At 34.9% G+C, this 72,089-nt stretch overlaps 1 protein-coding gene across 1 annotated transcript; it reads right to left on the bottom strand.

Annotated features, from left to right (window-relative positions):
- Positions 1–11,963: 11,963 nt before the first annotated feature.
- Positions 11,964–44,146, bottom strand: LOC148952888 (uncharacterized). Its single transcript, XM_089087817.1, has 3 exons — positions 44,109–44,146; positions 16,324–16,505; positions 11,964–12,469 (listed from the first exon to the last, which is right to left on the bottom strand). The coding sequence occupies exons 2-3, from the start codon at positions 16,343–16,345 to the stop codon at positions 11,964–11,966; spliced, it is 528 nt and encodes a 175-aa protein (XP_088943943.1). The 5' UTR covers positions 16,346–16,505; positions 44,109–44,146.
- Between the last annotated feature and the right edge of the window lie 27,943 nt (positions 44,147–72,089).

A 72,089-nucleotide genomic window follows, 5' to 3' on the forward strand; every position in this document is an offset into this window, starting at 1 on the left:
AGATATTTCTTATAACACGTATTAGTCATCCGATCAAAATTTTACAAAAATAATGACAGACAAATAGACACTATGGATAAGTGACAATTGAGAAAAAGTGCTGGTAGGCTTACAAATGCCATGATAGAAATGAGTAAGTTAAAACAAGGAAAAAGACATAAAATGAAGAGACAAAGAGCTTTCAATAGGGCGGACGGTATTGGTAAAACTGTGGTACCGATAAAAAAAAATACTGGTGTGAACTGTGATAGTAGAACTTGTTGCACCACCATAGATTAAACACAGGTGGCCATGAACTTGTACTTCATACACTTGAATTAGGCCAGTTAAAATAATATACCTTTATTAGTTCATTTGTGATAAAACAGTGGTTCCCATTTAGTTTTTTGCAGTCATTTTTATCCCTGAAAATATGAAATGAGCTAGTTCTATTTTTTTTTTCGTTGTATCAAAAATCAAAAAAATTTTTAATTTTTGTTAAAAATATATCTATAGATATAGAATAAAAAAAAACTGAGTTTTTCAATTTCAATAAGAGAATAAAACAAAAAAATATAAGTTAAAAAAAAAAAACTACAATATTAATATAATAAAGACAAAGGTTTCCGAAAAAAAAATTATTGAAGTATCCATTTATTTTTTAGGACCCCAAAGGAAAGAAAGAGAATTTAGCACTGCATCTAAGATAGTACAACGTCCAGCTCCACCAAATCAAGGAGAAAGAAAGTCATTTGGACAATCAGTGAAATAACAAGCTAATAAAATCTGCTTCCACCGTCAAGTAGGTTACCATTAGGATACTGCTCTCGTTGTGGCATCACTCAAGGACTGATTTACTGCCTTACTCAACAACTTCGGATCTAAGGTGTATAATATTTTGAGTTATATTTCGACAATATACCTATTGTCAAACTATTTCCGAAGAAAAACTATTCTAATCTAGAAACAGGTGGTCAAATCGAGAAAAAATATACACATCAACCCTTGCTCTAGCCACCCCCTTCCTGTCTACAACAGGTACCTGCAACTCTTAACTCGTACCCCCAAAGCTATTCAAGATATTATAAACACACTATTTTGGTGACCTCGATATGCAGAGTGTATTTTGATTTATCTTAAGTCAAGTCTAGAGTCCACTTGACCACCCTCTCCTCATTGAACCTCCTCTCAAAATTTCAACCGAATCCCTTACGCTGTTTTGTTATTTGCAGGCAAGGTTTCTGATAACTTTGATACATAAAATGTATTTGGATTTAATTCAACCCTGCCCTCCATATTCCTTGAAGGTTTCAATTTAATACTCCGAGCCGTTCCTCAGATATTGCATATACACTAATGCGACAAGCAGGCAGTACAATGACTTTTTACTTTAACACCGATCTCGCTTAAACCTTCTAAAGCTACCATAGGTGATTCAAGAGCAAAAGCTGAATTATTTCCTGTTGTTTGATCTCTTTCTCCAAATAATTTTTTTAATATCCCTTGCCCCAGCCACCCCCTTCCTGTCTCCACCAGTACCTTATCCTCTTAGATCCATCCCCAATCTTTCTCGAGACTTGGTCGACACTGTGAATCTATGAAATGGTTTACAAAACGTTATTTCTTGTAACTCCCCCAACCCCCACCCGTCGATACCACATATACTAACCCAGTAGCGGTTCCATTTACTGGATATTCGCCTGTATACTGAAAGTAACTTCTCGAAATAAGACTAATAAAGAACAAAAATTTATTTGCCCATATTTGGATCCTTTAACCACCTTCCAGAGAACTTGATCCTTTTGAAACAGGGAAACATTCCTGAAAATTTTGAGCGGGTAGCACATCAAATAATAAACAATCCCCCTTTGCAATCCAAAAACTAAGTTGAGGCATTTAGTAATTTGCATTATTTACAACCCTCGGCCCGTGTGTGTGAGGTATTATCTTTCTTAAAGCATACTTATTGAATCTGTCTTCTCCTCTAAGCGAAATGCTCATACAAAAGTTTTAATTGGTTGTACCTCTAGATTAAGGGAGAAGAACGAGTAGCAGAAAAAATCATGCAATAAAATCTTAACTAATTTTTGATTTCTTAAAGTTATAAAAGTGAAAACATTTAAAAGAATTTTTTCAGTTCAGTATTCGTTACAACTAACCCTTGAGCTGAATTTCGATCATTAAAGATTCATATATGAGCTGGTCAAATTAATATTCGAAAGATTCATATATGAGCTAATCAAATTAACTAAATTTTAAGTTAACAATCGAACTTTTTAATTACTGAGTTAGCTAAATTAGTTTAGCTTAATTTCTTCATTTTTATTATTCTTCTGTCCCTCTTTTTATACTCATTCTACAGATATGAACTCGAAAAGAGAGGCAAACCCTTACTATCAATGCGTAGAATATCTGGTCCCAGGGACCTCAGGAAGAGCATCGCTGTGTTCGATATTAAAACCAACCATAGAGTCCACGTTAGACCCTATCGAATCCCTGCGGTATCGGTTTTAAAAGATACAATCCGTTTTATCCTTATATTACGTTTTTTTATCTAAAAAAGTATATATGTCCTTTTAAAATGAAAAAAAAAAAAAAAAATAAATATATAAGAAAAAGTGAAGAATAAAAAGTTGAAATATAATTTTAACGTTTTTTATTTTTATTTAACAGTATTATTAATTCAGGGACAACATTAAAAAAAAAAAAAAAAAAAAAAAAAAAAATCGATTGTAGTTATCTACATTATTAGAAATACTGGGAGTTGCATATTTTTCTGTGTACTTCATTCTATTGTGGAAAAAACGCAGCAGATTTTTTCTCTATTGTGAGTGTCACTAATTTCATTCTATTGCCATCTATTTGTAATGGATTATCCTTGTAGTTTTTTAGATAGTGTGGTTTTCGGACCATATTGGTGAACATGATATAGACTAGGATACAATTCTTCCAATAGGATAGCAAGGATTATTTTACGTATCCTTACGGTATAATTAAGATCCTTACGGTATCCTTACGTATCCTTACGGTATAGCCTACAGTTTGAGGGTTGAAGGAATATTTAAGCATAAAAAAAACTATCTGAAGCTACTCACCTCTACGGGTAATATCTTTAACATGGATACCCAACTTCATAATAGGAGAAATAGAAACAGCAAGTAATTGAAAGGAGGGGACATAAATTTCAAAAGTAAGAGAATTTTGAAAATAGGATGGAGAGTTAAGAAAACGCATCAGCATCATCATGAATTCAAAAGGGGTCACCCCCATGTATCAACGTTAAACATCACGCGCAATATCAGTGAAGATGCTCATGGGCCTGCTCATTCGTTTTTACAACAGATCTCAACAACAGTTAGGTCACCGACAAGTTCCTACAGGAAATGCCGCAGCAAGGCAGTTAATTATAGCTAAGAAAAGAAGGGGTACTTAAGGTGTTCAATGATGGACAGAGAGACAGTAGGAATTATAATTAAGATATTTAACTAGTTATGATCTACTTAATATGGAGATAACGAAATCACCCAGAAATAGTTTATACTGCATCAACTGACAGCTGTCTCACCTATTGTTTTGTGATTAATCGCTCTATGGAGAACGATGAACATTGAATTTAATAGAGTATTCAAGAGTCTGTTAAGCATAATAAAAATACTTTTGCAAGGAGTCAAGCCCACAGTCATCCCAACTAAGCAGAAAATAAGCATTGAGCTATGGTAACCTAAGGTTACTACGGTTAACCTAAGGTTACTATCTTTTTTTGTCAGTTAAAAAAAAAATGAAAGAGTTATCATCCTTTCAATATTTTTGGAGATGACACGTCTTTTAAGTATGAAAAGCTGATATCATGTTGGTTGTGCGGTTTAAGACTCGACATCACCCACACCCTTCCTCCATTGTCTCATAAATTACCGATTGATGTAATTCTTCGTTCTTTATCCTCTATTTCCCCATGGGATATTTTAATATACTTGGTAAATTAAAAAAAAAACAAGCGTCTTCCCCTTGAATATCCCATTTACTCTTATAATTGCTGTCAGTAATCTCACGTGAAATCTCTTTATTTACGAAATCCTAATATCTAACTATTTGTGATCTATTTAATAAGGAGGCAATGAAAACACCAAGAAATAGTTTATACTGCATCAACTGACAGGTCTCTCACCTATTGTTTTATGTATAAATGCTCTATGGGGAACAATGAAAATTAATTTAATCAGGTATTAGGCTTTCAAGAATTTGTTCAATGGATTTAATAGGATGAACATGATAATAGAAGGTTCGGGTGGCTCTGAGGTTCCCAATTTGCTTCCCAATTTGATCAGTGAAAGTTAAGATTCTTTGCTTAGACAATCTGCAAGGAGCCATAGATATAATTTCAAGAATATTTGAATGAGAGATATAAAGTGAACACAAGTAAAACCCGGATTGCTCTTCTTTTTTTTAAAGAGGTTTTTTTTTAAAGGATTGCTCTCCTTTTTTTTTTAAAAAAAAATCCTGCTTTCATATTTGTAAAAGGGAATCTACCAACAGCATCTTGAAAAGGGAAGACAGGGGATAAAAATTTAACTTCTTAATTACTTTCATTAGTTCAATTAGTTCAATTAGCTTAATTAGTTCAACTTAGTTTCTTCATTTTTATTATTCTACTGTTCCTCCGTTTATACTCATTCTACAGATATGAACTCGAAAAGAGAGTCAATTGGCAAATTTGATATGACAATTTGAGAGAAACACTCCATACTTGAGAAAGATATAAAATATACCCAAGCCATGAAGAAAAACAAAAAAATCCCCACATCATTCTGCAAAACTATCTTTGCACTAGATGGCATTTGCAGAAGTTTCAAATTTAACAAACGCCATTTCCTATTAAAGTGGAAAGATTCTAAACTGTAGCTAAGATTTCAAAAATATTTTATGGAATTCCTTGTGGTGTGCAGGGAGATATTAGGTTTGAAATGACCTCTCACCATCCTACCTGCATCGGTTTGTTCCTCTATGGAATAGAATCAATAACTTTGAATAGTTTTGTTGCAAATTTTTTATAACATTTGATTATTTCGATGACCATCCCATATACAAAACCTTCCGAAGTATTGGTTATAACCATTGCAATTTACTTATCTTGCCTGTGAGCATCAGAATTTGTTATAGTTAACCGTCTAAATAGCAAAATTTTGAATTTTGGAGAGATAGAGCTTTTTCCTATAGTGGTGCATTAGTATCGATCTCAGGTAGGTAATACGGAACATAGAGTTCGAACTCAGCTGCCACAAAACACTGTAAGACTTGGAATTTGATACCAGTGTTGAGAATATGCAAAAGTATATCCATAATAAACCAAACAAGAGGAAGAAGAATAATTTCAATATTCAAATTTGTATTAGGTGGAACCAAATTGGAACCAAAACAGCAACCTTATAAGAAAATCGAAATATATTTTCTTGTGATTATTATCGCTTCTAATCAGCAGTTGTACCAAACCTATCCTGCTCAAGTCATCCTCAGGGCTATACTGTGGTGTTTATCCTCCCCATAGTATAGTGCAGACGGTTTTATATAATATATTTTCCCTTTTTTTTTTTGTTTTATTTTTGTTTTTAAAGATTTTTCCAATAGGCAATTTTTAGAAGTCCTCCAAAACAAAACGTCCCCCCAGATCCCAAATCAAATTCCATAGTGAAAGATACCCATCCTGGCTGGTCAAGCACATTATCTGAAAGTTCTAATGATAGATCCAATTCGGAGAATAGGACAATGATAAATGTAGATCCTAATGCAACCATAAATGATGATAATGGGTTTCAAGAGGTCCTCTCTAGAAGCTCGAAAAAAAGGAAAAAAATCTCCCCAATTAAAAGCATTTCCCCTCTACCTGCCCAGGATCCTCCCTCCAAAAACTTAGGAATTTACCTTAAAATTACTCCCACTACCCCCTTTGAGATAAAAATGATTTCTGCATTAAGAGTTGCAATTTTTAAACTGCTAAAATCAATGTTCTCTCTTAACATTAACCGTGATGGATCTCTGCTAATAGCTGTAGAAGATAAGAAATCAGCGGATACAATAATTAACCTTAAATCCCTTCTAAATATCCCAATTATTGCATCTAATTGGAACCCAAAACAATCACCAACAAAATTTGTAGTTTATAATGTTCCCCCAGAGATATCTACTCAGGAGTTAAAAGAAGGCCTATCAGATAGGGCTGGAAACACAATCCCAGTTGAGGATGTTACCCAACTTGGAAAACCTATCTCTACTGGCCTAAAAACTAGTAGATCCTTCTTATTCACACTAAAGGATAAAATTGATATCCCAGAAAAATTATTCCTATTTGCGCAAATCAAACCACACAAGGAATTCAAACCTAAGCCTATTCAGTGTCAGAAGTGTTTCAAACTGGGAAACACGACAAACAAATGCAATGAAATTCTCCAAGAGTGTAGTACTTGTAAATCTTTCCATCCTAAAGAGCTGACAACTTGCAACAACACCCAGCCTACATGCATCAATTGCAAAGGCCCACATGAATCTACAAATAAATCATTCTGCCCTGCATACAAGAAAAGAGCTCTAACACTCCAAATATCAACAGAGAAGGCCATCCCATACCCCTTTGCAGCAATGGAAGCAAATGCTGCCCACCAATACCAAATAAAGCCTGTAATGAAACCAACCAAAACCCCCAAGTCAAATGCCCCAAATGCAACAAGCACCCCATATAAAATAATATCTTCTAAGCCCCCTAGCTCAAATCCCTATCAGAAGGAATCACCAAGCCAGCAAGCCTCGTTTTCCAGTGAGATGAGGCCAGCCTGGCCCTCCCTCCCAAAAAGAAACAAACCAGAAACACTACCAGGAATCAATCCCTTAACCAACAAACAGGATGCACTACCATAAATACAATCCCCAAATATATGCTTATTCATTCTAAACTGTAATGCAGTTCAGGCCATGAACATACATCAACTACAGAAAACAAAAACTATTGCAGAATTGGCAAAAATCTACATCCCAGATGATATGCTCATTCAAGCAAAAAAAGATCTTTCTTTACTTTTAACAAAGCTGAACATTGATACACAGTCATATGAAGAATAAATCAACAACAAAACATTTATCAATACTCCAATGGAATGTAAGATCACTCACAGAAAATAAGCTAAATGAACTAATATCATTTATGACTAATAATTCCATTAATATTGCTTGCCTCCAGGAAACTCATTTAACCCAAAATCAACAAATTAAGTCTCTGGGATATACTATCCCGAGAAAGGATAGATCTTCAGAGAGAAAAGGAGGTGGGGTAGCTTTATTAGTCAATATTAATATAAAATTTTGTGGCATCAATTTTACAGATTTTGAAAATGATGTTGATGTAATTGGTATAAGTGTTTGGCAGAATAATTTAAAAACCTACATAATAAGCTTTTATAACCCTAATGGCCAAACTACAGATGCCAAGGATTTCTTTAATTATATAAATAATTCTAATATGTTAAAAAATATCATTATTTGTGGTGATTTTAATGCCCACAGCCTTTTGTGGGGGAATAAACCAGCAAATAAAGCTGGTAAATTTATTGAGCATATGACTTCAAATAATAATGAATTAGCTGTTGCTACCCCTCCAAACCTGAATACATATTTCAACCCCAAAAGTGGCAAATTCTCCACAATTGATCTACAAATTGTGTCATTAAATTTTGTGAACAAAATTTACATAAATAAAATTGATAGTCTATGTACAGACCACTTTGCTATAGTTTGCTCCCTAAATGAACCTGCTGAACCTTCATCTCATACCTCCAAATATATCAACACTAAAGAAAATTGGTCTATTTCCCAAAATAAGCTAAATGATGAAATTACAAGTTTCACCCAAAGTTCATGCATTTCTAACACAACAGTTGACACACATGCTGAAGCCTTGACATCTTTACTAATAAATACAGCTAATCATGCTATCCCCAGGACAACACCTAAGAAAACATTCCCTAAACAAATTCCTAAAGCATGGTAGACAAATGAGTGGCTAAATAAATGGAGTATAAAAATGGCATCTAGGACAGAATTCATAAAAAAAACAACACCTACTACATATTTAAAAAAATTACAAGCAGAATCTAACCTAAAAAGGACTATAATAGATGCTAAATATAAATACTGGAATAATTTTGCAAATAATCTCTCCAGAGAAACGCATGAGCCAATTATACATATAATCATAAGCCACATATGTGGGAAAAAGACTTCTCCCAACCCACTCCTGTATGAGCTTATACATAATAATACCCATTATGACAATGATATTGAAAAGGCTAACCTATTTGCAACTCTTTTTGTTAATAAGCTAACATCAAATAATCACAGCAAACTGTCCACAATTCCTATGAACCCTAGTTACCAACCTCGCCCAGGATCCGAGTACATAACTAATCCATTTTCAATCCAGGAATTGAATAATGCAATACATCATATTAGGTCCAAAACTAGCAGCAGCTATGACAATATACACCCTACATGGATAAAGAATCTCACACCTTCATACAAACAAGAACTGCTAAATTGTTATAATCACGCTTGGGCATCTTCTAGGTTCCCCAATATATGGAATTGTTCGTCCCTCCTACCAATCCAAAAGAAAAATAGACCAAAAGATAACCCTGAGTCTTATAGGCCCATAATGATTACACCTGTGATGGGGAAAATAATGGAGAAAATGATTTATCACAGACTCCTCTGGTTTGTTGAGAAAAATAACATGATCCCACACACTCAAACTGGATTCAGGAAATACCACTCCTCAACAGATGCTTTCATTTTGCTAACAAATGCAATAAATGAATCTTTCTCAAAAAATAATATCCTAGTGGCAGCTTTCCTAGATTTTGAAGGAGCATATGACAATGTGAACCACCAAATCCTTTTAAATAAACTTGCAAACATTGGAGTACCTCCTAAGCTAGTCCTTTATTAAATCCTTCATAGAAGTGCGAAGTTTCATTTTTTGTGTTGGTTCAGCCTCTTCACCCCAAAAGACAATATCCAAAGGCCTACCTCAGGGAGCAGTCCTCAGTTGCCTCCTATTTGCCCTATATCTCTGGGACATGAACCTACCCCACACGAATCTACAATATGCTGATGATCTGGTGCTATGGTCATCTGGCAACACCTTTCAGATAGCACAGTCAAATCTGCGAAAGTCACTTTTCCAATTTGAAAAATTCTCTCAACATTCAGATTTACCCATTGCACCCACCAAGTCAAAAATAATCCAATTTCACCGGAAGCGAAACCATGTTAATGCAAAACTAACTCTAAATAAAACAACTATTCCAGAAGATAATAATATTAATTACCTAGGTCTCATGCTTGACCAAAAACTTAATTTCCACCTCCACATTTCAAACACAATAAAAAAATGCTATAGAAAAGCAAACTAAAAAGACATCTTTCCACACCCTGGGGTTGTAAGGAGAAAACCTTAGTCCAGTTTTATAAATTACATATAAGACCCCATATTGACTATGCGCTCATCGTCTATGGTGCAAGTGCAAAAACCCAGATGCAAAAAATTGAAACAACACTAAATGATATCATACGTCTCATATTTGGTCTTAGAAAACCCACACGCACCAAGTTTCTGCTTATGGAGAGTGGATTAACAACAATAAGGGAGAGACGTAGCTTTCTCTTGATAAAACATCTTACAAAAATTGAATCAAATAGCTCACACACATTACATAATTGGTTAAGAAATCCAGCCATGTATAGAGGTATTGCAGATGAGTATGCCAATATTCAAAAGAAGTTCCCTGTACCAGCAAAGTCTATTGCACCTACTTTCCCCCAATCCCCTCCATGGAATTGGTAATTTCTCATAATAAATACTGAATTTTCAAAATGGAATAAAGATTTAACCCCCATTGCTTTTGTTCAGAAAAAATTTGCAGAACTTAATACAATTACCTATAAAAATCACTTCCAAATATTTGTCGATGGGTCAAAAATGAATGAGAAGGTTGCAAGTGGTGTTTTCCTTCCTCGCCTGAAAATTGCAATGGGCGAGAGATTATTTAATAATTTATCTATAATGTCTGCTGAGTTAAATGCCATAATCATGGCATTAGAACACCTTAAGCAAAACCAATCTTTGATTGAAAATTCGAATAATATTATCATCTATTCCGACTCTTTATCAAGCCTTGAGTTGCTGGCCTCACCTCCTCAATATAAGTTGGACATTGGCACTTATCACTGTCTCAGTATTATTGATAATCTTGCTTCAAGTGGCATAAAAACTTACTTCAGTACATTCCTAGCCACTCTGGCATAAGTGGTAATCATCAGGTTGATGAAATAGCAAAAAATGCTATAAATATTGACCAGCCAAGTGGGAGACCAATCCCAATTAGAGATATTTACCGATGGAGGCTATCAGATATTAATTTTAATAAGATTAATCCTATCCTTTCCCCCTTTCCCAATAAGTATCTTTCTAAAATTTATCATAGAATTCGTTCTGGAACAAATGGACTAAATTTCCTTGCATTCTCATATATGCTTTCTAATTCAAGTGGTTCAATTCCCCTGTCCCCTCTTTGCAGGCATTGTAATATGAATAATGAAACAATTGACCATTGCCTATTTGAATGTAATAAGCTGACGTCTGCACAACATACCTTGCTTTCTAAACTGTTAAAATACTTCAAACACCACAAAATCCCACTATCAGCCAAGAGCCTAGCCAACTATACCTGCACACAGAGCATAGAAATCGATACTATCATCTTATATTTTAACTCCTAGAGTCGAAAGATCTGCTGAAAGATATCTGAATTCATCTAATAAATATGAGGCAATCAAGCCAGTAGCTCTGTAGCCCACAGAGTGAAGCAAAAGGAAAAGGGCTAAATAGTTTTACTGAAAAGCCCACCTGCTGTTAAATAGAAGAAGAAGAATTAGGTAGCAGAGGTAGCAGAGAGATTAAAGGAATATTTATCCTTGATTTTGGTGAAGATTAATTTTAGAAATTTGGACAATTTTCTCATTTAACTCTCCTGTTTTTAATGCAGTGTTTGTTTTTCATTCCACAGACAGCATAACTATAATTTGGCTCCACCTGTAATCAGAAGTAATTACTATATCCAGTAGTAAAATTTCTGGAATATACTCTACAACTGTGAAAAACTACAAAACTTTTTTTCTTTTGGGTGAATATGAATAAAGAAAAACGAGATCTGTTCAAAAAAGAAAAAACAAGTTTTTTCTTTGTGAATAAATAAAAAAAGAACTATCTGTAAATAAATACAAGTTTAGCACTGATATCTGGAAGGGTACTAAAAAATAAAAGACCCTACAAAAAACTACATAACTCTGAATTTGTCGAGACCAAAGCTTCACGGCCAGCATAGCAACTACCAAAAGATTATGGAGAAATATCCAAGCAATCTATTCAAATATTTTAAACGAACAGTTAAAAACGAACATAAATTTAATCTTAAATACTTTTTTTTCCACGACGAAAGTTTCTCACATAAATTTAAAGAGCTACAATAAACTAAAGACGACCAGAAATAAAATAAGTTAATTTTTTAAATCGTAAAACTACCATAAATCACAATCAAATAAATAGGAGAAAACCCAAAACAGAGACGAGTTGCAATAAATAGCCGAGTCATACTCAAAACGCGCATAAATTAGGAGGAGTGCGGCTGACATCCCCTCTACCTGTATTCTAAAGACCAGAATATAATTTACAATTTACTGGAAAAAAAACATATTTAAAAAATATATAAGTTTAATTATTTATTATATCAAAATTTATCAGGTATTTCAGTATTTCATTTAAGAATAGAAAAAAATAATTTGAAAGTAATAGAGAAAATTCTTAAAGAACAAAAAAATAAAAAAAAATAAAAAAATAAATAAATACCTTGAGAGTATCCATCCTCAATTGAATTGTTAAAATTTCACGGGTATCGCTGTTGGTTTTTTCTGTCGCATAAATTGTCAGGAAACTCAAATCCAGCAATTTCCTTCCAAACATGACCCTTCATAACTAGATGCTCCTTAATGTTATTAACATTCGGACATAAACAAATAGGGCATTTCTTTTTTGTGCTAGCTTCATGTTCTATATAATGAATGGCGAAATCGGTGAAGTTGTTTATTTCTATGTCACATTTGTCACAGTTAAATGACAACCCTGTTTCACAGTTTGTAGATATATGCAACTGCAATAAATAATAGGAATTTTCAATCTTTCCACAAGAATCACACCGCCATCTGCCATGGCGGATGTCATCAATATTGCGTTTCGATAGTTTCTTAATTGGAACGCTTGTTCTCAAAAAGATTTTCTCAGGTTGCTTAGTTTTGTTGGAAGGGCAAGGCAACCAAATGGTTTCTGAAGTAGTAGAAACATCCATGTGAAATCCAGTACTTTTGCTTTGAGAGCGATGATTGCGGACTGGGTCTAGAAGGAAAGAGAAAAATGTCCACCAGATTGCTTATTAGACACAAATTAGTATAACTCATAAAAAATAAAGCTGAAAATGGTACAGAGTGCACTCCAATAAACACTTGGGCTAAATATAAACATACGAAAACGTTTCGCTCTTGCCTGGGTATTCTCTCCCCGAAAAAAATAATATAAATTTTATCCCATCAATGCAATTCATCTATCTATTTTTTTATTAATTTGCACAGACATTCGAATTTGTAAATAGACCTACACACACATAAGTGACTTCTGGTGGGAGTAGAATGTCTCCTCCCTAACACCGTCCCACCTGATCAGCCACCAAATAAAGGCTTAACGCCAGTTTTTATATCTAAGAACGTTTTCATTTATTTTAACTAACTGTTGCCGAGTATTTCATTGTACCTGGGCAAAAAATAGAGAATTTAGACAATCAGCATGAAAGTGGCCTAAAACCACCCAAATTTCTTTTGTTAGCAAGGCAAGTTGTAAGCCAGAACCAATGATACCACAAGTTTTCTGAGAACTCGGCAGCTGAGCTAGTCACTAATGTTTTCAAAAAAATCTTTGTTGACGGTTTATTTAAATAGCTCAAAAACTAAAAAAATTGGATTTTTTTAATTTTAAGTGCTAAGATTCTTTAATGTTTCATGCAAAAAAAAAAAAAAAAAAAAAAATCACAAGACGGAACAAACTCTTAGCTGCTCATGAAACTTTTTCTTGTGCCCGAATGCATAATAAAAGTAACTAAGGACTTCGGATGTTTTTCGAACAGAAGAATATTTTGTTCAACAAACTTAACAGATAGTTATATATCCGCAGAAAACTGTAATTTTTATGAATAATAAGAACATGGATCCTCTGAACGAACACGATGGTGACCATAAGGTGATTATAAAGGGTTGAAGTTGTTCTAGCGTGGTGAGATATTTTATGGTTTCCACTTTGTCAACACCTCTTTCTTAGATCCTTAACCCTAGAATTGGGACCTTGCTTGCGTGGCCTCAGAGTAGACCTTTGACACGTTTGCCTAACTAGAAATGAGTTGGCAAACAGCGCAGTAGGAAAACCTTGACTGATGGCACCACTCGATAATATCATACCCTATTATGCTGGATTTTACTTGTTTTGATTGGCTGATCAATCCTTTCCTCTCTGCGTTATTTATTACAGGATACCTAACAATTTAATATAAAATTTGTAGCAATGAATACATATTGAGTTGGAAATGATAGGCTTGAAATTGCTTGCGCAGGACTTCAAATTTTGTTAAGTAGAATGCCATGTAGAAACCAAGATCTACCCAGAATTACACCAAGTCTCCATTCAGCTGGAGGTACTGGGACCTTCTTACTGTCTGGTCTTAGGCCAAGTCATGCACTTTAAGTTGACTTAAAAAAGGGTATCTAGGAATGATTTACACTAATGATGCCTATTGCGTTTCGTGAGGCAACAACAGTTTCAATTATTCAAAATTAAAAATCACAAAACCTCAAACAATTCATTCATTTTAATAACATTTCCATCAAGGATATTTAAATCATCAGCATAATATAAGTCTGGGAGAGTTTCACGTCCTCAATTGCTTCCGTGTACTCCCATTACCTTTGCTTTGTTCCATAGAACAAAGCCCATCAAGATCATCCATATCAAGCTATCTAAGAATTTGATTTGCCTTCAAGACATACATCACTGACGGCAATTCAAAAAAATTGAAGGAGGGAGCAAAACACATATTTTAATATCTAAAGGGTGCACTTTGTCACTTTTTTCAATATTTCCAAAGAAAATACCAAAAACATTTTTCAAGAAAACACCCTAAAGAGGTATCTTTAAAAATATAGGCTGAAGGGGGGGGGGGGCAAAACATCTAGAATGGGGCACAAGCCCCACTTTCCCCCAATTGACACCATTCCTTAAAGAGCCATCGGAAGGGACTAGCAGAAAAGGCATAGGAGGGGGATGGATACCCTCTAATCATTTTCAAATTGTAAGAAGGCACTAGGACTGTCAACTTCCAATCATACGATTCTACTTCGATGTTTCTATGGCCACCATTTCCATTCAAAGTAGCATGGTAAAAATAAAGAAAAAGTAAAATTTTCTACTAGGCTGATCATGAAACATCATAACCAACTGGTGCCTAATTTTGCACCTGGATGGTATTACTAGCAAAGATAGTGAATTCTATAAAGATAGAAAAAGTAGAATGGCTCAGGACGTTTTTTCACAGTTGAAAAAATTTTAAAATAATAGAAAGCTAATACTGATACCAGGTTAAGAACACTACAAACTAAAGTAATGACACTAAACATGGTCCACTTCTGAAAAGAAGGGATTTGATAAGCTGAATACCATTTGTTACATATTCTCTGGAGAAATTGTCTAAGGAATTCGTAGGTATGCACGGCTATCCATTTTACTAACTGTATATCAATTTAGGAATTGGTTAAATATGCGGTTTAATCCCACTTTTTGGGCTATAATGAAAGAAAGCTATAGTTTACTGTTGAATAATGAAAAACTACCAGATTCCACTTTTTTCCATCCATCTGGGGCTGAACAAAGAGCAGGCAGTTCCTGAGTGGAATAGGGAGAAGTCATTTGGTAGAACTTAAAGGACGTTATAACTTGATTAGGAAGGGGGATAAAGAGTGATGGTTTAAATAGATTTTGGTGAAGCAGTGGACACAGCTGTGTTCGCTGCAGCCGGCCTGGCAGAGTAGTATGTTGTTAGTAGTAGTAGTGGCAGTACTTTTTTTTATTTGAAATTTACTGCTAGTAAAAAATACCTGATAAAGCTTACTACTGGTGGAGTCAACAGTGAATTCTTGCTAATTTGATTTGTATATATTTTTCCAGATTATATGTGCCTACAACCTAGATCCTTAGGTGGTTTCAGGAGTTACACAGCCTATGTAATTCCATAGCATATATATATATATATATATATATATATATATATATATATATATATATATATATATATATATATATATATATATATATATATATATATATATAGCATATATAAAAAAAGAATGTAATTTCAGAGGTCAAAGTTAAGTAAAAAAGGTTTTGGGCAAAAAAGTAAATCGACAGCACTGATTATTATTCAACTAGGACCCTTAAGACCTGTAATATTAAGACCATTGAATAAAGAATAACACATTATTACTTTTTTATCTGAATTTATCAGACAACATCCCAAAACACACTTTGAGCCTGTTGACACCAAGTCAGCATGGCCTGGTCTAGTGGAATCACTGCTTATCTTCGTCGTGGTGGAATATGTATCAAGATTTGGACAAAATATCCGCTTTATGCCTTGAGTATTAATCTCAAATTAGTGCAAATTCACACACAAAAGACCATCAGCAGCAATATTTTATGAAAAAGTTATTTGCCTACATTACAAAGCGTATTCATAGATATGACCAACTCTTAAAGCATGAACATGATTATTCAGAGTAATAACCTTTACTATTCATTATTTTTTAAAACATTTTTTCCCTATAGTTACCTGCAGTTTTTTCACAGTCTTTCAGAAGTAAAAAAAAAAATTAACACTTGGCTAACAAGAGTTGCCTACAAAGTCCAACAAGGTCAGAGTTGCCTTCATACTTTTATTTAGTCTGCTTCTTTAAAGTCTAATTTAAAATTTGAGTTTAAAAACTGCATAAAAGTCTTTTTCCACTTTAACTTCTTTTCCTTACTACTATTTTTGAAGTCTACTTTCAAACCTGATTTTAAAAACATTCTATAAGAAGACACATAATTGTATCTTCTCTCAATTAGATAAAAGATCAATAATCCTCAATTAGAACATTAATAAACAATAAACATACCTTTCTTGACTTCTGATTTCATTTTCGGTTTGAGAGAGCCAGTTTTCAACTATTAGTTGGTTTGGAGCATAGTAGGTATTTTCCAGGCGTAATCTCAGGCTTTTCTTTTGAGTCTCATCAGTCAAAGATAGAACTTTTGACAGGAAACAAATGTCTGTCGAAGCTAGATGACACTTCTTTCTCTGAAATTGGTAGATAGATGAGAAAATGGAAGATAAAATTTATGCACAGTTTTTATTACTAGGTCTGCCTCTTGTAGGGATCACTTTATAGTGGGGTCTATATTATAAGCTATATTTCATCCCCATTCTGACCTCTGATACCCTAGAGCCGTCAAGATGATGGAGGGGGAAGAAGTCTTGGACTCAATGGTGGGGATAAAAGGGAAGATGGCCAGGCCTGGGTGTTATTTGTGTTCTTAATGAAAGAGGAGTTGGTCATTTTTTGGGAAGTAGCTTATAATAAGGTTGAGAAGGAGTTTATAACAACTTTAATAGTAGTTTTACAGAAGGAATAAGGAGGGATGGTGAGTAAATTGACAAAGCTGGAAAAATGATGATCAGTCTGGAAATAGTGCTGCCACTATGAGAACTACTATGATTCAAACCCTGCTAGCATTGGCATTAATAGCCACCTTTTTAGGTGGAGGGAGGAGGGAAAAAACAAACAATTTTTTTCAACTGATTATCATTTTTATTGACTGAGATGAACATTTGCCTGATCACACTAAAATATTAGGAGAATCAGCAAAATTAAGTGGCATTGCTCCAATATTTTTAAGCTTCAGTTTGTTTTTAGTAGAAATTCTAATAATATGTTAAAATAATAGCATTAATTGTACTTCAATTACAAAACATGAAGTAGCCTATTTATATTTTAATAAAAATAGAAAGTGATCACATGGAGGCAGGGTTTCGGTGATGTCATGTGTGAGTGCTGCAGAAATTGGAAAGAGGATGTTCAGATAACCAATTTATTTAGACCCAAGCACCTATAAAATAAGCAATGGGAGCATTTCTGAATTCCAATGTAAGGGTCTTGTTTTCCTATATGCCATACAATATGATAGGGTATTGACAATGGGAATGTCTTTGCCCGGTCTATAATGGATTCTTAGATCGTATGGCTGGATGTATATATTCTATTGTTGGATTCTTGGAGGCGCTTTGTGTAGAGGCTTGGTTAGAACATTTTCGAGTGGTCTGTGATCATTGATGACATCTATCCTCCGGCCATAGATGTAATGGTGAACATGTTTGACTTCAAACACAATTGCAAACAGTTCTTTCTCAAGTTGTGAATAGTTTTGTTCTGTTTGTTTAGAGACCTTGAAGCATACCCAAATATATTTGCACCAGATGAGATTCTTGCCCCTAGTCCATGTTTAGAGGTGTCAACTTCAACTGGATTATATCACTGATTTTATTGAAGTACACAAGGTTTGATACGACAGTCTGTTTAATTTCTTTCAAGCTTGTTTCATGGTGTTGTTCCCAACAAATATTTCATCTTCTAGTAGGTCTCTCAAAGGACGATTTTTTGTGGCAAGATTGGGTATATATCTTGAAAGAAAGTTTGGCATTCCAAGCAGGGTTTGTAATTATTTTTTGGTTGAGGGTGATGGCATTTCAGTAATAGCTCGTATTTTTGGGGGGTCAGGTTGCATTCCAGTGTCCAAATAGCACACAGTATTAACTGCAAATTATCATTTGTTTTTGTTAAAATGTATTCCTTTTTGTTTAGCTGTTTCTAATAGTAGTTCTAGTCTCTTACAGTGATCTTCAGGTGTATTGGCGTAAATAAGGATGTCGTCTACTAATATTTTTACTCCTTCTAGACCCTCAAAAATCTCTTCCATTTTTTTCTGGAACCCATCCTGAGAGGATATGAGGCAAAAAGGATATCTGTTCCATCTATATCGTCCATAGATGGTACTAAATGTTGTAAGTATAAAGCTTTTTCTGATAAAACAATTGACCAATATCCAGAGGTGGCATCAAGCTTAGAAAAGATGGTAGCACCTGAGAGATTGGCTATCACATCATTGAAGGCAGGTACTGGGTAGTGAGGTCTTTGTATTGCTTTATGTAAGTCCACTGGATCTATACACAGTCTTACATTTCCGTCTTTTTTTTCCAACCATTACCATTGAATTTACCCATTCTGTTGGTTGATCAACCTTCTGTATTATATCATGCTGTTAGTCTTTCTAGTTCTTCTCTTAGTTTATTATTTGAAAAAAACTACGTTTTCTAAAGAGTTAAAGAGGCTGAGTTACTAGGTCGAACCTTAAAACGTACAGGGATTAGGAGGCACAGTTGGGGGGCTGCCGCCCCCCAAGCCCCCGCTTTCGCAGCCTTTAAATAAAAAAAAAGTTTTTTCAACTGAAAGTAAGGAGCGACATTAAATCTTAGAACGAACAGAAATGATTCCGTATATGAAAGGGGCTGTACCCTCCTCAACGCCTTGCTCTTTACGCTAAAGTTTTTATTGTTTAAAAAAAAGAGTTGTGAGAAAGTCAAACTTTAATCCGGATGAATGAAATAAAATTTTTAACAAGAAATGTCTGAAAAGTGTTTTTGGGTAGATGGGGATATGACAGCGGTATGTCACAGGGGGAGTAATAGTGTAATATTGTGAGATGAAATACTTAGAGTATCAAACACTAGCAAAGAAAGGGAGAGCGTTTCTCTGTTTTCAAAGGGGCGGGGGGGTTGTGTCATGTGGAGAACTGATGCTAGTGTGAGAACAGTGTCGTAGCACCATTCCGCTCTGAACCATAAGTATACTTTTTATTCTCTTTTTATTCTCTCTTTGTCTCTTATCTAATTTTTTTTTTTTTTTTTTTTTTTTTTTTTTTTTTTTAGTGCTTTATAATAGTGTCTTATTTATTTTGTTGGCCCTGTACAAGCTTAGCTTCTTGGGCGTGTTTAAATTTTTAAGTTTGTAATTGTATTGTTTTTTTTTTTTAGTATTAATAAATTGATTGATTGATTTGATTGATTATTGGTTTGGACATCTGCCCTTCTCGCATGATGATCTTCCAAGCTCTCCCATTAGGTGTTTTTGCTTAAGATATACATTGCTGTTAATACGCATGTGTATGTGGCATGCTGGAGGTCCATGGAGTCCTTTTAGACTTGTTTGTGAGATACACTTGCATCATTCATATTAGACCTAATCACCGGAAATCCAGGGGGTCTTCCAGAAAAACAATGTATCAATGACTGGAATTTTGCCAGGACACGAATCTTGCTTGCTGAGCACTAGAAACAGGGATGCTCTGACGTTAGAGGGTTGCAGTAGAAATTATATAATAATTTCCCTATTATTACTACCTTTAAATTATCTCAAAGCGAGACCGCTTTGAGATATCAGAATTTAAAATTGATGCAGGACCACAAGTTAACTTCATAATTCGCCATGCCTTGATAAAAATGAATCCAGTGCCACAGATTCAACCAACTACACAAAACCTCACAAGTTACAATGGATCAAGAATCCCAACCATTGGTACCTGCTCCCTATTTTGTAAATACAAGTCTGATGTCCAAATGTACAAATTTTATGTAATAGAAGATAATTATGTACCTATTCTAGGGTTGCAGACCTCGAAAGAAATGAACCTAATCAAAATGATTCTGAACACAGAAAAAAACACAGTTGATTAGCTACCAAACAAATACCAAGATTTATTCAATGGGATTGGACAGATGGAAGGTACCTGTGAAATATTCCTTAAAGATGGGGCTATACCAACAGTGCACCCTGCAAGAAAAGTATCAGTTGCTATGAGATATCAAGGAGGCACACTTGTGATTCTATAAAGAGGCGACCCACCACAATGTTAAGTGATTTCAGGTCCTAGGGGTCGCAAAGAGACGGCGGTAATTGCATTTTGTAGCCCAAGCTCAAACTAAGAAACTTGCAAAATTTCATCCTCCTCCGACTTTATCTTCATGGGGTAAACTGGGCCGGAAGTTTCGACCCTCCCACCAAAGCCCCCCTTTAACGTTGTTTGATTTGGCTGAAATTTAGAGGTTAAGCTTTCCTCGGGCCCGGGAGCTTATCCTCAAAATTTCAGCTCAATCCGATCACTCCTTCCCTGTTTTCAAAAAAACACATATAGCCACTTAAAATTCATCATTTCTTTTTTTTTCTTAGCCACGCCTACAGGCCACAGTTGGCAACTGATCCGGGTGAATGAGGACTCATTCAAAGCAGAATTCGACCTGTTAGGGCATTTTGATATTTTCAGACCGAAAAAATTATCCCCCGAATTTAAATTTACGAAAAACCTCGTTTTCCTATAAGAACCCGCTATAAGCGGGCTAGCCCGCGAAAACGTGGGCTCGTTTTCCTATAAGAGCCCGCAAGCAATTTCCAGTCCTAGCGGTCACAGAGAGACAGCGGTAATCGCATTTTGTAGCCCAAGATCAAACTAAGAAACTTGCAAAATTTCACCCCCCTCCGGCTTTATCAAGGAGGCACACTTGTGCCTCTATAAAGAGGCGACCCACCACAATGTTAAGCGATTTCAGGTCCTAGAGGCCGCAGAGAGACGGTGGTGATCGCATTTTGTAGCCCAAGCTCAAACTAAGAAACGTGCAAAATTTCATCCTCCTCCGACTTTGTCTTCATGGGGTAAACTGGGCCGGAAGTTTCGACCCTCCCACCACAGCCCCCCTTTGACGTTGTCCGATTGGGCTGATTTAGAGGCTAAGTTTTCCTAGGGCCCGGGAGCTTATCCTCATAATTTCAGCTCAATCTGATGAGTTTGGCCTTGTTGAAAAAAAGTCACAGTTCGTCGCTTAAACTTCTATTCTCTTTTTTTTTCTTATCCACGCTGACAGGTCAGAGTTGGCCCCTGATCCAGATAACTTTGCACTCATTCAATGCAAAATTCGATTTTGTTGGGTCTTTTGATATTTTCAGACCGAAAAAATTATCCCCCGAATTTACATTTACGGAAAACCTCGTTTTCCTATAATAGCCCATGTTAATTTTTCCCACCACAACCCCCCTTTAACGTTGTCTGATCAGGCTGAAATTTATAGGATAACTTTTCCTGGGGCCTGGGAGCTTATCCTCGAAATTTCAGCTCAATCTGATCACTCCTTCCCTGTTTTCCAAAAACCAAATATCAAGTTTTATGGGGATTTGCTTGCTTTAAAAAATAGATTCACTTTACTAAAAAACAATTATAATTATGTCTCTTTAGTCCAGCGGTCAAGACTCCTGACTGTCAGGCGGAAAACTCGGGTTTGATTCACCGTCAGAGAAAATTTTTATATACTGAATTTACAGTTTAAAAAATAAACTCAGTTTCTTTTTTAAATAACTCCTGACACGATCAGCAAACAGTTAGTCAAGCAATAATAAGTAATAAACTGTACAAAAACGTGCAGAAATTATTTGAAAAAAACAACGTTCTCTAAAGAGTTAAAGAGGCGTCATTCATCCGAATTTTCGCAAGCAATTCATGCCACAGTACAGCACTATAACTACTCTAAGAAACCCCTCTATCATCGCCCCATCTCCCCACAAAACACTTTTCAGATAATTCTCATAAAAAATTTTATTTTCAAGTCATTCCTTCGGGTTTTCGCGAGCAATTTGGCCCACAGTACAGCACTATAACTACTCTAAGACCCCCCTCTGTCATCACCCCATCTAACCAAAAACACTTTTCAGACATTTCTTGTAACAAATTTTATTTCAACCCATTCTTTTGGGTTATCGCGAGCAATTTGACCCACAGTATCACAATATAACAACTCTAAGACACCCTTCTATCATCATCCCTTCTCCCCAAAAACACTTATCAGACATTTCTTGTTAAAAATTTTAGTTCAAGTCATTCATTTGGGTTTTTCACAAGCAATTCATGCCACAGTACAGCACTATAACTACTCTAAGACACCCTTCTGTCATCGCCCCATCTTCACACACACACACACACAGACACACACAAACACACACACAGACACACACAAACACACACACACACAAACACACACACAAACACACACACAGACACACACACACATACACCAAGAGACACCACACACACACAGCGACAACACACACACACAGACAACACACCAACACAGACACCAAACACAAAAACAGAGAGAAAACACTCCCACAGACAGAACAAACACACACAGAGACAACACACACACACAGAGACAACACACACACACAGAGACAACACACACACACAGACAGAACACACACACACACAGAGACCACACACACACACAGACAACACACACACACAGAGACAACACACACACACAGCCACAACACACACACACAGAGCCCAAACACAAAAACAGACACAACACACACACACAGACAACCCAAACACCCACACAGACACAACACACACACACACACACACATGATAGAAGTTTTTGTGTTCAAGTTATTTAGCGTAGGGGAGAGACTAGTCCCAATACCAGAAGTCTTCCTCAAGGAGCTATTGGGATTCCCCTTCAGTTTAATTTGCATGTTTCAGAATTTCATTTATCTCAATCATTATATGGCCTTAATGCTCTAAGTCAAAAGAATTGTCTGGTTTTGTCTCCCCAAGTGAAACAGCATCCAGTCAAAGGAAAAAATACTTCTTGCGAATTCAAGCTTATGGAAGCAAGCATTTTATGTATAAACATACCTCTGCTTTGAAATTAGCTTGCAAAAATGGCCATTCATCTTGGAATCAGTTTCAACTGGAGGTCCCAAATTGGAGTCAGTATTCCCTATATGCGCATATGCGCACCCCTTTACTGACTCTCCGCTTTGGGAAATGAGTCCACCTATTTGTTGAGCAGAACTTATTCTGATTAATAAAAAGAGAATATTCTTTGCCCTTCTGACTCCAAATTGGCAATACGGTTGCTAAAAAAATTTAATAGAACTGTAAATGAAAAGGGCCTATTCAATATTAGAAGACAGCTTCTGAACCTTCAGGCCAAAGACAACCAGATTTATTTTCAACATGTTTCAGGTCATAAGAGCATCAAATATAACGATAATGCTCATTTACTTGCAGCCAAGGCTTCTTTGTTAAAACCAGGTCCTTCCTCTGACCTCAATTCACGAGACATTATATGACAAAGATCTACTGTTAATCACTGTCAATAAATTTTATCACCTTTTGATACAAGATTACACACAGTGCTATATTACCGTCTGAAATCAGATGCCCTTCTTCTCAATAGTTTGTTATTTAGTTGGAAGTTACATCACTCCCCCCTATGCCATGTCTGCTTCTCAACCGATGAAACCATCCAGCATGTCTTATTTGATTGTCAGCCACTGAGTGTGGAGACTATTTTCCTTAAGCGCCTCTGCTGCATGGCTAATATACCAAATACTTACATAGCAATGCTGGATTCTAACCTGCCTTGGCAAATTGATAGAAAAACATTTAAGACATATATTGATTTTTAAAAAAGAGACAAATTGATTAGTGATCACTAAAGCACAATGAACACAAAAGAAAAAGGGTTGATTCATCAAATGATTTGGAATGTGCAGAAGCGAGTGGGATTGAGAGTTAGTTCAGACGTTTGGGGAAAACCCATGGGATTTCCTATAGGGAGAATGTTCAAACATATCCAAACTGCAAGATTGCAAATATTGGCAAAATATTCAAACATCAGAAGTCATGACTGAAGATACAGACTTGGAAGCTGCTTTTTACCTGAGTCGACTTTTCTTGTAGTCTGAACTTGAAGCATCATGCAAAAGTTGAAAATTCTTTACAAGGGCAATCAAATTGGGTATTTTATGATGCCTGACAATCGACATGTTTTTCAAATTTCAAAGATACCGCCACAAATTCCCAATTACTTCAGCCCTCCGTACGGAAAAGCTAGAAAAAATCCAAACCATACTCCGAATGGAAATTACTAAACTCCCTATCGAAATTCCCATACGGAGAAAGGGAATTCCCAAACGTCTGAACTAACTCTGAGTGGGAAGAACCGTATTGGTACCGGACAGCCTATAGGCCTTAAACTGCTGAGGATAGGTAGCTCAATATTGCGGGTTATAAACTGACAGGAAGACTTCTTTACTTCCAGGGGTTGGTTACATATAAGAACGGATGATTTTTTATTATCTGAAGCTAATTTTTTTGTGAATCAAAGGGATGAAAGGACTAATTGGCAGTTCATATACCCTGTATACAATTTTTTAATTTGAGCTTTTGCTGCGACACGACTACGGTCGGTTTAAGTGTGGTTACATTTGTTTTTTGCCCATTCTTCAGTTGTTTTTATGTAAAAGAATAAAAAATGTGTTCTGAGCTGATCAGGGTGCTGAAAAGAAAAATGCACATGCACAGTTGGTGTTAAAGTGTATTAAGATAATTGGGATGTAAACAAAATATTTGAAACGTATATTTTGATGTAAGAAAAATCAAGTATTAATACTTTTTGTATTTCTTTAGCATGTCCAGACAACCCATTTTCTGGAAAAAAGGTGACGTAAAAATGGAAGCACGAAAAACTGTCTAGGCTTGCTGTTTTTTTTTTCAAAAAATGCATGAAAACGTTTATCAGCTCTTCATAGGCCGTAGCCAGGATTTTTTTTAGGGGCAGGGGGCTAGGAAAAAAAAACTCATCCAATAATTATTTATATGCAATTTTGTTATATTTTAAAATCGGGATAAATTTTAGGAAGGGGGGACTGACACCCTGCATTCCCCCACTTGATGCATCCCTAAGCTGTCCACGTAATTTTTGTTCTAAGTTAAAACTAAAATAAACAAATTTAGAGTCTCAGCTCCACTTTTGTCCCTTTTTTGTTCTATATGACGTTTAAAAACTATTTTCTTTATCACTTATCATCTCTGGTCGTCCCCTTCTTCAGAAAATATTGCTAAAAAAGTAGTTTCTTCTACCGTTCTCTGTTTTATTCTTTCAGTTTTCATATTACTGCACTTCTGGGCCAAAAAACAAAAAGATGGCACCAAAGTATTAACTTTAGTTCCCAGTTTTCCGGTCCATTTTCAGAGAAAGTATGTTTTCTGGATGCGCTGTTATAAGGAATTCATTTTAAACTTTCTGGAAGAAGAGCTTAATGTGTGCATCAAGGATTAGCTGTGGTTTTACTTGTTTCTAGTGTCACACCTTTTTTGTGATTTTCAGAGGAATAGTTATTAGACCTTTCAACAATGCAAAATCATTTTGTTTAAAAATTTTTTTCGTTCGGCTGTCTTTTGGGAAAAGAGGTGTGGGGAGAGCGAGGTTACTTGCCCTTAAATCTCCATGATCGCTTAAAAGAAAACACTAGAACAAAAAATAATAAAAACAAAGCAAACAAACATATTCGTGATCGATCTTCTGTCAAAATGTACAAAATTTTATATTTTGGTTGATCAGAGCTCAGAACCTCTACAATAAGGTTTTCTGATGTGCTGAATGTAATAGGGTGATTTAAAGAAGCTTCATTGACTTTTTGGGGTATTACCTCGTTTTTTCAAAAATCAGGTCATTCTTCTCAGTCTCTTTGCTTTTGGTGAATAGTATTGAACTTAATGAAATTTTTATATGTAGAATCCATGTTAAAAAGCCAGTTGGCATCAACTGTTATCAAAATTCCTTTCTTATGGTTTCGGTTACTTTTAAGCTGAGTCACAAACTACTTACAGTTTATTGCTATAACTTTTTTTTTATAGAACTGAACGGCTAAAAAAATGTCCCATTATGTAAACTAGTTCTGTAGCAAATTAGCAAGAGTATTAAGTTGAAAGTTTCAGGATACGCTGAAGAGAAATTGAACTAATCCAAAAGCGCTTTAAACACCGCGATTTCAAATGCCCTGTTTTTATACACCATGAAAACAGAACTTTTATTCGCGGCCAGCTCCACAGATGAGAATAAAAACTTGTGACACAAAGGGATATGTCCACATGAGTTTATTTGAAATTTCCAGAATAGAGCTCTCAGCAGCAATATTTTTAATTAAAATAAAGTTTTCGTTTCTATGCAAACAAACCGTATTTGAGTCTATGCTGGTGAATGATGTGAAATTCAGATCGAAAATAACGCGAGCACATTCTTTAGAATTGGTAACAGTGTCATTTGGACTGAAATAGCATACACTCTCACACATTTTACCAAAGACGGAGTTTAAAGTGAGTTGAAAGATTTCCTTTTCAAACTTTGTTGTTTCCTCCGATCCTTTATGCACAAAAGTGTCAATAAATACTTTCAAGTAGAGGTTTTGGCCAAATGGAGAGCCTTACTATGGATTTTCTGTGACTTTGTAACCATTTATCTTAAAATGACATGGTGTACAGTAATATGTTATTTCGGATGAAGACCGACAATAACTTTTGGCTTTGAAGGCCCCCAATGCATACCCTTTCCTCTATTAGTGAAAGACTATAAATTCTTTGAGTCCTTGACACCGTCAGCTTATGAATGAAGAGACAAAATATTTTACCAATTCATGGAATTCTACCGGTATTTTATAGTCAATTAAAAAAAACATCCTTGTGGCTCATTTTCCTCGACTCCGGTAATGTTGGGGATGTTCGGTTCACAAGGACTTTCCAGCCATTTTTTGCCGCAAGATAGAAAGTAGTGCCACTGCCGACGGATATAGGGAGTCAGGGTTCAGGAAAAAGTGCCTTATACTTTTTACCAGTAAGGCCAGTCGGGCCAGTTTTCAGTATACAATCATCGTGAAAGATGCACTCACATCTCATTGTTTTTTCAACGAATAGGTGTTTATCAGCATCGGTTATCAAGCCTAATTTCTCTGTAGTGAATAGATCCAACAGCAAATGAGGGATAAAAATATAATAACCTAAATCCTAAAATAACTTAAATAATAATATTTAAGTAATAACTTAATAATAACTTAAATTCGTCGTATTATCATCCGTGTTCTTACAAAAAATAACCAACAAAGTCAATACATAACTTGCCAAGCACAATTTGCAATAACTATTCCTATTTTTACATCCTCCCTTTAACCTAATTTTTTTATTTAATTCCTATTCGTCAAGAGTGTATTTTTGCTCGAGAATTGAATCATAAACTATGCGATGGGCAGTAAAATCTTCCTGACGAAATTAGGTGGTATTGTCAAATTCGCAAGGGTATATGCCTTTCATAGGCAGCGCAATAGCGCTGCCTAAGTAAAGAACGATGTGGGCACAATGTATTATTTATTTATTTTGTTTCTCCATACCCGGGCACTTCGTATTGAAGGAGTTGTCGTAGAAATTTCGAAAAGGGCTCATTCAATTGGAGTTTGTAGTGGCAAGTGCCCTTTTTGATAGTCGAAAGTGATTGGAGGGCAACTAGACCCCCCACACAGATCATTCGCCCAAACACATCCAAACAAAATTTCGAGATAGCAATTTGTTCAGTGTAGTTGATTTCCAGATAGAAAATATGTTTTTGAGGAGGACACTCCCCCACAACCCTCGGGGCAAGGGTTTTAAGATTTGTCCTGAGGGCATATAGGAACGATGTTGGAACAATGTATTATTTATTATTTTTTCCTTTAGAGCAGGGCGCTTCGTATCGAAGAAGTTGTCGAAGAAACTTTGAAAGGGGCTCATTCAATTAGAAATTGGAGTGGCTTGTGTCCTTTTTAATAGTCGAAAGTCATTGGAAGGTAACTAACACCCCATCCACGCCCAACATTTCCCGAAACACATCCAATAAAAATTTTGAGATAGCCATTTTGTTCAACGTAGTTGATTTCCACATAGAAATTACGTTTTTGAGGAGGACACTCCCTCACAGCCTTCAGGGCAAGGGTTGTAAGTTATGCCCTGGGGGGAATATAAGTTTGGGGGGAAGGTGTTGTCGCAGAAACTTAAAAATAGGCTCATTTGATTGGAAATTCAAAGGGCTAGTGCCCTTTATAATAGTCGAAAGTGATTGGCGGGCACCTCGCCCCCCCCCCCCAACGTACATCATTCCCCCAAACACATCCAATCAAAATTTTGAGATAGGCATTTTGTTCAGAGAAGATGATTTTCTGATAGAAAATATGTTTTTGAGGAGGACACTCCCCTACAACCCTCGGGGCAAGGGTTGTAAGTTATGCCCTGGGGGAATATAAGGTTTTTATAGAACGCCTTGTCGTAGAAGCTTCAAAAAGGGCTCATTCAATTGGAAATTGAAATGGCTAGTGCCCTTTTTAATAGTTGAAAGTGATTGGAGGGCAACTGACATCCCTTCCACGCCCATCATTTCCCCAAACACATCCAATAAAAATTTTGAGATAGCCATTTTGTCCCAAGACGTTCAAAGTTCATGAAATTATACCTTTGAGCAGGACATTCCCCCAACAGTCTGTAGGGCAAGGGTTATAAGTTATGACCTGGGGGCACATAAGGTTTTTATTGAAATCTCTGTGTTAGAAACTTGAAAAAGGGCTCATTCGATTTGAAATTCAAAGGGCTAGTACTCTTTTTAATAATCAAAATCGATTTGAGGGCAACTAACCCCCCTCTCATGCCCACCTCTTCCCCAAACACATCCAATCAAAATTTTTAGATAACCATTTTATTCAACGTAGTTGAAAGTTTTGGCAAATAGGTCTTTAAGGATGAAAACCTCTCCCCCACAGCCCTCAGGGCAAGGGTTGTAAGTTATGCCCTGGGGGTATATAAAGTTTTTATTGAAAGCGTTGTTGAAACTTCAAAAGGGCTCATTCAATTGGAAATTGAAATGGCTAGTGCCCTTTTTAATAGTTGAAAGTGATTGGAAGGCGACTAACACCCCTTCCACGCCCATCATTTCCCCAAACACATCCAATAAAAATTTTGAGATAGCCAATTTGTCCCAAGACGTTCAAAGTTCATGAAATTATACCTTTGAGCAGGACATTCCCCCAACAGTCTGTAGGGCAAGGGTTATAAGTTATGACCTGGGGGCACATAAGGTTTTTATTGAAATCTCCGTCGTAGAAACTTAAAAAAGGGCTCATTCAAAGGGCTCTTCACGCTTTTTAATAATCAAAATCAATTTGAGGGCAACTAACCCCCCTCTCAGGCCCACCTCTTCCCCAAACACATCCAATAAAAATTTTTAGATAGCCATTTTATTCAACGTAGTTGAAAGTTTTGGCAATTAGGTCTTTAACAATGCCAACCCCTCCCCCACAGCCCTCAGGGCAAGGGTTGTAAGTTATGCCTTGGGGGTATATAAAGTTTTTATTGAAAGCGTTGTCGAAACTTCAAAAGGGCTCATTCAATTGGAAATTCAAAGGGCTAGTGCCTTTTTTAATAGTTGAAAGTGATTGGATAGTGACTAACGATAGCAACCTCAGAGCCCTCAGTGCAAGAAATGTAAGTTATTCCCTGGGGGCATATAAGTTTTATGTAGAAAGTTGTTGCATTAATCATAGGCAGCGCGATCGCGCTGCCTAAGTAAAGAACGTTGGCACAATGTATTATTATTATTTTTTTCCATACCAGGGCACTTCGTATCGAAGGACGTGTCGTAGAAACTTCGAAAAGGGCTAATTCGATTGGAAATTTGAGTGGCTAGTGCCCTTTTTAATAGTAAAAAGTGATTGGAGGGCAACTAGTCCCCCCAAGCCTATAATTCTCCCAAACACATCCAATCAAAATTTTGAGATAGCCATTTTGTTCAGCGTAGTTGATTTCCAGATAGAAAAAATATTTTTAAGGAGGAAACTCCCTCAAAACCCTCAGGGCAAGGGTTTTAAGTTATGTCCTTAGGGCATATAAGAACGATGTTGGCACAATGTATTATTTGTTATTTTTTTTTGCTTTAGAGCAGGGCACTTCGTATCGAAGAAGTTGTCATAGAAACTTCGAAAAGGGCTCATTCAATTGGAAATTGGAGTGGCTTATACCCATTTTAATAGTCGAAAGTGATTGAAAGGTGACTAAAACCCCTTCTGCACCCACCATTTCCCGAAACACATTCAATAAAAATTTTGAGATAGCCATTTCGTTCAGCGTAGTTGATTTTCACATAGAAATTATGTTTTTGAGAAGGACAGTCCCCCACAGCCCTTAGGGCAAGGGTTGTAAGTAATGCCCTGGGGGCAGATAAGGTTTTTTATATAGAAGGTGTTGTCGTAGAAACTTCAAAAAAGACTCATTCAATTGGAAATTCAAAGGGCTAGTGCCCTTTTTAATAGTCCAAAGTGATTAGAGGGCAACTATCCCGCGTCTCAAGTCCACCTTTTCCCCAAATACATCTAATCAAAACTTTGAGACAGCCATTTTACTCAACGTAGTTTTAAGTTCTGGTCTTTGAGGATGACACCCCCCCCCCCACAGCCCTCAGGGCAAGGGTTTTAAATTATGCCCAGGGGGCATATAAGGTTTTTATAGAACGCGTTGATGATAAACTTCAAAAAGGGCTCATTCGATTGCAAATCGAAATGACTAGTGCCCTTTTAATAGTCGAAAGTGATTGGAAAGCAACTAACACCCCTTTCACGCCCACCATTTCCCCAAACACATCCAATAAAGATTTTGAGATAGCCATTTTGTTCCACGCAGTTCAAAGTTCAGGAAATTATACCTTTGATTACAACACTCCCCCCACAGTCTTCAGGGCAAGGGTTATAAGTTATGCCCTGGGGACATGTAAGGTTTTTATTGAAATCTTTGGCATAGAAACTTGAAAAAGGGCTCATTCGATTGGAAATTCAAAGAGCTAGTAGTAGGGAGAACAGTGCCAGCGCGACGGGGCACAACTGCTGCCATCTATATTCGAGTCTAACTGTTGTTTGATGTTTTTTCATGGTTCTGTTCTGTTTGATGGTTATTTGATGTTTTTTTTCATGGTTTGATGGTCATTTGATGTTTTTATGTTCTGTTTGTTGATAGTTGATGATTTGATGTTTTTTTCCATGTTCTGTTCTGTTCGATGGTTATTTGATGTTTTTTTCATGTTTTGATGGTTATTTGATGTTTTTTCATGTTCTTTTGTTGATTGTTGATGATTTGATGTTGTTTCTGTTCTGTTTGTTGATGGTTGATGATTTGATGTTGTTTTTTCATGTTCTGTTCTGTTTGATGGTTATTTGATGTTGTTTCTGTTCTGTTTGTTGATGATCATATGGTTATTTCATGATTTCTGGTTGTTGATGTTTTTTTCATGGTTTCTGTTCTATTTGTTGATGGTTGTTTGATGATTATGAGTGTTGGTCAATTTGTTTGTTGTTTTCTTGGATGTTGACACAAGTCTAACAACAATTGCTGGATGTTTCTTGGATGTAGACATAAGTCCAACAACAGTTGCTGGATGTTTCTTGGATGTCAACATAAGTTCAACAACAATTGCTGGATGTAGACATTAGTTCAACAACAACTTGGATGTAGACATATGGAAATCCGACGGGGAATTCTAATGTATCATTAGGGGATTAAGAAACAATATGAATTCTCTAGTCTTTAGGTCTAAGAGATAAATTAATATTCTATTTTTAAATATGGTTTCTCTGGTCTTTAGGTCTTAGGGATAAATTAATATTCTTTCGAAACCTTAATGGTGTAACTAGGAACACCTTAGATATATTTTTAGAAATTCAAACAAGATTCAAGACAGATTGAATGTATAAATTACGTGGGAAATGGTTTCCTAGGAATTTTAAAGGTGACAACGCAGGGACGCCAAAACAAAGGAACACACAGAAATTACTTTTAGGGGATTATTTGGGCGAAAACAAATTAATCAACATTTTAGGGATTTTTTGGGGTGAAACACTTTGAGACATTTTAGAGGATGATTTGGGGTGAAACTCCGTGGTCGTTATAATACGCAAGTTTCATTTGAACAGTATGGTCCCCTACCCGAACCCCAAGCCCCCTACCCCTTCCCCCAACTTTTTAGGCCCCTCCCCCATTTTCCGTGCTTGAGACATAGAAGGGTCTACCCCCTACAACTTTTACCCCCCCCCCCCATTTTTTTATACTTTTTAAAGTTTTATTTAACTTTTTTTATTCTTTTAACATAAAATTTTTTCAACTTTTTATTAAACGTCTTCGAATGAGATAAAACATACTTAAAACATAAGAAATTCACATTTAGTATTTGCAAAATTTGTTAGAATGATAACAATTCATCTGTTAGAAGTAACAAGTTTTCTGTCAATGATTCCATTTCTTTTCTTAGAAGTAACAATTTTTTCGTTATGATAGCAAGTTTTCTGTCAGAAGTAGCAAGTTTTCCTTAACACTAACAAATTTTCTCTTCGAAGTATCAACATTTTCCATTAATACTAACAAACATTTACTTAACACATTCAAATTTCTCTTAGAAGAAACGGATATTTTCTTAACATTTTCCACTAATACAAACAAACTTTTCCTTAACGCACTCAAAATTCTCTTAGAAGTAATAGGTGTTTTCTTAACAGTAACATATTTTTCTAAGAGCATCATTCTTTCCGTCAATGATAATAAATTTCTCTTAAAAGAAAACAATTTTTTTTCACTGATAACAAGTTATCAGTTAGAAGTAACAAGTTTTCTGTCAATGATACTAATTTTTTTTAGAAGTAACAATTTTTGAAGATTACAAACACAAAGAGATGACACACACACAGAGACGACACACACAAAGAGACAACAGACACACAGAGCCGATACACACACAGAGACGGCACAATCAAAGAGACGACAGACACTTAGAGACGACAAACACATAGAGACGACACAAGCACTGAGATGACACACACATAGAGACAACACACTCCTCTCTGCAATCGTAAAATCGCTGGTAATATGAATAGTTGCAGTTGTGTGTGTAAACCGGCAGAAATTATTCTTGATTAAATTCTAAATAGAAAGATTTGTGGGCCCACCCCTAAAATTATCCCCCGTTGGTTTAGGCTCCATAAGATGATCAGGGTCCCCCATCCCAACTTTCTTATTAAGAACATTTCTCTGTCGACACCAACAAACTAACCCCGTCATAATGGTTACATCATCTTCTGTTGAACAGAGGATGATGGAATAATATTTATAAAACAACCTTGAAATTGACTTATTTGCTGTTTTAATAAGTGCTTTCAAGGTTCCATCCATGCATTTCTCGCCTCTCAATGTCTCAAAAATCTCTATAAGTTCTCTAGTATTCCAAGAGTTTCTCAAGTAGGAGCACTTCAACGGCTTCATATTCTGTAGCACGATTTGGATTTGAAAGATTTTACACCTTAATGAGCTTAACCTCGAAATTGAGAGATACTCTGTCACTTTGCAAATGTGTATTTTGAAAATTTTGAAATCTCTAAATTGCTCTAAAGTATTGCCACAGAAAGATAACTATTACGCTTGCAATGCCTCAACTGATGTTCAACCTTTTCGGAACTGACAAGGCTTACAGGTCCCGGCTGAATAAAAACTTTGTTGACAACTCAGAGTAAAAATAGGTAAATCTTATAGATTTTACTGGACACTCCATTCAGAGACGATCAAAGTGATATGTCATTTACCTGTAACAAATGGATGCAGATTGTAAAATTTGGTCGGTAGGTTTGTCAACTACAATAAAGTAAAACCCAAAACACCTTATTTTGCAATTAATTAAAAAAAGTCATTACAACAGGTTATTCAAAGAAAGTAAAGAGCTCCATTAAGCACAAATTGAGACAAAATAAAGTCAAGTAATCTTCCAAGGTTGAAACTATCACAAATCCGGATCAATGAATAATGGAATTCAAAATGAACAGAAATTACAATAAATAGCCAAATCAAACTCAAAACGAGGAAAAAACAACATGAGTAAGCCTGATAGCCCCCATGCATTTTTAATACCAGAACATAATTTCCACTTTACTGAAAAGACAAAAAAATGACCTAGGATTGTAGATTATATTTAAGTATACAAATATTTGTTCCTTAAAGTTTTAAGATTTTTTTATTTATTAAAGTAAAAAAAGCGAAAACATTTAAAATATGTTTTGTTTACAATAAAATGCAAATCATCTTCTGGCCTTGAAAAGGCTTGGGGCTTATCAGCCCTACTCGTGTTAATTTTTGCTCGTTTTGAGTTTTACACGGTCATTTATTGTAATTTCTTTTCGTTTTGTGTCCATTTATTTATTGATAGTGATTTGTAGTAGTTTCACCCTTTGAAGATAACTTGCCTTTATTTTTGCTCATTTTTGGCTTAATAGAGCTCTATACTTTCCTTTGAAAAAATTGTTTTTAGGAAAAAAATTAAAATTGATTTCTGTTTGTTTTTTATCGACATTGTCGTTTTCATATTTTTTTTATTTGTATTTTTGCCAGACTTTCTCAACAATTTCTAATCCTGACACAAATAGTATTTGTTAATTTAATTTTATGCCTTTTCAATTTGACCTGAAAAATAAAATAAAACATAATTCCTAAGAAGTTCTATGTATGCTCGTTGACAACCTTGATACGCTTACCCTTTTTTAATTCAGTGTATGATCAATGATGGTAGTAACGTTTGTTGGCACTTTGTTTTTCATCGATTCATCTTTATATTTCTTAGTGATATTTTCTACTAATGCCCTTTTCATTTTCCCGGCAATTTCACTGTCTATTACAACCCTATTTTTACACAGGTAACAGTTCCGGCATGTAGACAAGATATAGCTTATGATATTAGTAGAAGACTAGGCCATTCTTCTTTTTACCTTCCGTTGAATGCTAATACCCGAAAGCTGACGATAGGATGTATCAGTAGGTAATGTGTTACCATCAACAGTAGCTAGGAGTTGTCCTCTATCATCAACGATTTTTTTATGTTGGCATTCTTTTTGATTGCAATCATCTCCGGAGATCTCAATCTCGTATATCCACTAACATAAGAGTTGAATTTTTTTGGTACTCCAAAGGAATTTAATTCCTTACTGTCATGACAATGTACGCATACGTTTCCGATTGTGCTACCACTTGTACTTGTTTCATAGTTCAAATAATTCTCCATGTCAGTATTCAATGCTGCAGTAACACTATCATATGAACCAACTTTCTTAAAATGCTTCATCTTCACTTTTTTAAAGATATAAATTATGTGCTTATCCTTCCACTGCGTAAAAAATACTGATGTAATACATGCAATAAACTAAATATTGTCGATTACCCGTCATACAGTACCAGTGGGAAACTCGCGTCGTGTCTATGAGCAAGCATAGAGTACGATTGGTAGAGCTGCAAGCATGTTTCATGTCATTTTAAGATACGTTGAAAAAAAGTTGAATAATTTCCAAGTAAAAACAAAAATTCAGTCCAAAAAAAGTACTACTACAAACATTATTCTTCTAATAGTAAAAGTCATGACTAACATTCCTATATCATTCTCATTTTGAATTTGAAAAATATTAGATGTGATTTTTTTATCTTTTAAGTTTGTTTTATGTCACTCTAAAAAATGTAAAAATAAAGTTGAAATAAACACCATGTTAAAAAAATAACAATAATAAAAAAAAGTAAAAAAAAACGATAAATAAAAGTTCAAATAGGGATAAAATCCTTTTAATAGACAGTGATGATAGAAATTCACAAAAATACCAGATATTTCGGTCACATATACAGTGACCGTCATCAGTAGTAAAACTGATGTGGTCTCCGAAATTATCTAAAAAAAAACAAAAAAATAGTATAAAAAATGGGGGAAGGGGACCAAAAAGTTGGAGGGAGGGGGCCCCTTGGAGGTTGGGGATAATGAAACCTTGGAGGTTGAGGTCTTTGATGGTTAGGGTCATTGATGGTTTTGGTCCTTGATGGTTCAAACCTATAATCCTCTCACTAGTTGATTTCTAAGGGTTTTTAACGATTGTTCTGAATTTCTTTATTAAAATTCTTTTCTTGGCATCTACATCTCTATTTAGTATCAACTTTTTAGTATACTACAATTTTAGAGTATATTTTCTATTGACAACACTGCTCAACTGGTACTTATGTATTATACAGAACACGCCCGAGAAGTAAAGGTAGGTCCATGCATAAGGTCACCTTGGGGTCTATGAGCCCATTACTTTCAAATTTCAGCATGCCCCAAATGTTAAACCATCTTTTATATTGGCAACACTGCTCAACTGGTATTTGCGTATTATACAGAACACAATCAAGAAGTAAAGCTAGGTTAAGTCCCATGATCACCTTGTCATCACTAACCATTTCCATAGATTGAAGCCAACGATGTTATTCCAAATTTATAATAAATTGCCTAAGAGTTACCACCCCCTTCGGGCTTACCTTAACTGGTAAGCAGTTTAACCCTTTTTACTACTTTCATACAATCCAATTAAAATAATCATTTCTGTAGATTGATACCATTGATGTTATTCCGAATTTATAATAAATTCCTTTAAAGTTAGCACCCCTTCGAGCTTACCTTAACTGGTAAGCAGTTTAACCCTTTTTTACCACTCTCATACAATCCAATTAAAAATATTACCCCTATTATTAGCTCTGGTTCACCCCTACTATTCACTCACCAATTAAGATCATTCATAGCAGAGTAATGCTAATGGCATACGTTTTTTCGCAAATTGAGCTATTTTACACAAATGACACAACTTTTGATATGTAATACCATATGTTATCATTAAACCTTCCGTCGAATGCGAATAGCTGAAAGCTTGGCTGTTAACCATTTTACAGAAAGTACAATAAACTTTTGAACACGTTGAAACTCACTCCTTATATTTGAATCAGATTACTATGCTATTCAAGTTACGTTAAATTGGAGTACCGTTCGTAGAAACACCTCTGACTAGCTCAGAAAAATGGGTGTTGCCTCAGAAACCTGTCTGGTAAGGCATGTATCGTTCGTAGTAATAGATGACTGACCGTGGTAAGGCATGTATCGCTGAAACTGTACTGTATATTCTTGTGTAATTCCTTGTATATCTCAAATATATAGATGCATTACTACTCCATCCGATCCCTTTGTCTCTGAAAAAGGGCACTATAACTTCTTATTTACAATCCAATAAGCCCCCTTCGAAGTTTATAAAACCACCCTTTCCATAAAAGCCTTATATGCTCTCGGGACATAACTTCCAACCCTTTCCCTGAGGGCTATGGGGGAGGGGTTGTCATTCTCAAAGACATAATTTCCGGACCTTTCAACTACGCTGAACATAATACCTATCTCTAACTTAAGATTGGATCCTTTTTGGGAATTGAGGGATATGGGGGGCTGGTTACCCTATAATCACTTTTGCCTATCAAAGAGGGCACTAGCCCTTGCAATTTCCAATTGAATGAACCTTTTTTAAAATCTCTACGACAACAAATGGCCGCCTCAAATTTCTATTGGATGCATTTCGGGAAAGTAAGACCTATGTTTGTGTGTGTATGTGTGTGTGTGGGGGGGGGGGGAGTGTTGGTGGTATCTGCCCTCCGATCACTTTAACTCTTAAAAAGGACACTAGAACTTTTGATTCCAATGCGCCTCCTGCGAAGTTTATACTACCAACTTTTGTTCAAAACCTTACATGCCACAGGTTATATCTTAAAACCCATGCCGTGAGGGATTTTTTTTTTGGGGGGGGGGGGGAGGGTATCCTTAAAGACATAATTTCCGGGCCCTTCAATTTTACTTAATAAAATTGCTATCTCAAAATTTTGATTAGATGTGTTTTTAAAAATGATTGGCGTGTGGGGGCTGGTTCCTCTCCAATCAATTTTGAATATTAAAAAGGGCACCAGTTACAATTTCAAATCAAATGGGGCCCTTTTGAAGTTTCTACGATATATCCTTCCATACGAAGTGCCATGGTTTACAAAAATACAAAAATAAATATGAGATTGTGCCTACATCGCTCATTACATATGCAGTGCTGTTGCGCTGCCTTGCTTTTAAGCGTTTTGGCTGTTCTGATAAAGATAGGTAGACGCCATTTTTTTTCTAATATAAAAAAAAACACTGATATGTAGTTCGCGTTACATCATATTTAGCCATTCTTCTTAGGTTCGGGGTACCAGGACTATTTAGATCTGGGACCCTAAGGCCCTGTCAGTAAGTAACAGTACTTGTCACTTGAAGTTTGTTTTTGATCTGTTTTGGAAAACTTAGTTACATACGATCTTTTAAAACTAGTTAATATACAGCAAGATACCTGAGCAGTGGCGGGGAGGAGCAGGAGGAACTGCCCCTAGAATTTTTCCATAGATATTTAAACATACCTTTTTATATATTTTTTTAAATATTTGTCTTAGCATTTCATTAAAAACAATAAAAAACAACAAAATACATCCCCTAGCTTTTGAAAAAAACTTTACCCCTCCATCCAAATTTTGGCTTGTTTTATTTTATATTTTATTATTTATTACCCTTATTATTTATTAATGTTCTTTTTAATTTGTTTTTATTATTATTCCTCTGCATTATTTTTAGTTTTTTTTACTTCATTCTATCTTTATTCATTTATATTTTTTAATATTTATTTTAATATTACTATTTATACATTTATCATTTCTATATATTTTCATTATTATTGGTTTATACATTTCTCAATTTTATTAATATTATTTCATTTCTTAAAATTAATTTATAATATACATTTCTTTATTCTATTAATGTCACTTGTTAATTATATTTCTTAAAATTAATTTATAATATCTTTTTTTTTTAATTATTGTTAATGTTATTTCTTAGATAATTTTGATAACCACACTGCCTTTCCATGATCTTCATGACGATAAATAAAGTTCAAATAGGGATAAATCCTTTTGATGGACAGTGATAATTAAAAAAAAAATACTAGATATATCTGCTGATGACGGTCACTGCACAGACCAAAATATTCATTATTTCTTGTGAATTATCACATTGTAAAGGATTTATCCCTATTTTAACTTTTATTTATGAACAGTATTAGCAGGCTTTCTTGGCGTGTATACAAGAAAGAATAGCAGACCCTATATGCATACTTTTTGTTTTGTTACAAAAAGTTTTTTTTTTAATATTAAGAAGAAGGTAGCCCCAGGAGATATTTTAACTTTACTAGACGAATTGCGATCCGATTATGACTCCACTTAGAGTCAGGTTTTGAGCTTCAGTCTGGCCCCAGCATTATAAAAATGGATGCATTTCAAATATTGGATATTGATTTTAAAGAGCCAGAAAGAGATACAACGTCACCTAGCTCAAACTTAAACACAAACAGTCAAGCACAAAGCATATCACTGGCAATTCGAGTTTGTCCTAAGTTTGACAAAAGCTCTGCAAAGCTTACCATGAGGGCTGTTAGATCTTCAACTGGCACTTCCGTCTCTTCTATAGCCATGCAAACTGCAAACGAAAATTCTACTTTCGATATGCTTTTGCCCAAATAAAGGAAAACAATTTTGGTAGCCCCGATCATGGAAGCACTTTTGGAAGAAAGGGACATTTTTGATGATTGTACCATATTGACTGACTTCTATTTTCGTTTGTGGGACAGGAAGTTACTGGGACAGACTTTAGAGCAAAATTACCTTTACTCCCAGCAAAAGAGGGATAAATTAGACTCCTACAAATCCTTCAAGCCCCTAACCACGCCTGAACTCTTGAGTTTCTTAGGCATCAACTAAATCTTGTCATACCATATACTCCCAGATGTGAAAATGTACTGGAAGAGCTCTAACTATGTGCAGGTCCCAGTCATCTGTAAGAACAAAACCAGTGACAGATTCTGCCAAATCTGACATATTATCCGTATTGAGAACCATGTAATACTCAAAGTGTGTAAGGGCAAGCGATACAAGATTTGATCATTGATTGTAAAGCTGAACATGCTGTTAAAAGGTATTTGGAAAGAGACAGAGACTCTCTAAATTGACGAAAATATGGCATTCTTTAAGTTTAGGTCCAGTTTAAAGCAATTTAGCCCTATAAAGCCGGTAAATCGACGATAAAAATTTGGTGCATTGCTTGTATATCTGGCTAGAGTTACGATACGATACGGTACGAATTTATTATGTCAAATAATAAGAATTAAATGAGACACAATATAATTTAAATAATCACTCTTCCTTGTCACCTATTTATTAAAATGAGACACAAAATACTGTGGAAAAGACAATCTGTATCGGTTGGTATCCATGGGCTTACAAGGCTTGAGTTTATTCTGGTGCCCTGTATTACACCCTGTTCTTGCCAGTTCAGGGAGCAAATTTTTATGCCTGTTTGACTTCAAAAGCTACTGTCTAAAGGCCATTTTAAGCTGGTGTTGCCTTGCATCACGTCCATCTAGGCCTAGGATTTTAAGGCTATTATCATAATTCGTGAATTCCGGACCTAATATCACACGAGTAGCTCGTTCCTGCAAATTCCCAAGGTAATTTGTTTGCTCTTTCCTTAGCCTTGGACGCCACACAGGACAAGCATACTCTAAAATACTCCGAATGTACAGTTTATTAAAATTCAAGAGTGAAAAATGACTAAAACCGAATTGCCGAATTGTGACTAGATTACTCAACGCTATATTCGCCTTCTTAGTATAATTATTTACATGATCCATCCATGACATTTTTGAGTTAAAAGTCACATTTAAAATTGTCATATTATTCACAATTGGCACATTTATACAACTTTGACTGGGAACTTTTTTTTTCAAAAATGAGACTCTCATAAGTGCTGACCTTTTCCTATTAATTGAAAGCCGTTTTTCTTCACAGTCAGGGTCCAAATGGCGAAATATGCCATCCGTACTAATCATGGATCATAGCTTATGAAGTATCAGCAATGACAAATCATCTGCGAACTTTCCTCTGTTTTCATGCCAAGTTGCAATTTTGTTACAAGAATTAAAAATAAAACAGGTCCCGTTTTGGTACCTTGGAGTATTCCCCAGAAAACCCCAAGAAAATCCGATTGTACCCCATCAGCACCAACACACTGTTGCCGTCCGTGTAAAAAACTATAAACTGTCCGAATTAAAAAAGGTCTAAAATCTGTCATTGACTCAAGAATATCCGGATGGCTTGATTTGTCGACAGCCTTTTCTAAGTCTGCTTACAATATTTCTACAAATGTATTTTTATTTTCTAGATGCTCCAGGGCTTCTTTCACAATTTTGATGAAATAATGTATTGTGCTAGATTCTTTGATAAATTCATACTGACAGGATCTATTTTATCACAGAAACCTTCTAGTAACAATTTCTCCAGGAAATGTTCGAAAACTTCTGATACAATAGGGGTCAAAGATGCATGTCGTAGGTCACTCACCCCTTTTGGATTCAAAACTTTAGGTATTGGCGTTACAACTGCTTTTTTTAATCATCCGAAAAGGTACCACTCAAAATAATTTGGTTTAAAATGGTAGTCAGAGGTTCAGCCAGAACGGCTGCGTTTTCTTTGTACAGGGTTGCTGGAATGTCTCCAGGGTAAGGTGCCTTATTGGTGTGAAGTCTCTTAAGAACCTTTGCAACATTGTGAGGGAAAATCACAGGTATTTCAGATGAAACAGCCAAGGGAGGAATACTGGAAATTCTTAGATTGTTTCTTCAAATACTAGCAAAATACTTATTAATGGCGTTTGCGTCGACCTTCTTCCCAGATTCGTCGTATACGCTTACACTTTGAACTACAGAGGTGCCAGTGAGAAGCCGTATTCCTTTATAGTAACCGGCTGGGTTTGTGGTCATCAGCTCGTTAATTTTTGAGCTTTAGGACATCTCAGCCAATCTACATTCATAGACTACTTGATTTCTCAGCTTGGAAGCTTCACCTATCTTCCCCTTTTTATAGAGCCTGTTGCATTTGCGTATCAGCCTTTTCAGACGCGAGTTAACCTTGGGCTTGTCAGCTGATTTTACTGTGACTGTCTTCTCTGGAAAATATACATTATAAGCTATCCGTATTTCAGTGGAAAATATCCTATACATGTCGTTGACATTGCAGTTTTCGTACAAACTTTTCCAGTTTTTTGAAATAGCCCATTTAGCGAAAAGCTCTTTTCCAGACTCAGTTAGAGGCTGGCTTAAAAAAATTCGCTTGGTTCCTATTCTCTTTTCTTCCTTTCTTCCTTTTCCTTGTTTCACCTACTCTTGACGAGAAAATTATAGTTACTTATCTGAGCGTTAAATTCATTGGCAGACCACGTCTCTGTTATGCAGCAAATATCAATTCTATTATCATTTAGTCTTGTTGAAAGTTCCATCACTTTATTGCTTAGAGAATGGGCATTAAAAAGAAAAAAGAGGGGAGGTCGTAAGAGCTAGCTTATTCTTTTTTTATCTACCTGAGGTATATCTCCAAAAACTGCTGGAAGTTTCCCAAATTGTTAGAACTTGTTGGGACAACGGGCGTGAGGGCTGCAGGGACCCAAAGAGATGGCCATTGGCTCATCATACTCCTGTTGGGAGGGAGAACTGGGCTGAGTCGAACAACTTGGCTGTTACCTGAGAAGAAAGAAGGAGCAGCATTTTGGCTAGTTTGCATTAAATACAAAGGAAAAATACCTCCCTCGTTAGAAACCAGCCTTCTATGATTATTCAGCGGGAAACGCCTAGGATGATTGGTATTTGGAGACCTCGCCGGTTTCTGGACAAAGTGAGTGGTGCTGAGTGGTCTGGACAAAGTTGCATTTCTGTTTTTTAGGACACTGGCATAACGAATCATGCTTGCACAGGTTCGGGTGGTCAAACTTTCAGTTCTGACTCTTGCACTTATTAGCTGCATAAAACTTGCAAGGATGAACATAAGTACAAGCCTTACCTTTGTTGTATTTTCCGTGACCAAAATATTTGCAAATCGTCCTCTTCTGTTTCTGTTCTGTATGTGGTCAACTAGTAAACTGTGAGCGACTTTGTTTAGAAACGTTTTATTGTTTAAGCTGGATGGCAACATCGTCTTTCAGCTATGGTACCAAAAGATTTAGCAATAGATATATTTGCTTTTGTTGAAGCTGAATGATTTTGTCTTTTTCGGCCATAGCAAGGTGGAGCTGTATCAACTCTACCTGAGCAAAATCTTGATCTTTAGAGCAGTTGCCTTCGTCGTCTAAAAGCATCGGTTCGAGATTTTTCTTAGCTGTAGGTTCTTTCCGGGTAGATTTAGGGGATAAATATAATTCTTTATCTGTTAAATTTCTGGGAGGAGTTGCCTTCCCTCTCCCATCGTCACCATCCGTTCGTAGCTTGGCAGCCAATAATTTCACTTGTGCTTCCAGGTCTGCCTTTTTCGTGGACGCATATAGTCCATGTTTTTCGAGAAGAACACGCAGAATAGGTACCGTAAGTTTTCCGATGCTATTCGGATATAATACGGCCAAATTTATTTCGCCGTTTCCTGGCATATTGAACCGTAACAGTCGTGGCACCACTCTGCAGCTTTTTCCTTATGCTACACAATTCGAAAAAAATAACACAAAATATTCCTTGAATCAAACGACTTAATCTAATCCAAATGTTAAAGTAATCCGATATTTTTCTGGCGGTTTCCCTGCGAGAGAAGTAAGGGAAGCGTTGAAGGTTGTCTACCTTGTCCCCGCAATTTAAGGGGCAAGCCCAGTGGGTACCAAGGCTTTTAGTACCATGTCTTCACCTCTCTTCTGCTTAATTTTCTTTCCCCACTACAATCGCAGCGTAATTGCCTACAAATATCGCATGTCCAATTTATATTCTTACTGCTTGCTTTGATAGCTGTTCTCCAATATTATCACTCTTGACCTTGATCTTCACCTATATCATATAGGTCACTGCTATGAAAATATCAATAAGAAAATCCACCTCTCCGAGGAAATTCTCATTCAAGTTGCAGTGCTTAATCAAATTATAATCCTTTGGTCAATGAATTAAGGATTTTCAAAATATTGGCTGAAGGTCAAGAAGAGACTATAATCATTTACCTATTATTAGCGATCGGTTAAATCCAAAAAGAGGTCTTATCACCATGAACTCTGAATCTAGACTGAGTAGTTGTAATTTAGAGTAGTTTAATCTTAGAGTAGTTGTAAAGTAACTGCTCAACTGGCATTTAAACTTCACAAAGTGTACATTGACTTTTATATTACTTGATTGGAATTATTCTGATACTTGAAAGGAAAAGGTATTCGAGCATGAGGAATAGAATGAAACACAAGAAAGCATTATCCTTACCCTATGGAGGACAAGAAGATGGAGAAAAGGGATTCAAGTTGGCAGGTTTCTCGGCAAGACATTGGTGCAAAGAATTGGAGAGACAATAAAATTGTCTTTTTAAGTGGCAGTAGTTGGGCCATAATAGTTTTAAACACTGCCCTATTCGTAGTTATAAACGCAGCCCTGTTTCCATGACGCCCTGGATTCCATGACACCCAGGTGTTATTAATTTTCTAAGAGATGCAGGTGTTTACATTCAGTTGCTATGTAATTTGGATGAAGCAATCGTGCGTGACATGTTACATGACAGGGGGTGTTTAGTAATTGCAGTTGGAACTTATGCGTGACTTAGTAGATTTATAGGAAATAACTTAATGACAGCGCACATCCTACGTAATGACAGCGCTCATGTTACATAATGACAGTGCACATCTTAGGTAATGACAGCACCAGACAGAAGAATTTCTATTAAGACATTTCAAGATGTTTCATAAGACATTTTTCTTTAAGAAGTTTCGAAACGTTTTTTTCTTTGAATGTGTTTCTTTTTTCTTTCTTTAAAGGCGTCTTTTCTTTAATTCTTATGTAAGGGGGAATGCTTATGGATGATGCATTTCCACGCGAACCGTTTCTTCAGAGTTCTTGAGGGAATCCCCCGCTTTTAATTGGGGAGGACAAATACGTGTTACATAATACGTGTTACATAGGACACATACGTGCTACAAAGGGTGTTACACAATACTTTTTTTCCAGGACATGTCTCAAGGGATCATTATATTCTAATGATTTTTGTCTTAATTAGGACTCAAAAGACCTATTTCCATCCAACAGAACAACGCCTCAGACGCCAGGACCAGCAGGCTATTTCCAATACTCTGTTCTGGCTAATACATTCTAGAAATAGCCTATGGCATTCGAGTAGAATTCCCATGTTTCGCTTGCTAGAATGATAATAGTGTCTTAACTACGAGTACGATAATTGACACACAGGGAAGAAAACCTAGTTCTAAAAATCATTGTTTCTAAGGCAAATGTTTAATTAGAGAAACTGTGAAAATAATTCCTATGTATGCAAAGTAATCGTCAACCCATGTATTCACATTCTTTTTATCTATTTTTAATTTTCTTAGAAGTGTTATAATTAATTTAAGTTCCTGCTTGCAAGGCAAATGTGTAATTAAATATTTTTTGAAAATACAGCATATTTGAGACAAGACTATGCAAATGAGAAAAAAAACGTGAAAAAATCTGACATATTATAAAATATAAACAAAAAACTTGTGTAAATTAAAGAAAGGTATGTGTTTAGCAAACAATTCCAGGGGGACGGGGTGGATATTAGAGGTAAATTTTTAGGCTCTATTTTATTATTTTGAGGGCTTTTAATGAAAATATCTTGTTTCTTTGGGTCCAGACTATACCCCCTCGCTATACTAAAATCTATACTAGAATCTCTCTTGTTTAGAGGGTTTCATCCCCTCTAAACAAGAGAAATCAAGATTTCTTCAGATTTTTCAATCTGAATTTGAAACTTCAGATTTCTTCAAGAATTATTCAGATTTCTTCTGAATAATTTCAGAGAAATCAAGATTTCTCTTGTTTTGAGGGAAAATTACCAGTAACGCTCAGGTCGATTGATATTTTTGAAAGGGTCAATGCCCATTTAAATATCGGTGTTACTGTACTCCAATATTAAACAGAATTTGAAGGAGGTATTCGTTCTCATAAAAGGGGGTGTTCTTCCGAGTAAGGGGCCCGTCAATTGAATTGGTGAAGCACTGGGTTTGGTTGTTGTATACACCACCTAATGAACCCAATGCAATTGGCCATTTTAATTCTATGACAGATATCAGTGGAGTTCTGGGGGAGGGAAAGAATAAGGGTACACGTTTCTACTGCCCAACATGCCTGTATAGATTTCATAGTGATTTAAAGCTCTAAAATCAAATCAAGCGTTGCAGGCGTCACGGCTGCAAACAGTTTCGGGTGACAGGGCCATTTTAAGATTTAAAAATTTTCAGAATACGCTCCTGCAAAGCAATAAAATAAGTTTGGATTGTGAAGCTAAGCTAGTGGATATGAACGACACTCGATTTCCGAATCGAATCAAAGAACATCAAGCTATTGCGGTTTCCTATGCCCACACACAAAGAGACAACTCTAACACAATGCAATTGTTAGAAATAGTCGAAACATTGGATGAGAATGAGTGCATGATCAAGGCATTAACTAAATTAATTGTCACTGCAAATGGAGCTATTTCTCGTTTGAAAAATACTCATTATCCAATGTTGTTTTCCGCAGAGGATCGTTTGGCGATTAAAAATGAAAAATATGCTGGGTTTGTAAGAAGGAATCTAAGAGGGGGCTAAGGGGAAAGGCAACAGGAGGAAAAGAGGGAGGAAGGGGAAAGTCAGAGATCATAATCACTTGTGGCAGGAAATGCCATCAGGGTGTAGTAATTTTCGAGGTTTAGCACATCAATTGTGTAATGTGAATGTAAGCCAGTAGTTTTTTTTACACCGGTTTTCATTCACAATTCAAATTATGATTTCAAATTTATATTACCGGCTTTGGCACGTATGCATAGGTAGGGAGGGGGAGTAGATAGCTGAGAATCAGCTGATCAGCTGAGAAGCTAGTGCTTCTAGAGTTGAAATGGCAGGTAGTGAATATTGAACATAGGTGCTGGAATAAAATCCGGTTTTTAGATTCATATAGTTTCTTCCCCAAGGCTATGAGTCAATAGTTTTCCTCTGCTTAAACAGCACATTCCAGACAGTAAAATGTATGACCTACTGACCTGTAAAGGCATATATGCGTATGATTTTTACTGCTCTGGCGCACGGTTAAGTGATTAGAAACTACCTCCAATTGAAGCTTTCTATAATTTACTTACCAGTAGTGAATGCACTGCCGAGGAAATCGAATTTGCCAAAAGGGTTTGGGCAAAAAAGAGGGGAGGGCATGGGAGGGTATGTTTTTCATGGAGATTGCGTTTAAACAACGGATCCAACTGGACAAGACACCGGTGTAAAGTCTAATGCAGTTTTCCTTTGACATGAACTCATTGTAACCTTCGGCAATGTCTCACTACTCTTTACCGTGTGGAAACTATAAATGGCTTTAGAATCTTTGTGAGATCCCCGACATTCACACCGTCGAGGACAAAAGACCACAAGGATGGTTCTTTGAAATTGACGGGCACATACCATTGGATCTTCACGATTCTGTCAAAGATTTTGTATTTCCTTGTGTCAATAGACCAGTGACCAAGGACTCGCTGAGCCCAAACAATCGATCTTTAGTCGATGATATGGGCATGCACTGGAACCCCTCCAAGCAGAAACTGATTGCAGATTTAGACCCTAAATGTAACATTGTTGTTCACCATGTGCTTTTGCGATGGATGGTGAACAATGGTTTCAGGGTCACAAAACTAAACAGGTGTTGTAAAGTGTATTTTATGGTATTTGGGTGGTGTAGTCATAGATGCCTTTATTTCTCCCTTTATAGGGGAGGTAAACTCTGGCCCTAAGGTAATTAAACTTTGGTAGCGTGCCTTAGGCTATGACCGAACTAATGAGCCGTACCGACTGGGTATGTTCGAGGGGCTAACGGTAGATCGTATAGAGGTTGTCTAAAATACAATACTTTTATTCAATTTACATATAATAATTGCAGATATAAATATTCTACTGGGACTGGTTTTCCCAAGTAGACCACAAGTCTCAGAAACTACAATAATATATAATAAGATACAGACACTTACAATGATCCGACATGATTCCAAGGTATTTCTAACAAGATAATAAACGGGCATAGGTTCGCCCTGCAAGTCAAAAAGTCTCTCCTCAGTCTCAAAAATCTGTGTGTATATATGAAAAACCAACCACGTCCTTCCGATTCATTGACGCATTTAGCAAGGAAATTGGTTATTGAGCACGTTCCCTCCAAGCTTACACATTCTACGATTTGTATCTTTATCTTAATAAAAAGTGGTATTTTGAAACTTTGTATTTGCGTCTTAATATATTTTTACTAAATTAAAAATTAACTAAATTAGAAAGCTTTACCAGAGTACTCCCCATTTAAAGAAGAATTGTCCCAATTCTCAATATTTTACTTTTAAAACAACTTAATAATTTTTTTTTACAGCTATTATGCTGCCATCTTTGGGTCATTATGTGCATATACCCTCAATGGGTATCCTTAGGGTCATGTTTTTGGTCCAATATATGCCATGTTCTTTTTTGTCGAGGGATTTCAATTTGAAATTCATCCTTATTTCTCTTTTTCTCTGTCTCTAGGACTGAAAAATACTCTTTTTACCCTTCTTCATATGCATCTTCTGTTTTAAATTGACCCCAAGCGGCTTTAGCATTATATTAGTGGTTCTGCCTAAATTAGATTTCAAGTTATATGAGAGAAGTTTATGAATCATTTGAGTTTAAATTTAATTCCCATTAATAATTTAATTTATCTGTGTGATGTGGTTAATATACCATTTATTTTTCGTTTTGGAAATACCTTGGATGAATTACTCATAACATTTTTGATTTTTTAATTTTCACATATTTTTCCAGCACAAAGCATTTTCACATATTTCAATAACATAAGCCATTGTGCTATGTAGCACATTTTCTAGGCCTAAATTAAGTTTTGATTTTATCTCACTTTTTGATGAACTTGTAGTAAAGTCTGTAATACTCCTATAGTTTCCAAAATATCAGTTGATCGAGTATGGTTTGGTTTCTGATGGTATGAGATAATAGTATCAGGATACAAATGAAGTGGCTTAAAAATTTTTTACTTCCCAAAAATGTGTCAAAATTTGATTGAAAAAAATGGATCCGAAAGGATGTTACAAAAAATTTGATTTCCAAAAAAAAGCTAAGGCTGTATTTAAAATAAATATTCACATTAGATTAAATATAAAGCATACAGTTTTACATATATAGTGGAAAGAAACACTCAAAACTTGTATATATCCTGCATTCTTTTTTTTTTAAACGAAAGTTAATTACTTTTAATTGCTTTCTCCTCTGTTTACTCTTAATATAGAATTATTAATCACTTAAGAGATTGTTTCACAATAAAAATATTTATGCGTTGACTCGAATTCAAACATTTACATACAACATTAAATCACTAGTTAAAACTTAAAGTTAATAAAAACATAATATATATATATATATATATATATATATATATATATATATATATATATATATATATATATATATATATATATATACACGCATTGTGTAATAACTTTCACAAGTATGTTAAGTAACAAAAACTTTTACCTAAAAATATATTTGGATAAAGTTCTAGAAGTTACTTTAAAGCATCAAGCATTTTTTTTTTAAAGTCGATTTTTCGCAAAGCAACACTAAAAAGTGGTATAACTCTTTTTTTTCATCAGTAAACACTCGAATCGCTAATTTATTTACAGTAATAAGTATTATTGCTGACACAGTAATAAAATCGCTTCATTATCAATCATAGATTTCTCTTTTACTTCCATATTTATGAAATCATAGTGCCAACCGTATTGTCTGCGTTTATAGATAACCATTTTTTTTTTTGCGATAGATTATGGTTTTGTGCAGACAGGGTTTCTTATATCCTTCCCCCCGAGGGTTTGATGTTTCATAGAATACCAATATTTAAAACAACATATAATCAATCCCATAACCACGATAGCAGTTATGAAATATCCCCAGGTATAGGCTAATACGCCTTTATAGTAAGTGGTTCTTTTTATTTCTGTTTGGAGAATGGGATAATTTATGTCCAGATTTTTATTTAGATTTTCCAGGGTTGGCAGAAATCTGGGTGTTTCTCCTTTTATTTTTTCCGGTATGGAGATATCAATTAATTTCTTTAACATCTTTTGTACTTTCTTAATTTTTGCATTATCTTGTTCCAAATTTGTTGCTTTAAAAAAAATTTCTGTTGGGTATAGGTTTTATACCCCATTTGTCCATATTTATCTCCGTAATTTCCACAATTAGAGATGATATAATTTTCTCTCTTGTCATTAAACGACAGGATGGGGGAATATTAACCAGGCCCATCCCTTATATTCGTATATCTCTTGTATTCTTCAACCTTGAAGAATTTTTGCATCTCAACTGAGCCATATAGGGTTGTGGAACGCTGAATATGAAATCATTTTCAATAATTTTTTTCCATAGCTCAAGATTAATTTCGCTTACTATATCACATTCTTTTGGTAGGGGATTTGAATGATCCATCTTCTCCCAAAGTTTGATAGCACAGATTTTTTTTGTGTGTAGATGCGATATAGTCCCAAAGTTGCAAAAGGGAAGTTTATCGTTTTGACATTTAATTATTTCCTGTTGCTCTGATATCCTATATTTTAAGTTGAAAATGGCTATATATGGGGGCAAATTATTTATCTTAATCCAGCTTGTGGTGTTCGTCAACCTTGTAGGGAAAATATCTATTTGTAACAGTGCGTATTCTCTGTTTTTAACTAGGGGTACCTTTAAAAATATATTTAACTCCCCTTGCTTAATTTGCAAACAGTTTTCCGCCATGATATAAAAGTATAGAATATTCTCGAAATTTGGTTCTAGTCCTAATCTCAATTGATAAGGTAAATGACTTTCTATGGTTTTGAGTACTTTTATTAATTTACCCGGGCTTAGGAGTCGTGCTGGTAAATTTTTTGTCAAAAGGGTTAGAAACTCTAACTCTAATTGATTAAATTCATGAGATATTTCCATGATGGCACTAGATAATAACTGCAGAGCCATCTGAAGATTTATATCTTCTATTATTTCACTTTGATTTCCTATTATTCGTTTTAGAGTTATGAATACTGCACTGGTTATCTCCTTTTTAAAAATGGAAAGCGTATTGATTGTTTGATTAACTTTTTCTTCGATTTTGGATATCCTTGTTTCGTGATGTTTTAAGATAGTTAGCTGTTTGTCTACCAAGTGTAGAAGATTTTGATTTGTTACTTCGACTTTCCCTATTCGTTTTTCTGCTTCCCTCCACGTTGTCTCAGATACCATACAGAATATATATTCTGGGATTTCCCCTACAATGCCGATTGTGCTTCTTTTCTTTCTGGCCAATGTATTGTCTGGTTCGTTTTTGTTTTATTTTTATTTTTGCAGCGTAAATACCATTCTTTTTATATCTTCTAAGACCCCATTAATATGGTTGTTCAGTACATTGAACAACAAAGTTTCCTGAGTTTGAAATAATGATACTTTTATTCCTTTTTCTATTACCTGAGGGGGTGTGAAAGGAGGTGGGTTAAAAGTTTTTTCTAATTCTCTTCTTGTCATTTCCAGATTATTTGCAAGTATCGTTACTTGGTTCTGGAGGGTATGTAAGGCTGAAGCATCAAACCTAATCGCGATTTGCCAGTAGCCTTCCATGGGTATGATTGTATTCATTCTGCGAAACGATACTCCTTTTACAACCCTAAATTCGGCCGCAATAAGCTGGAGAAGCTTAAAAACGCAAATTATTGTCCAAATTCTCATCTGTAATAAATATTCCTTATATAGATCATATATAAACACTAAAAACAAAAATTTTTTAACGTGTTGTAAATTAACGCGTAATTCCTGCGTATTCTGCATATTCTTGGATCATTTGCAATTCTCTTGGCGTTATCGTCAATTCTTGTAATTCGGTTACTTCCTGCCTGATACCTTGTATTTTACTCTTTTGATAAATAATCCAAACTGTTATAAGTGTAAATAGACTTACACATACTTTGCCCATTATACACCCTACTAAAAATAATTCATTGAATTGAATGCTTTCTTCCCTTATTACTCTCAGTGCAACTTCTGCTTGACCAAGTGCTATTTCTTGTTCTTGTTTTATATCTTTCAGAATTTGGGCCCAACTAATAGGTTCTTTGAAATTCTTTTTCCAAATTTCTTCAAGATGTTCGCTACTTTCTTTGAAAATAATTTCTAATTTGTGTGGTAAAATTTTTTTTTTTTTTAATGGACTTAATTTATTAGAGTTTTCTTTTGATCTTTGTCTATTTTCTCTTTTAAAAATGAAATTTGTATCTTTGTGCCATATATTACATTCTGACATTGTCGATTTAGCTAGTGGAAAATTTGGTATTTCTCTGTCTTGAACACAAGTTCCATCTACCGTAACATTATTTGAAACCAACACTTCTGATGCGCTTACTTTTATAATTCCTTCAGTTGTTTCTGAAGGTTTAGAGACTTCCCAATGGCATGCTTTTTTAATGCCTTGTCGATTTTCTAGAATTATGTTTTCCCAGCAAAATTAACTATTCCCATTTTGTGTCCTTTTTAGTCCTTTTTTGGTCAGTTCTAGTTTAAAAATACCATTTTCTAAAACGTCCATGACCCAAATTTTTTCTAGAGAAATTATTCTTTCTCGGTTGTTTTCTACTAATACATACGCTCAAGTTGATGTTATGGTAATTACTACTCCCTGTAGGCCCCCTGTTGCCATGGGAAAAGTTTGATACATTGTAAATACGCTATTTTTCTGAACCAGGGGTATTTTCACGTTTATTTGGAGGTTTACCGCTAATATAAAATAAGACGCTTTTAATAGCTTAGCATACCAACTCAAGGGGTCTATCGGGTGTAACCCCGAAGGTAATTCATAGTACCCTTCCTTTAATACAAAATACTGTATGTTGTGCAAGATCTCTTTTAACTCCTTCGGAGGCAATAGAAGTTTCGGAATCTGTCCTAACTCTAATAACCCTAATACTCTTTGATCTTCTATTGTATAATCACTTAAAATTTGTAGATGTGTCATTAGCTCTTACATGCTTGCGGCTAAATATTCTCCATAAAACGGCTTAACTTCTTTACTTTCATTAATCAATAAATTCTCTATTCTACTGAATATATTGTAAATTTCCCCTATAGTTCAATTTAAACTGGATATTTTTTCATTCTGTGCTAGCCATAACGATTTTATTTCTTTTTCGATATGAAAATATGTTTTGCTCGATATTTTTGTCTTTTCTCCCTCCGGGATATTGGCATGTAGTATTTCCAAATAATATTTTTGTATATCTTCGAAAATTATATTCGTTTTATTTTGTTCTTCTATTAGTGATTGAACATTAACATTTGTACGGTGTTTCGTCACATGCATTATCACTTCTACTTGTCTGTTTGTTGCGTACAATTTTGCAGGCACCGATTGCTCGAAGCTATGAGATATATTTGTAATTCTTTCATATCTGGTTTTTCGCGAAATTATTTTTTCTTCTCGGTTTCTAGTTTTCAACAAAAAGGCTTCGATCGTCTTTTGATAAGAGTCCTTTTTTAATCTTATGGTATATAGCATTTTTGTAAATGTTCTAAATATATTTCGAATAGGAGTTGCCAGTAATTCTCTACAATTCTCACCTGGCGTATTTGCATTATAATTCCTCCGTCAACTACTTGTACTTTCTCGCCGTCTAATTTTGTTTTTGTCATTTGTTTCTCCCAAGAATAATATCGATAAAACAGCCCACCAGTAAAACTTCCACATTGTCTACAAGAAGAAATTGATATTACCCTATGTCCCTCCGTATTCTTTTAAGGTTTCTTACTCCCACAATATGCTGTCTTACGCTTTATAGGGCTCTCCAGAATTTTAGGGGTTCTAAACAAAAATGTGGAAAATAAGTTCGTAGCCCTGACAATTCATTGGTTACTATTTTCCCGCTATCTTTGTATACTGTTTTCTTTAACAGCTCCAGGCTGTGTATTACTTCACAGGAGTGATTTGAAAGCCTGAGTATCCATTTTATATCTCTTTTTTGAAACATCTCTGTCAGTTTCTTTGAATCTGCTTGTTCTTTTAAAACTTGTAACAATTCTTTGTTTTCTTTCGTTATTTCATGTTGGTTTTTACCACCCTTTTTAACTTTTGCAAAAAGCTGATATTAAGATATTTTCCTACCCTGAGAGGATTCGTATTAAAACGGCTAACATACATTCTTTTGAAAAGTCTTCTGTCACTACGGGGTGGCGATCACTGGCTTTAATGAATTTGTTTAAACCCTCTTTTTCGCTTATTGGTGTTGAGAATTCGTGCGTCATGCCCTAGAATTTTATATATTCATGTATAAATAAATTTTATTTATTCCTGAATTATTTTTTTTAAACGATATCCTGATTTCCGCAAAATTGTGTGGTTTTCATTGCAAACACATATTCCATATCTGTGGTATTTTCACCAAAAATTAGTGCCTATTTCGTGCCAAAAGTTGTTTAGAGAAAGGGGTTATCAGCACCTATTGTGTTTTCCCTATAAATTTTTATATTACTCGTGTCTGGTATTATCCTTAGTTTAATTTGCGCCTTAGTTTTATACAGTTACTGAATGGAATTTGTCCCTTTCGTGATACTTTGAATATTACCCTGTTCTGAAAGTTTATGGGTTTAGTGCCCGTGTAAAATGTTTTCTCATGCTATTTATTTTAGCATGAGGGATTTTACACGAACATTCAGCCCAAACTTTCTCCCATGTTTGACTTTTATTCCTGACGTATATTTGTTTAGCTTGGTGGATCCCCCCCATGACAAGACGCTTAGCAGTTTTCGTTTTACAATGCAAACGGTCCTGTCATTGGTGTTTTTCACCTGCAATGTCCTCGCCCTGTTATTTCTTTTAACGGTATGTTGTGAAATTATTTAATATATGAAATTAATTATACCTGGGAAAAGTATGTTTCACACTGTGTTGTACTTTTTAAATTTTGACCCGTTTTATATCTATGGCTTCTTATTTATGAACACCATCCTTATTGTTAAGTGTTTAACTTATTATATCTTCTACTATTTATAGTAAGATTACAGCTAGTTTATGCATGTTGCGTACTTAATGTAAACTCTTGTTGTTTTTCCCATTATAATAATTTTAAAATTCTTCAAAAACAATTTTTTTTAATTATTCCCCCAAAATATTTTTTTTTCAATATACATATCAAAAGAATCGCCTTTTAATGCTAATTCTAAATATGTATAATTTAATTAGTTTCACAACACCTATTTATACGGTACGTGGCCTTACTTAATTTCTTTTATGGTACGTAGACTAATTCGTTTTGACAAGTCTTGTCACCATTCGCGAAGTTTTATCTCGTCTCGGAAACAAAATTTTTGCAGGAAGCTATGATGTCACTTCAAATTGGAGGTTATTTCTTTTTAACGTGAAGGTAATAAATTTTTTTTACTGGCGCTATATTTTGAGAGGAAAACTGATATTATTTACATACCGATTAAAAAAAAGAAAATATAGATATTTCTTTAGAGGCTTTTTACTCGTTTTATTTTTATTTATTATTTTTTTCCCGTTACAATTGTTTTATTCAAGTATTAATCTGCTGGAGGCTAAGCTTATTCTGCCTTTATCCGTTTCCTGGTCCGAGTTTTGGACGCCAAATTTTTGCTTATCTTCTCTATAATATTTGCAAGTTTTTCCTTGGTCTCTATAGTGTGTTTTACAAGGCTTTGAATTCGAGCGCGGTTTTGTTGCCTCGTCATATATCTTTAATCTTAGTTTCTCCTGATGTTTGGCCTATTTCATAAGTGTTTTAGCTACTTGTGCTTCTGAAAAAGGAAATTGTTGCTGCCTCTCTGTTTTTTTACTTTTCTCCATAATTTCTGTCTTAAAGAGGGTTTTCTTGACAATGGCAAAGGATTAGTTATATTGGTTTCTGTAGAAGAATTTTCAGGGTTGAATTCTGTTAGCTCATTTCGGGTAGATAACATTTGTTTTAAAATTTATTTTTGCGTTAATACTGTTGACAAGTCTATTGCATAAAGATTTGGTAATTAACTGGTTTCTTCCAGTATTTCTTCTTCGGTGGATTTGATCTTTGGTTCATCATGTTTTAGACCCGTATGCTGTGTTTGATGGTCTTCATATGTAGTATCGGATTAGCATCGAATACTTACGCTTTTTTATTGTTTGCTATGGAGAGTTTGTAGCCAAGACTGGCCTAAATACTCCTTCCACTCCTCCCAATCTTTGTGGTCATTAAAAAGGTCATAAAATTCATATGGTCTTCTGATATATACTGGTGAAATCGTGTCCTCTATTTCTTCTTCTGAAAGTATGGGCTCTGTTTTCCACTGTTTTGAAAAATATCCCTTTTTCATTCTATTATGGTGTACTACTTCTTCCTTTTCCTTATACTAATGCTTTAGAACACATGTTAAGTTATTTGGTAGAATTTTTATAATCCTGTAGGGTCCATCCTATTTCGGTTTTAACTTTTTTGTTCCTTCAAGGTTAGTTTTATACACATAAACCAAGTCTCCTAAACGGTAATCTGTTTTATTTTTGCTTGTTCGGTCAGGTTTTTCTTTTTGTTCTGTTTTAGCATCTTCCAGATTGTCTTTAACTTGTTCCATAGCTTTATTCATTCGCATCACCATTTCTTGCTTATATTGGTCTAAGTTGTAATATATTCTATTTTTATGTCTAAACAAATTCTGGGATCTCTCAGGTGTTGCAAAAAAATGGCGTATCTTTTAAAGAACGTGAAATAGCCATATATATTGCAAGGACTACAAATCTTAAATGTTCATCCCAACTTTCATATTACTATCTTGCATGTATTCTTATCATGTGATCTAATTCCCTATATTTACGTTCAACCTTTCCATTAGCTGCGGCCATATAAGACGAGGTAAACCATCGTTTAACATCCAGATATTCTGTAATTTCGTCTAATAATTTTGCTCTTAAACATGACCCATTGTCGCTAAGTAAAACTATAGGAAAAATTCCATGTTCCAGAAATAGGCGATTGACCAAAACTTTCGCAATGGTTTTTGTCTTTTCATCTTTAATTGGAAAAGCGTATACATATGAGTTAAAATGGTCGACTATGGTTAGTACGCACCTGTTTCCTTTCCTGGAAACTGTTAAACTTCCTCCTGTTCCCCAAATGTATATTGAAATTAGTTCCCCTACCCCTGAAGGGGTGGGGTAGAGACCTAATTCGGCCCTAGGGGTCTTTGGTGGCGACTTTTGCTTGGCACACTCTTGGCAGCTTTGTATGAAAGCTTTTACTTTTGAGTACATTTTTGGAAAATGAAATTTCCTTTCAGCCTCCCCATAGTTTTTGCTTCTCCCATGTGACAGCCAATCGTTGCATTTGCCATCTGTAAAGTTCCTCCTTCTAGAGATTTTGGAATTACGTGAATAATTTTTAAGTAATTTTTTATATATTCTTGCGATGGTCTATGATATCTTACCAGAAAATTTTTACTTTCGTCCAGATCAAAATCATCTAAGTCCTTTAAAAAATGTTTAAAGTATTCTGGCAGTTCCATTCCTTTTGATAAAAAGGACTTCATCGCTAAACAAAATCATCTTTATCTTGATGATTCGAAATATTTTCATTAGACTGTATTTCTAGCCCTTCCAGTTTGTTCTGGATGATTGCTATCGAATTCCCTTCCGTATCTGGATTTCGTGACAAATAGTCTGGTAAAATGTCTGTACGGTCCTTTATATACATTGGGGTATATGAATATGCTTGCAGACGTAGTACCCACCGTGTCAGCCGGGCTGAAGTATTTTGCATCGTATGTAGCCAAATTAATGATTTTTGGTCTACGCGTAAAATGATTTTTTTCCAAGTAAAAATTGTCGAAAATGTTCTGTAAGAACTACAACTGCTAAACATTCCCTCTCAACTGTCTAATATTTTCTTTCTGCCTCTAATAGTGACTTAATGGCTTATAGATAGTTTCTTTCTATTCGTTGAGAAGTGATGACCACCAATACGGATCATCTGATGAACCCTGAATCTTCTTATTGTCAACATAAATATTGTGATTAATTCGGTAGTTTAAGAGTTTGCGATTGTAATAGCCGTTATTTTAGCTCATTTAATGTTGTTATTGCGTCCGCTGGATATTCGAATTTACCTGATTTTTTTCAAAAGGTAGGTCAAAGGTTGCGGTATTGTTGCATAATTTTTAATATATCGTCTGAAATAGCTTAACAAACCACAAACTGATCTGCAGCTTTTTTTATCTTTAGGAGGCTGTAAATTTTGTATGACTGTAAATTTGTCTGGATTTGGTGAAATAAGTGTTTTAGCTACTTGTGCAGCTGAAAAAGGAAATTGTTGCTGCCTCTCTGTTTTTTTACTTTTCTCCATAATTTCTGTCTTAAAGAGGGTTTTCTTGACAATGGCCCAGGTTTAGTGATATCGGTTTCTGTAGAATAATTATCGGGGTCACGTTCTGTTAGCTGGCGTGTTGTAGATAACGTTTGTTCCAAAAGCCAATTTGGTGTTAAGATTGTAGGCAAGTCTAATGTATAAAAATTAGGTAATTCGTTGGTTCCTTCCAGTATTTCTTCTTCTGTGTATTTTACATCTGGTTTATCATGTTTTAAACCCTTATGTTGTGTTTGATGTTCTTCATTTCTAGTATCGGATGAGCATCGAATATTTACCCTTTTCTCTGGTTTGCTCTGGCGAGTTTGTAGCCAAGACTGGGCTAAATACTCCTTCCACTCCGCCCATCCTTTGTGGTCATTAAAAAGGCCATAAAATTCATACGGTCTTCTGATATATACTGGTGAAATCGTGTCCTCTATTTCTTCTTCTGAAAGTATGGGCTCTGTTTTCCACTGTTTTGAAAAATATCCCTTTTTCATTCTATTATGGTGAAATACTTCTTCCTTTTCCTTGTACTGATGCTTTAGAACACATGTTAAGCTATTTGGTAGAATTTTTATAATCCTGTAGGGTCCATCCCATTTCGGTTTTAACTTTTTTGTTCCTTCCAGGTTAGTTTTGTACACATAAACCAAGTCTCCTAAACGGTAATCTGTTGTATTCTTGCTTGTTCGGTCATATTTTTCTTTTTGTTCTGTTTTCGCATCTTCCAGATTGTCTTTAACTTGTTCCATAGCTTTTTTCATTCGCATCACCATTTCTTGCTTATATTGGTCTAAGTTGTAATATATTCTATTATTTTGTATTTCATCTAAACAAATTCTGGGATCTCTTATATGTTGAAAAAAAATGGCGTTTCTTTTAAGGAACGTGAAAAAGCCATATTTATTGCAAAGACTACAAATGGTAAATGTTCATCCCAATTTTCATTTTCCTCTCATGCATGTATTCCCAGCATGTAAGCTAATTCCCTATGTTTTCGTTCAACCTTCCCACTAGGTGAGGCCATATAAGACGAGGTAAACCATCGCTTAACATCCAGATATTCTGTAATTTCGTCTAATAATTTTGCTCTTAAACATGGCCCATTGTCGCTAAGTAAAACTCTATGAAAAATTCCGTGTTCCAGAAATAGGCGATTGACCAAAACTTTCGCAATGGTTTTGTCTTTTCATCTTTAATTGGAAAAGCGTATAAATATGAGTTAAAAAGGTCGACTACGGTTAGTACGCACCTGTTTCCTTTCCTGGAAACTGGTAAACTTCCTCCTGATCCCCAAATGTCTATTGAAATATGTTCCCCTACCCCTGATGGGGCGGGGTAGAGACCTAATTCGGCCCTAGGGGTCTTTGGTGGCGACTTTTGCTTGGCACACTCTTGGCAGCTTTGTATGAAAGCTTTTACTTTTGAGTACATTTTTGGAAAATAAAATTTCCTTTCAGCCTCCCCATAGTTTTTGCTTCTTCCATGTGTCAGCCAATCGTTGCATTTGCCATCTGTAAATTTCCTCCTTCCAGAGATTTTGGAATTACGTGAATAATTTTTAAGTAATTTTTCCTATATTCTTGCGATGGTCTATGATATCTTACCAGAAGATTTTTACTTTCGTCCAGATCAAAATCATCTAAGTCCTTTAAAAAATGTTTAAAGTGCTCTGACAGTTCCGTTCCTTTTGATAAAAAGGATTTCATCGCTAAACAAAATCATCTTTATCTTGATGATTCAAAATATTTTCATTAGACAGTATTTCTAGCCCTTCCAGTTTGTTCTGGATGATTGCTATCAAATTCCCTTCCGTATCTGGATTTCGTGACAAATAGTCTGGTGAAATGTTTGTACGGCCCTTTATATACATTGGGGTATATGAATATGCTTGCAGACGTAGTACCCACCGTGTCAGCCGGGCTGAAGTATTTTGCATCGTATGTAGCCAAATTAATGATTTTTGGTCTACGCGTAAAATGATTTTTTTCTAAGTAATAATTTTCGAACATGTTCTGTACAAACTACAACTGCCAAACATTCCCTCTCAACTGTCGAATATTTTCTTTTTTCTTCCAACACTGAACTACTGGCGTATTGAACTATTGATTCTACTCCTTGAGAATTTATGATTAATAATATGGATCCTATACCATACCCCGAAGCATCTGTTTGCAAACAGAAGTCTTGTGACAAATCTGGTAGTTTAAGTATTGGTGCCAGTAATAATTGCCTTTTTATTTCATTTAGCGCTTGTTTTGCATCCGCTGGACATTCGAATTTACCTGATTTTTTAAAAAGGTTTGTCAAAGGTTGCGCTTCTGTTGCATAATTTTTAATATATCGTCTGAAACAGCTTAACAAACCACAAACTGATCGGCAGCTTTTTTGATCTTTAGGAGGCTGTAAATTTTGTGTGACTGTAAATTTGTCTGGATTTGGTGAAATAGTACCTTGGTTTATCAGGTGTCCATGAAAAACTAATTTTGGTACTACTATTATTTACTTTTCTGGTGTTCATTTTAAGCCTGCTTTTTAAAACTTTTCAGTGTTTTTCCAAGTCTGACCAAGTGGTCTTCCAAGTTTTCATTAAATAGAATTACATCAGTTAGATAAGCCAAGGTATTTTTTTTTTCTTCCTGGTTCGTTATCTTTTAACACCAAACTCATAAGCCGACTAAATGAATTTGGACTAAATGATAAGCCAAAAGGCATACGTTCAAATGTGAATGTTCTTCCATCGTCTAAGATTACTGTACCTTTATGCTTTGTTTCTGCATCTAAAGCGATTTGCCAATATCCTGCTGTTAAGTCAAAACTAGTGTAATGTTTTGCACCTCCTAGCGAATCTAAAATCGTATCTATTCTTGGTAACTTCACCACGTCCTTATCCGTGACGGCATTTAGTGCTCTAAAGTCTATACATAATCTCCAGGTGTTATCTTTTTTCCTGACTATTACTAGTGGAAAACACCAATCGCTAACACTTTCTTTAATTATTCCCTGATCTTCTATTTCTTTTATTTGGCTTTCTAGCCATAGTTTTAAATGATAAGGTGTTTTATTCGGTGACTTTTTGATTGGAGGGCCCTCTGTTGATATCTGGTGCGTGATTAAGTGAGTTAATCCGTAATCTGCTTTGTGTCTTGCAAAAGTGAATTTGAAATCCCAAAGAATATTTTCCACCCTAGTTTTTACGTTTTCCGGTAAATATTTTAAATCAAATTGTTGCAAACAGTCTGTTTTTCACATTCCATACTTTTCTTGTGGTTGCGGTTTTAATGAAGATAAATGTTCGTGGCTTGTTAAATTTAAGCTTAATTCCAGACTGTTTTGAGATATTATTTACGAATTTGAAATCTTTTCCACTGATACAAGTTCTATCTGGTTCAGTTTTATTTTATTATTACTTAGATTTGATAGTTTTAGGTATGTTATACCATTTTCAATTTTTATAACTTGATTTTCCACGGAAGTCATTGGGTATACTTTTATGGTGTATCCTCCTATCATGGCATCCATTGTTTTAACCTTTCCTTCTTTTGCATTTAATGTCTCTAGAACTTGAGCTGTCGGTCCCCCTTCTATGGTTCTGTTGTTACGCAAATTATCTGTTGTTACACAAATTTGCCTATTATTTTCATTTGTCTGGTTTATGGTTATTGTATCAGATATGGGTTCCCATACGATCCCATATTTTCTGATAGCATCTACTCCTAGAATACAAGGAAATGTTAGCTGCTTGCATATTATTACTGTTACTATTATTTCTTTATCCCCTGTGCTAAATTTTAATGGATATTCTCCCAAAATTGTCAGCCTGTGCTCTGTCCCTGACGTCAGGGCATTCTGGCATCTGCTTACGCGATTTTTAACACTAGGAGGAAACATCTTAAAAACTTCTTCTCGAATTAATGATTTAGATGCACCTGTATCTAGTAAAAATGGTAAATTTTGAAAACACACAATTTTAGAACAACGCCAAATCGGTAGACTATTATTATTTGCATTTGTATCACAACATTCTAAACTATATAGGGGTCTTTGTAAGGAAACAGCTCTGTCGACCCTTACAGGCTGGATTCTCCGTTTAAATGCCCACTGTTTGGCCAAAAGTTTTTGGATTATCCCAGTTTTCTTCAGTGTTGCTACTTTGACCCTGGGTATTGTTAACCGTTTGCCTCCTAGGCCTAAATTCAGGAATATTATTAGGTATTTGTCAAGTATTATCTGTTCCCTGCCTTCCTAAATTTCTGCCCCCCTGCGTTCTGAACTGGTGGTTTGTCTTGTAAGTCTGGCCTTCTTTGCATATTCTATGCCAGCAATCTGCGGTATAGTGGTTTGGTTTGCTACAATAATAGCAATAAAACTTTTTCTTAAATTGTTTTTTTGTTTCCTCGTTACTTCTAAATGTTTTTGATCTTTCATTGTTGGTTCCCCAACTATCTGTCTTTGGTGGGGGAGGGTGTCCATATTTTTTAAAGTTATTAGCTGCTAATCTCTCAAGGTCGTGGAATCTTTCAGCTATTTCCCTAGACGGCGACCCTCGGCCTCCGTCGCACCTTTTTGGTTTACGATTTGGCTCCTCAAAGCTCACCCTTTTCTGTCCCCTTTCATATTTTATACTTCCTTGGGCTTCTGTGTTATTTATTGACATCTGATCAAACCTTTTCATAGCCTTGTAAATTTTTACCTCTGTTTCGACTAGTATTATAGCCTGCTCTAGATTTTCAGGTTTCCGTGATAACATTAGTCTTAATAAGTTTTTTGGTAACCCTTGGGTAAAAGCATGTAGTTGTACTTTCTGTACTGTCTCGTCATTTCCGCCTTTCCCTAACTGTAAACAGACAGATCTACAAATTTTGTCTGCATATTCCCTGATAGTAGTTGAGGTATTGAATGTCACTACCTCTGTTCTTAGCCTCTCGGAGATGCTTGACTCTATGAATCTTGTTTTATCAGATTCAATTAGAGTACTGATGTCCTTGGGCTCTTTTTCCTTAATTGCCTCAAAATGTTTAAGGGCGCTTCCCTTTAATCTGGCTGCAAGGCATTGCTCTTTGACCTTATCCTCAAACGCTTCAGTTAGTTCGTCGAAAATTTTTAATTTTTCGATAAACTCATCTACGTCTGAATTTCACGCGTATTCTGGTATAATTTTGCAATTTCAAGTACTGTTGACAGGGAAGTCATTTTTTCCTCTGGTAAAACCATTTTATTTCAATCTACAATTTTTATCTAGCCCTCTCGACCCAGTTTTTCCAACTTCCACTAGCTGTTGTAAAGTGTATTTTAAAGTATTTGGGTGGTGTAGTCGTAGATGACTTTATTTCTCCCCTTATAGGGGAGGTAAACTCTGGCCCTAAGGTAATTAAACTTTGGTAGCGTGCCTAAGGCTATGACCGAACTAATGAGGCATACCGACTTGGTATGTTCGAGAGGCTAAAGGTAGATCGTAGAGAGGTTGTCTAAAATACAATAATTTTATTCAATTTACGTATAATAATTACAGATATAGATATTCTAATTGGACTGGCTGTCCCAAATAGACCACAAGTCTCAGAAACTACAATAATATATAATAAGATACAGACACTTACAATGATCCGACAAGATTCCCAGGTATTTCTAACAAGATAATAAACAGGCAGAGATTCGCCCAGCAAGTCAAAAAGTCTCTCCTCAGTCTCAAAAATCTGGGTACATATATATACAAAACCAACCACGTCCTTCCAGTTCATTGACGCATTTAGCCAGAAAATTGGTTATTGAGCAAGTTCCCTCCAAGCTTACACATTCCACGATTTGAATCTTTATATTAATAAAAAGTGGTATTTTGAAACTTTGTATTTGCGTCTTAATATATTTTTACTAAATTAATAATTAACTAAATTAGAAAGCTTTACCACACAGGGTCCTGCAATTCAATCAGAAACCACACTTGAAGAAGTTTATCGACACCTTTGTCGATAAACGCTCAATGGCAAAAAGTAAAGTTAAAAAAGAAATGTACAAACTCATTTTAAATTCAGCTTTTGGCAAAATGTGTCAAAGCATACGAAACAGATCACATTGTGACGTCGTAACATGCCCCCAAGAATGTGCACGAATTATAGGCGACACTAATTTTACAACATTCACGAGCATAGAGCCGAACATGGTTCTTCTACACAGAAAGAAAAGAAATGTTGTACTGACCAAGAATTAGCAGGTGGTAGTTCAGTACTGGAAATTTCTAGAAAGCTAATGTTGTCGTTTTTTTTACAATGTGTGCAAGGTACAATGGCCAAGGGAAGGGGAGGTTCAAGTTTATTATGGGGACACAGATTCTCTGCTTTTAAAAGTTAAAACCGGGGATTTATTAAATGATTTGGAAAATGGGGTGAACATCAGCTCGCGGATGGATTTCACTAACTGGAATGCATCCCTCTACCCCGATTTGGTGAACGTCAAGCTCCCAATCAGCTACTAATGTTAAAGTCAGAGACGGGGAGCGATTTAATATCAAATGGGGTTTTCCCCGGTCCTAAGGTTTATTGTGCAGAAACACGCGACCGAGATGTAAAGCAGGCGTGTAAAGGGGTGTCTACACACTGTGTAAAAATAATTTCAACATGAATGTCTACAGAAACTATGTAGATAGTTGTCTAGTGCCAAGAGCAAAGGTGCTAGCCAATTGCTCTCTGCAGTATAGAAACTATACTCTTAGGCTTGAAAAAAATGCCATGTCATGTATATCTGACAAGGTCTTTGTGCTCGAGAATACTGTAAAAGTACTCCCCCACGTCTACTATCGAATTTCAGACCGAGATGAATGTGTTGACTATAGCAACCAATTCGGTCTGGATAAATTAACTTAAATGCTCAAATAGTACATCCTAACCTAACCAGCAGCGGCTATTGTATACAAAGTTTCCACAGCGACCCCGAGGGTTGAGGGGGGTCCCATCCGTAGCCGGCTTTCGGTCCTTGAACCGCCCCCTAACTCCGGGGGGAGGAGGGATGGGGGCCCTTGGGGAAGGACGATTCTCATCTTTTATATTCTTAGTCTATAAATTTGTTCCACTGTGCTATTGCTTTTGTTCGTGTTGTATTTTAAATATTTTTTGTCAATAAGTGAAAAATGTTGTTCTTCATGCTATTGTTGTACAAATAGTGTGTGCTATTGCTATTCTTATTATATTTAAAGTTATACAAAATGTGATGTCAATAAGTGAAAAATGTTGTTCTTCATGCTATTGTTATACAAATAGTGTGTGCTACTGCTTTTCGTGCCGTATTTTAAGCTGTACAAAATGTAATGTTAATAAATGAAAAATATTACTATTGCTATTTATGATGTGTTTTAAGTTGTTTTTGTCAATAAATGAAAAAATACGTTTTTTTTGTTCTTGCTATTAAATAAAGTACTAGGTAGATCTAAGGGAAAACTATTATTTATTCTTTAGACAAGTATGGTTTATAGTTAGTTGTAGACCGACTATTCTCAATAGCAGCGGTATGTATCAATTTAAAACACCATTCAGATTGTTTCTTTGTGGACCGTCAATGTCAAGTAAAACGTTTAGAATATTTATTAAAAAGTTAGAGATGTACGAAAATGGATTTTTCAGAGAAATCGATACTACTAGCAGACTCATAAAAGCATTGAAAGTAAGATTTTTCTGAAAGCCTCTTAAACTATTAATCATCTTAAGAGTAGATAAAATTCATGAATTCGAAAATAAGAGCATTTAAATTGCCCCATCCCTTCCTTTCCGGGATGGTAAAACTTTGAAGATTTAACTAAACCATTATTTGCTTTCATCAAAGTCATTTGAAAATAGAACACTCCTCTCATTAGGTATAATTGTCTGCAAAAGAAACATTTTTCCGTTCTGTTAATAAAAATGTCTTTTGTTTAGAGTGCAAGAGACATAGGTCTAATTTTACCAACCCTCCCCTCTAAATTAAAGACTTTACTTTCTAGCCTAATACTATCAGAGTTAAAAAACATAGTTTTAACCCCCTCTCCCCATGAGAATATAAAAGACACTTTATCGAAAGAAAGGTATAGAAAAAAGGAATAATATACACTCTAAAGGGTTGTTAGCATCTGCCTTCTACATGATTTCCATGTCCTAAAAATAACTTTCAATTCTGCAAATAATTCTTTTCCCTTTCTCAGATCGTCTTCAATTATGCGAGCCCACAATCTTAATCCTTTCAATGTGGTGCGACCACCCTTTGTTTTTCTTAATTTAGATAAGGCGCGAGCTAAGGTTGTTTACTAAATCTCCCCTCTTAAGATATAATCACATACAGTTTTTGTCTACATCACGAGTGTGAAGATTCTGTTGGTTTTAAATGCATTTGAAAAGAAAATATGAGAATTAACTTCAATTGAAAGAATTGAATGGTGATGAATTGCGGGAGGAAGGATGAGGGGTTTACATAGTGGAAAAAAGATCGTATTTTACGCTTTCTAACGACTATAAACATCGCATAGTGGAGATTTTTTTTTCGGGGGGGGGGTAGACCCTGAATTTGAATATGTTGGAGAGGGACTACAAAAATGACTTTATTTGGAAAAACCGAAGAAAATTTACTAAACAGAACTCACATTGTAAATCTGTGCAGCTAAAACTTCCAAGTCAACAATACTCGATATTCTCTCCAAGATGTCGTGAGACGGTTTGATACTTCAAGCTCAACGCATGTTCATTATAAACAAAATCTCAAGGCCGAATTGTGAGTAGAGTGCTAAATTATACTTCTAGCAGACTATGTTCCTTCCTATGCTATTCTAAGGGTTTATGTTCCTTCCTATGCTATTCTAAGGGTTTATGTTATTTCTTATGCTATTCTAAGTGTTTATATTCCTTCTCATGCTATTCTAAGGGTTTATGTTCCTTGCTATGCTATTCTAAGGGTTTATGTTCCTTCCTATGCTATTCTAAAGATTTATCTTCTTTCCTATGCTATTCTAAGGGTTTATTTTCCTTCCTATGCTATTCTATTGGACCTCTACACGTGCTTAAACACGTTTTGAAACTACAAGCTATTTGCTTGCCTTATGCTCCCTTGGTTCCTTTCCAAACAAAGTGATAAAAAACATGTCTAGCAACTTCATTCATCGTGATAGTGTATAAGGTTTGAAACCTGCGCCTGAGGCACTTCCGTTTCACGTGCACATTGCAAAAAGCGAGATATTTGTTTTGGACAATTGCCTTAACTCGAGAGTAGTTTGATTAAGAATGTAACATGTCTAGAATTGATGCCAATATGCTGTTGAATCATTTACCAAAAAAATAACTCTATTTACAAAAAAAGGGTTTAGCATTTGCGAATTGAACTCTATGAACGATATTAATTAATGTTTGAATAATAGGAGCGTGAATGATTCTAATTAGTGATTGGATCGTATGAAGGTGGAGAAAAAAAGGATAAGAGATTCACGAATTGGACTATACAAACGATATTACTTGAATAATATGGAAAAAACAGAGCTAAATAGTATTTGCGAATTGGATTGTATGAAGGTGGAGACAAAAAACGGGTTAAACAAAATTAGCAGTTAAGGTAATCCCAAAGTGCTTGTTAACTCAGGCAATTTGTTATAAATTTGAGACAACATAAATCTATGAAAATGGTTAATGATGATAGAATGACATTGTGAGTTGACCTAGCTCTACCTCTCCGATGTGTTCTGTATATTACACAAGTGGTGTTTGAACAGTGATGTCAGTTTAAAATAGAGTTTAACGTAATAGTATACTAAAAAGTTGATACTAAGAGAGATGTAGATGGCAAGAAAATAATTTTAATAATGAAATTCAGAACAAACCTTAGAAATCCTTGCAAATCAAGTAGTAAGGTTTATGTGAGTACGAACCTTCAAGGATCATAAGCACCAACGACCCTAACCAGCAGACATCAACCCCCAAAACGACCCCTATCCCCAAACTTGAAGGGCGCCCTCTCCCCTCTAACTTTTTGGCCCCCTCCCCCCATTTTTTATTTTTTTTTAAGTTTTTTTTTTAACTTTTTTATTTTTTATTTTGTAACATGATATATTTTTCAATTTTTTTTACATCTCCAAATCATATCAGAAAAATAGAATGACCCTTTTGATTTAAATTTTAAAATATATTCTGGTGCATACCCATGCTCCTATTGCTGAGGACTGATGGTTCTAATTCAATATTTTTTTCATGAAAGCACTGGTTCTTTTTAACAAATTTTTTTTTTTGGACTTCGAAGTTATTCAACTTTTTTTTACATCTCTAAATCATATCAGAAAAATAGAATGACACTTTTGATTTAAATTTTAAAATATATTCTTGTGCATACCCATACTCCTATTGATGAGGACTGATTGTTCTAATTCAATATGTTTTTCATGAAAGCAAACTATTTTTTTTAACCAAATTTTTTTTGGACTTCGAAATTATTCAATTTCTTTTTTACATTAATAAATCATATAAAAAGATTTAATGACCCATTTGATTTTAATTTTTAAATTTATTCCTTTGCATACCCATACTCCTATTCATGAGGAATGATGGTTCTAATTTTATATTTTTTTCATGAAAACTAAAAATTTTTTTAACTAATTTTTTATTTGACTTCAAAATTATTAAACTTGTTTTTACGTCTCTAAATCATATCAGAAAAATGGAATGACACTCTTGATTTAAATTTTAAAATATATTCTTGTGCATACACATACTCCTATTGATGAAGACTGTTGGTTCTAATTCTATATTTTATTTTTCATTAAAAAACAAACTATTTTTTTTAACTATTTTTTTTGTACTTCGAGATTATTCAACTTTTTTTTACATCTCCAAATCATATCAGAAAAATAGAATGACCCTTTTGATTTAAATTTTAAAATATATTCTTGTGCATACCCATACTCCTATTGATGAGGACTGATGGTTCTAATTCAATATTTTTTTTCATGAAAGCAAACTGTTTTTTTTAACTAAATTTTTTTTTCGACTTCGAAATTATTCAGCTTTTTTTACATCTCTAAATCATATCAGAAAAATAGAATGGCCCTTTTGATTTAAATTTTACAATATATTCATGTGCATATCCATACTCCTATTGATGATGACTGATGGTTCTAATTCAATATTTTTTTTCTTGAAAGCAAAATATTTTTTTTAACTAGATTTTTTTTTGGACTTCGAAATTATTCAACTTTTTTTATTTACATCTCTAAATCATATCAGAAAAATAGAATGACACTTTTGGTATAAATTTTTAAATATATTCTTGTGCATACCCATACTCCTATTGATGAGGACTTATGGTTCTAATTCAATATTTTTTTCATGAAAGCAAACTATTTTTTTTAACTAATTTTTTTTTTACTTCGAAATTATTCAACTTTTTTTACATCTCTAAATCATATCGGAAAAATAAAATTACACTTTTGATTTAAATTTTAAAATATATTCTTGTGCATACCCATACTCCTATTGATGAGGACTGATGGTTCTAATTCAATATTTTTTTCATGAAAGCAAACTATTCTTGTAACTAATTTTTTTTTGGACTTCGAAATTATTCAACTTGTTTTTACATCTCTAAATCATAACAGAAAAATAGAATGACCCTTTTGATTTAAATTTTAAAATATATTCTTGTGCATACCCATACTCCTATTGATGAGAACTGATGGTTATAATTCAATATTTTTTTCATGAAAGCAAACTATTTTTTTTAACTGACTTTTTTTTGGACTTCGAAATTATTCAACTTTTTTTACATCTCTAAATTAAATCAGAAAAATAGAATGACGTTTTGATTTAAATTTTAAAATATATTCTTGTGCATACCCATACTCCTATTGATGAGGACTGATGGTTCTAATTCAATATTTTTTCATGAAAGCAAACTATTCTTTTTAACTAAATTTTTTCGGACTTTGAAATTATTCAACTATTTTTTACATCTCTAAATCATATCAGAAAAATAGAATGACACTTTTGATTTAAATTTTAAAAAATATTCTTGTGTATACCCATACTCCTATTGATGAGGACTGATGGTTCTAATTCAACATTTTTTTCATGAAAAGAAACTATTTTTTTAACAATTTTTTTTTGGACTTCAAAATTATTCAACTTTTTTTACATCTCTAAATCATATCAGAAATAGAATGACACTTTTGATTTAAATTTTTAAATATATTCGTGTGTATACCCATACTCCTAATGATGAGGACCGATGGTTCTAATTCAATATTTTTTTCATAAAAAACAAACTATCTTTTTTTAAACTTCGAAATTATTCAACTTTATTTATAATTTATTTATTTATTTTTTTGTACGTATCTTAAAATGACAAAATATGTTTACGGCTCTAACAATTGTACTCTATGCTTGCTCAGAGACACGATGTAGCTTTCTCACTGGTACTCTATGGCCGGGTATCGACACTACCTAGTCAATTACATGTATTAAATCAGTATTTTTTACGCAGTGGAACGATAAACACATAAGTCATATCTTAAAAAAAAGTGAAGATGGAGCATTTTAATAAAGTGTGTTCACATGACAATGTTATTGTAGCATTGAATGCCGACAAGGAGAGGTATTTAAACTATGAAACAAGTACAAGTGGTAGCACTATTGGAACTGTATGCATGCATTGTCATGACAGTAAGGAATTCAACTCTTATGTTGGTGGATATGCGAGATTGAGATCTCCAGAGATGATTGCACTCAAAGAGAATGCCAACATAAAAATAATCGTTTATGATAGAGGACAACTCCTTGCTAATGTTGCAGGTAACACATTACCTACTGATACATCCAATCGTCAGCTTGTTGCATTAGCATTCAACGGAAGGTCAGAAAAAGAAAGGCCTACTCTTCTTCTAATATCATAAACCATATCTTGTCTATAGGCCGAAACTGTTACCTGTGTAAAAATAATGTGATAATAGACAGTGAAATTTCCAAAAAAATAAAAAGGGCATTGACAGAAAATATCACTTTGAAACATAAAGATGAATCGATGAAAAAGAAAGCACCAGAAAATGTTACTGCCATCGATCAAACAGTCAATTAACCAAATAATACCAAAGACGAAAAGTATATTGAGCCTGTTGATGACACACCAGTAAAAATTGTGTATGACTCAAAATGGAATAATGATTATTCTACTGATTACGAACTAAGAGAAGACAATAGCGACAATATCAAGAGAGATTCGGTGAACTATTTTATGGAACAGATTCAAAATGTCCAAAGTTGATCATTGGTATTAATAATGTATCATAATATATTTTTGCATTAATATTCTACATTGAGTTATTTAATTAAAAAGATATTTTGCATTACATTGCTATGTTTTCATTATTTTTAGAGTCAGCTAGTATATCAAACGTTTAGAATGTCAAATAAAACGTCGGGGATGTAAAAAAAGGAATTTTTATACATATTTTGTCAGACACATGGGATAACCTTGGCAAAATCTTGGTATCAGAATGAATAAATTATTTATCAACATCCGTTGTTGGATATGTCATTATGAAAAAATTGTAAGTAAGTAAGTAACAAACTTTTTC

This window comes from Artemia sp. Qi Xiang Cuo, chromosome 4, assembly GCF_049724085.1.
Source record: "Artemia sp. Qi Xiang Cuo chromosome 4, ASM4972408v1, whole genome shotgun sequence".
In the NCBI taxonomy this organism is placed as follows: domain Eukaryota; kingdom Metazoa; phylum Arthropoda; class Branchiopoda; order Anostraca; family Artemiidae; genus Artemia; species Artemia sp. Qi Xiang Cuo.

What these genes read in the sequence shown, in the direction of transcription:
- LOC148952888 (XM_089087817.1), bottom strand. Translation starts at nt 16,345, where the DNA reads ATGAAATCAGAAGTCAAGAAAG. An exon ending in GAAATCAGAAGTCAAGAAAG is followed by an intron (nt 12,470 to 16,323) that starts GTATGTTTATTG and finishes CTTTCCTTCTAG; the next exon opens with ACCCAGTCCGCAATCATCGC.